A 72089-nucleotide genomic window follows, 5' to 3' on the forward strand; every position below is an offset into this window, starting at 1 on the left:
CAAATTCATGTGAACAACTTCTTATAGTTTACCGACAAACAGAGATGCGCGTATGATAGACATGTATATATCCTGTGGTCATACATGAATTAGCAAGCTTACTACTCTTTTCAATCAAATGGGTACGCTGAATCAGATACACGTATACATTTTGGACGATATGATAAGAGATACTTAAATAACTGTTCTTTTACTCTCTGATGATAGTAAGCTCGTAAAATGTATGAATAATTTATTATTGTCTGGTCTGGTACACGACGGATATTGCCTATAAATTGCTCAGATAGAAAAAACACACCCATCAAACCCCTCTTGACTACTTTTTCTTAACACGATCAAAATGTACTTTCTCCGACATACAATAGAGTCTTTATCATATGTTCAGCGGGTGTAGAAGAGTCTGTCGTGCCTTTGATTTCATGTGTATATGCTGTCAACGTCTAGATGGATTAAAATGTGGTATGCAGGTTACTGTTTAAAAAACGCATACTTTTATAGCATCTGTTAATACAAATTTAGAATTAGATACAAACATCAAATGATGAATTAATATGCATCACACAGCTGTTTCGTCTTCAGTGTAAAGCAAATTCAGCGTTGAGAGAAAATGGAATTATTTAACACTTCACTATGGCACTAGGGATAACTTTCAGTCAAAACTTTAACTTTTCGTCCAGCGACTTCAGATGAACATAATTGGATATGGAGACAAATGTCGACGAGGAGAACCAGTTACTTGGGGCGTCCAGCCGGATCTACCGTGCACGCTGGTGGATACTTTTGTTGTCTTTTCTTCATTTTCTCCAGCAGTGTTTCAGCATAAATACCTGGGGACCAATAGCCCAGTCAGTCAAAAGAGCATTTGACTGGGAAGACACCACCATAGTTTTTATTCTCAACATGTGTCGAGCGGGAAGCATGGTTTACATATGCATCGGATCATACGTATTGGACAAAGCAGGTACGTAAGGGACTTATAAGTACTACTTATTGACCAATAAAGGATTGTTTAAAATTGATAAGTTTGAATGCACCGTATCTGTTATACTTAAGAAATAACGAATTAAGTTAGACATTTAGTGAATATTGAACCCATATAGAATTGATTATCAAAAAATGTAAATGTACCTTACCTGTCATAGCCGTTTTATCCTACGATATTATTGCATGCCATTGAAGAAAGCGTTAAACATAGTAGGAATATTTTGTTATCATCATGGAATGGTATGTATTAATTCCCATTCGGACAAACGTGCAACCGTTCGCGCGAGTTCATTGGTCTTTATCGAACGAAATCATTGGTCATTAAAATGATTAGTTCTTAGCAAGGTGTCTTCAAAACTTTTAAGTATTTTAATGTTAGCACATACGTTGCACACATCTTTTAGCATTAACAACATAACACTCAGGTTTCGCTATCTAAAATATCTAAAACTCCGTTAGCATGAATGGCATTTAAGATTCAAAGTAGTTTATTTTCTTGTAACTAGTAACTCTTTGTTTTCTTTTAATTCCACTTCAGGTTTACGGGTTGCTATGCTGATGTATTCTGCTACTGCGCTATTTAGTAACGGTTTACGGTCGCTAAGTAAAGACAAGAGCATTGCGTTGGTGTCAGTATATTTATCATTTTTATTGATTACATTTTTATTCATGATATAATTTTTATCGATATCGGTTCAACAATCATGTTTCATGTACTCTTGCTAACTTTTTGAGATCATTATTCTCCATCAATTTAATTCTCAATCGATATATTTTCATCATTATTAATACTAATATGTTTTTTCTTTAAAAGGCTCATTACCATCGGGGAGTTTCTCAAAGGATGCAATGGAGTAATAACATTTGCAGCGCCGCCAATTATTGCAGACAGGTGGTTTCCACCAGGAGAGAGAATTACCGCATTAGCTATCATGATACTAGCGGCATATGTTGGAGATGGGGTCTCCAGTATCATTGGTAAGAAAAATAACTTACAATAAAATCGATAGTTTCATTATCGAGAGTGGTTTAGGCTATACTGCAATCATATAATGTAAACCAACTAAAAATAAACGTAGTTATATGTACCAAAACACAGCACAAAAAACTATGGCAAAATATGAACTACAGAAAAATTTACACGGAGACTCATCAAAAAGTACAAGGAGAATAAGACCAGGTGTTTCGGAAGAGTAAGCGTCTCCTGCTTCATTGATGACATGTAAACCTTGCTCGATCCAAGTAAGCAAGTAAGTAATGTAAAGTTCTCAGTTGAGAACAAGGTATACAACAACAAAGCCAACAGGCAAACTAACGAGCATAATCATAATCATGCATTGAACCCCTGTGTGACGAGTTTGTCAGTCAGTTGCACGAACATCGTGATAATGAGAACAGGCCCTTGTATCGAATCATCTGTGACATGTTAATTTCATAGGTTGTATATGCATTGAAATTGATATTGAAAATCCACAATAGGGAGAATGAATCATCACCAAACTCGACGAAGAAGTTGTCAACCATATGGATATATATTATATGGATTCTTTTGAAGTTTAGGGATCCAGTATAAACAGGACAGGTCTGTAACCTTATCATTAATTGGCAATCTAAATAATTGTAATACCGAAGCATGATTAGCTTTTTTGAAAAATTGCATAATTCATAGGTTGGATTTCCTTCTTTGTCAAGAAAGCCTAATTCTTTTTGTATACAGGAAATGTATGCAGACGAGGATCAAGTTATTGGAGGCCGTATCTGCAAGTACAATATTATACCTGTCATTTAAATCTTAAAGAGTGGATTGAACTTCAAGGTAGAGGAAAACTGATCTGTGTTTTGTTTTCCTTTTCGATTTCAAGCTGCAAATTCTTTTTCGCATGATGGACCGAATGGACTTATCCCACTCTTGTGGATCCAACGCAGAATGTTCTTGTTTCACCTATCCATGACATAGTTTTCAACAGAACACATAAGTATATTGGAATTCACATTCAGGGCCCTCGTTGCTTTAATGCTTAAATCACCAGTTACGATCTGCCCAGTTGGACCATAGTTACAAGTAGAGGTAGCACAAGAACAAGCTGACGGTTCTAAGGTCATCTGCATTCAGTTGCTGCAGCGTTAGTTGGTAGTTGAAAAGTTTGTATGCAATGGGCCTGGAGTAGCTGTGGGAAATTACAGGTTGTTTCTACTTGGAAAGTATTGTGGAATGCTAGTCTGAACAGACTTCTGGTGTAAAATATTGCTGATGTTCATAGCATCCACTTCCTTCTTTTTTTTACAAACTCAACCTTCATAAAATAGCGAGTTTTTGGAGGATCTATACTGACAGGTTTAAAGAGGTTAATCGTTTCCTTTTTTGTCTAGCCGATAGTGTAAATCCCCAGAAGATGCACGCTGACCAAATATGCTTGAAAACTACGTTGATCACTTATTCTAAAGATGTTTTATAATGATGGATACGTTTTTCGCGATTTTCTACATAATGTTGCTTTGTGTCAAAATTCTCGAGGGATTTTGTCTTTTATCAACAGATTGATATCTTGATAGAAACAATAGCAGAACTTCCCCAAACCGACCATTTATGAAACATCATTATTTGGCCGGTTTAGGGAGGGTGTGGTTTGCAGAAGTCAATGATTCCGTGTTTGTACATTACATTAACCATTACGTTCGCTCTGAGTATTTGCACTGTATATATCTTACTGGATAAGTAAGAAACATCACAGAGTAAAATATTCTGAGTGCAGAAACACACAATAAATAACCAATCGGATGCGAATCTGCGGCGTTCTAGCACTAAATATTCGTGAATCGTTGGCGCAATATTCACTTCAGTTTTCGGAATGGCAAAGAAATCACTGGGAATCATATACCCATCAGATTTGATAGACATAAGGTCATACCATCCTTGTAGAAACGAGTGTGCATGTACACATATATTTTGAGTGGTCGGGTGGCATAGTGGTAACGCACTCGCCTTTCACCTAGCCGTCCGGGGTTCGATTCCCGCAATGGATGTGAAAAGATATGGGCCACCTACCCCACCACGTGGGTTTTTCCCGGGTACTCCGGTTTCCTCCCACCCTAAGACCCCTCGCGCGCTTCCATCCGAGCAAACAAGAGTGATTTATATAAGTTGGAAAAACTTGCTTCGCACCTGTTGTAAAACAAATAAAGTTTATGATTTTTAATGTTTTTAAGTATTGGTTCAATAACCACCATGTAGGTATGATTGTTGTTGAACACAAACTGTCAAGAACCGTTTGTGTTGAGACAGAAACAAATAGCCGATTGGCTTGCTAACAAACGAATACCGGTACCCAAAGGTATAAAATGCAAGTGACCTGTAAAACTGGTAATCATTTCAACGTTGACCGTGCTAACTTAATTAGAGTTCTGGATCTTTTTCAGGGCCAAAGGTAGTGGAGAAACCAATTTTCACCCACGATAGGTAAAGTCAATTATTTTGTATTATGTTCAACAAATTTTGAAGAATTTAATATATTTTTCTGATCTCATGCTTTATCAACATTAGTTAAACTTTCATCAATTTATTTTTAGAAATGAAATAAAATTTAGATGACTTTCAGTTATTATCCTTCTAAATTAAATAATAATTTATGTATGTTATGTTTCAGTATTCTGCATAACTCAACCGTAACTGCAAACTCGACGAGAGGTTTGTTTCCTTGTTTTCTTTTATTTAAAATGTGTAAATCTTTTAAACATCGTACAGACCGTTAATTAAATATAAATCAATCACAGGTGACATTGCTCGTTAGAGACAATGTTTTAAGTGTTATTGGTGACATTGCTCGTTAGAGACAATGTTTTAAGTGTTATTGATGCACCTTCTTTAGTGCATCTTAAATCAAACACAACATAAGTTACATATTTCTTTCTATACAACATATGACTATTTTGTTATCAATAGATATACTAAACAAAAAAAGAAAGGTAACACTAATTTATTCTGTGATTAATTAATGAACCCCTTCATAAATCCTTACCAATCATGTATGAATAAAGTAATTGATCAATATGATAAAACTGCAGTCATGGTTCATCATAAAACTTTGCGTTCAGTTGATTTTATTCGACTGTAAAGGACGTTGGGGTCAATTTCAAAGTAACACCATTAGTAACGGGTATGGCCACCGTTTGCGAAGTAAACAGCATTGCAGCGTCGTCGCATGGAACTCGTAAACCGGCGGATAATTCGATGATAGATGTTGTCCCATTCAGCGATCAAGGCTTGGGCCAGCTCCTGCAAGTTTGACGGCTGATTTTGACGTTCTCTCACGCGTCGCCCAAGAACGTCCCAGACATGCTCAATCGGTGACAAATCAGGTGATTTAGATGGCCAATCTAACACCTGTACGTTATTCTGCTGCAAGAAAGTTCTGCTGACGCGACTGGTGTGCGCTGGTGCGTTATCCTGTGGAAAAATGGCACCAACGCCATGGCGTCTTAAGAATGGCAGAACCACTGGTCTTATAATTTCGTCCCGATATCGAATGCTGGTTAAATTGCCATTTAACACAACAAGCCTGGTACGAGTCCCCCCACAAATACCACCCCAAACCATTACACTTCCGCCGCCAAAGCGGTCCCGTTCTGTGACGCAGCAGTTCGCAAAACGCTCCCCTCGTCGCCTCCACACTCTGCGCATTCCGTCACCGTGTTGCAGACAAAACATGGACTCATCTGAAAACAGAAAATTTTTCCATTGTCGTAAGGCCCAACGACGGTGAACACGGGTTCAGTTACGCCGATTATTACGGTGGGTCCAGTGTAGGGACGCCGCGCTTTCAATTGGTAGGCCCTCAACCTGTTGCGGACTGTTTGGAGAGACACACGACGCCCAAACAATGTCCTCGTAGTCTCTACTGCGGTTACGAATCGATTGCGCAAGTGTATCAATCGTATACGACGGTCATCCCTGGCGGTCGTTTTACCCAGTTTGGTTTAAACGACTAACCAACTGTCAAATTGTCTTAACACTGCAACCAAAATGCCGTGCAACTCGACGGCGAGACTCCCCAGCCTGAATCATGCCTACAGCCTTTTCTCTCTGTACTTGTGACAGCCGGGTCATAATGATAAAGTTGATAGATAGCAAGATTCGGTGATTTCTAAGTCCTAACGATCTAAGGAACAGTTGTCAGTTTGAATATTTATGAAATTCTTTCTTTTTTTGTTGAGTATATGTGTGTATATACATTCTCTGTCCATCTCTGTGTTAGTTATCAATGGCGAGGAAATGTTGGATGAAGTGATGACCTATCTCTATGTTCGTAAGTACACGTTGATTTCGTTTTAACCTAAATACTTTGACAAAAGATTATAAACATTAGTAGAATAATCATAAAACTAAATGAAAGCTATTGATACTCAGATCTAAAATACTAAATATAGAACTCATGAAGCCAAGAAAAGTATCTAACTGGCCTAAGTATAGACGCAGAACACTGGAGGCAACTAAATATATCTGCATGGCAATCGACGCTTATAAAGTCTCCCTTGTAAATAATTGCCTTTAACGTAAATCATAATCCGAAAGCCTAAAACTATATGAAGAAAAAATGCTTACCACCAAAAGAGTAAACGTCACATAATTTTGAATTATTTACATTGATAACCTGCCATTTCTGTTTCAATTTTGCATTTAAACATATTTGACAAGAACCCCGACTTCTTTCGAATAAAAATCAGCATAACATCCAACATACTTGATTTTATATGCTGAGTGACGAACAGCTGAACACATACATATACACACACATATCTACATTTATGGACGACAATATTTTTATTCCTATATAATGTAGTGTTGTACATAAATAATGATACCAGTCAATAATGTGTTTTAGAACAAGCTGAGAGAAATTTATCTATACGATTCAATGGGTGTTGATAGGGTTTAGAATATATAAGAGAATGTTTGTCGTCCGAAAAAACATGTTTTAATCAATGTAACGCCAACACTCGCTGTAAGTTAGCTCATTAAAACTACACTTATATGAAAGTACCGACCCCATCACCCCGCCCAAAATAATGATAAAAAAATGAATAACCTGGTAAAGAATATTAATCTTTGTTACAAAAATGAAAAATGGCTTTCTTACGATGAAATATTTCTTTCTACCTTTGAAATCACATAAAATAGCCATGGTAATGATGACTGGTCGGCTTTAAATGCTATCTTTTGTTTCAGTTCACAAATATAGATATCTCCCATTAACTTAAATTGAGGGTTTACACAGATAAGAGTATTTTTGACAAATCCTTCAATACCTTCAAGAAACAGATTTTTTATTATGCATAAGTCACACAGTTATGTTTGTCTTTCGTATGAAGGCAACTGTGTTGTCATTAAAACTTAAAGTTTTCTAATTGTTTATACTATCAGAACATCTATGCAATATAAGTTACCATCCCGAGACGGACTGGTATACATGTAATGTGTGCTGTGTTGTCAGTGTATCATTCTGTATAGTATTCGACAGATATGGTATTAGTGTTATTAGTGGGCATTACTGTGTGGCACAATAAAATATGTATTACTTCATAATGTGTGGAGTGTCAAAACTATTATATGGTCCAACAGTGTTCAGAGTGTTCTGAATGTAATATACTGTGCATTACCTCGTAGTGTGAAGTACTATATAATACATGTATGCATTACTTCCTCAGAGTGTGGAGTGTCGGCAGTGTTGTTCATTATGACTGTAGCTTACTTCCCTGATAAACCGTCATCGGCTCCAAGTACCTCTTCTGGTATGTCACGTCTTAACTACCTGGAATCCTTCCGGAAACTCGTCAGGTAGCTATTCATTAAATGACTTTTGAACTTTTCCAAAACTGACATATTGTTCTGAATATTACTTTTTTTATTTTTGTGTTGATTTTTAACAAAGTCGTTTGGATTTATATATATTGCATGATTGTTTGTGTTATAGATCCGGATGTATTTAAGAAGTTATTGCAATTGCATTTCTATGATATATTTCGCGTATTGAAACAAAACACGCGCAAGAAGACCGTGCTAACATATAGTGTGTAAAGTCTTACTAAATATATAGCAAACCCATTTCGGTCAAAATTGATGATTACAAAACTTTGATCACAATCAAATTCTACTGTACGTTTTGACATGAATATTTCCGTTGTTGAGACAATATTTTTGTTAATACTGAAACATACATTGTAGAAACAAGCATCTGCTATTAGTAGTGGTGGTTTTGGGTGTAATAATGGGCATCTACACGTCCTTTATTCAAGTGACAGACATAATATACGATCCTTTGGGCGTTTCACAGGTAATTGCATTGGCTTTGTACATGCTTATACACTAAAAACCGATAATGCACATATTATCTACACATTATTCGACACTAGTTATAACCCCTTTAAAGAACAGTTTGTTAATTTAAAAACCAATTAATCTAAATTACATATTTTCGAACTGTGGCAGAGTTTTGTACGATGTCCAGAGTAAAATAAGACCGTTGTTATATTCAGTCCGATATTGGATAACGAAATCTCGTATATCTCTTTTCATCAACGACATCCACTACTTCCATCAAAATGTGTTTGCTCTAAACAAATTGTATAATGCAGTATATTAGATCCAGTTTCCTCGACAGGTTGAAGTTAGAACCTGAGCAATATAACCGATTTGATTTTTATGTGATGATCGGAAATCTAAATTTTCTCCAAAACCAACTTTTTGGACAGATCTCAAATCAAACCGGTTCCGAGACCGAAGTCTAGGTTATACGCACACGAAACACATCACAATTCTGAAAACACAAATTTGGGAGGACTTCGGTATCCCTACGATTTTATATTTGTACGTAATAACGGTTTCGTGGAAGTGACACAACCGGACGGATAAAAGATTTAAGTCACAAACACCAACAACTGTTTTCGGTTTGTTCTGTTCGTTTCCTAATGTGATAAATGTTTTCTTGTTACAGAACTTACAAAATGTTTCTATCAATGTGGCAAATATCAAGGAAAATGCATTGAAAAGATAAGATATAGAGATATCAATCAAAGAAAAAGTTTTTCAACACTATATTGCGTATACTAAAACTAAGATTTCTGTAAGTAATTTTTTTTTTATCTATATCGGCATTTTATACATCTGCTCTCTGTTCCAGTTGAGCGCTGGGTGGATAGCATTTTATACCATAATCACAGGCAGTGTACTTGGGTTCTTCATAGCAAGGCAAGTTTTTCTTTTCTGTGCGAGAGTGCCAGTTCCAAGTTAATTACATCGGTGTGTGTTTTTTTCGATGTTTAGATCATTGATCCGCTTACTGCTATACCAGGCTTTGTATATCATCTTTGCCATTGTATTATTTCTTAATGTTAAACTACGGATGGAGTACCGATAAATGAAGCTACTATGTTGAACAAAGAACAAAACATTCCTTGCCTTGTATGAAAACTTTTCACCGAGCTCCGATTTGTTCAAAATCTCCTTATGTAATTAAACTAGTTTCGTTAGAAGTACAACCACTACATTAAATCATCTTTAATTTGAATGTTATATCCAGTGAATACTTATCAACACATTTCATAAACATCGGCTACTATATAGCCTCCAATATCGAGGATCGATATTTGTTTCATCAATGCAGTTACCATCTATCACAATCAACTGATACAATGCGTTATTTCATACTTGTCTGATCGTTACGTTGTATTGTGGGGGTTTAAAACGTGCATTAATGAAGCGACATTTAGTAATTATTCCGTTTTGTTGTAGGTTTTCTGATAAATTTATGAAGCGACTCAAGTCAGTTCTTTTAGCTATGTTTGTACTCATCATAGCAACATCTCTGTGGACGGCTTTACTTGCTAATGGATTGCTTCCTTACTCTAAATGTAAGATTTTTATGCATATTGTCAATGTCATTGTCCCACTTACACTGTACATGTGGCAAAGCTGTCTTATGTGAATAAGATGCGAATAACTCTTATTTTGTAGTTCAACATCAAGGCACTTTATTTCTTGTCATCAATTTTATATACCTATATTCATTAAATAGACCCGTTATGATTTTATTCATATCAAGGGATATAGGTAAATGCTTTAATAAAATTTACCAGCACAACAGTCTGTAAGACATTTTATCAATTGAATGTTTGCTGTCGGTATGAACTATGGGTTTGATCTTGAAAGGTCATATTCTAGAAACTAATTTAAAAGCAAAGCAAGAACATGCTCCTGAATGGGGTTAATAGGAAACAGTCTTGTTTTATTATTATTTCGGGGCAACATATCTTTTCAGTATTTTTCTTCTTTGATTGATGGTCATTTGAAAATTCTAAAATTAAGTTTGATTTTTAAGAACCTTCCTGGCAATTAAAAAAGTTGAAAAATTCTAGTTAATCCTTTTAAATGTTTTTCATGCAAAACTTGAGATAACAACGAATCGAAAAGCTTCCTTTATCACGTTAGGGACTAACTAGCGATAACTACCGATATTGATCTTACAAAGATAGAGTAGAATTAAACATAGAACTGAAATGAACACATTTTGATCCGACTTTTATACGTCCTGAAACATTAACTCCAGTTCCAGTATGTTTAAGTCTTAATAAATGTAACTTGGCTACCTGTTTGATATAGGAGAGCGAAACAATGATTATGCATATTTGTCACCATCACCATCTAAATAAGGGAAACCTCTACAACCAATCACGATTCTGCCATTGGTTTGTACAGTTTTGTTCAAAACATAGTTAATGTACTTTCTACTAATATTCCACGTTTACATTCGGATCCATATGTGTAAGGTAGATATAATCAGTCTAAATACAAAATCACGAAAGAGTAAAACAGATATCGAAACAAATGTATAACTTTTTGTCCGATCTTGTGTATAATCATGTATGCTTATCTCACTTGATGTCATATCTTCAATGTTCGCAGATATATCCTTGCTTCCAATTTAAACAATAACGTTATCTGAAAAACAGCAAATGGCATACAATGTATCAAATATTGCATATTTATGATTCTAGGGCAGTTGTATGTATCTGCCATCGTGAGTGGTGCTGTGATGAATGCCTCCTTCCCTCTGTGGTATGAGGTTATTTGTGAAATGTCCTTCCCTATACCCGGTGGAATCATTAACGGAATGGCTAACTTCGTCGTCGTCGTCTTTGCCAATATTTTTTTTGGTCTCATGTATATGCCTGTATCTGGTAAGTCTTTTACGAATATTAATTTCGGAAATGAAAAAAATATCTGTTCCATTTAAGTAAATTTAGAAGTACATGCATTAAACTGTATCATACAGCGGTTTCGTTCTTTGATGACTTGCCAGTGATGATAAAAGTCTAAATTTTAAAATAATCAAATCTCTAAATGGAATAAGGTCGAAGGGCAGCTTTGAATAAAACGCTTACCTTTCTTGGTACTTTTTCATAAGTCTCCATTGCCATCTTTCCTTTATTCATATTTTGCCTTCATTTCATCTTATGGAATTTAAATTACATTGACATATTTGTATTTTCGTTAAGGGAAACTAGATTGTTATTTATCAAAGTAATTTTCTCAGGGTTATTCTTCTGTGAAAGTAATAATAAATCCATACGTCTGCAAACAAAAATGGCGTCAAACTAAATCAACATCAAATACATTTTTTATTACCTGAGTTGTTTCTCTTCTGCAGACTACAGATGGTTGACGTGGACTATGTTTGCTTCGTCCTTGCTTGGTTTTATGACGTTGTTGTTATTACCGTTGACCTACATTCGGACAGATATTGATAAAGAGGCTAAGGATGAGGATGACAGTCGTAGCAACGAGGCCGACAATATCATGATGGAAACCTGTACTCAAGAAAATGTAGGGAAGGATTAATAAGTGGTCTGTTTAATTCACTAATGCTCTTTTGATCTCAACACGTATTCGATAACATTCTAACAATTTACAGTGTCTAACAAATAACAATAGAAAGCAATTGAATTGTGTGAAGTAGCCCATTACAAATGGCATTATCATCTCGTCAAGTGTAACGTTGTCATTACGAAGATAATGATAGCCATACTGATTCCTGTGCCCTTTTAGCTCAAATAATATGCTCTTATTTCTTTCATGACAGTAACCTTTTACATACCATTTCTTTTATGGAAAACTCTTCAGAGCGTACGGCGCGATATTATCAGGCGTTAATTGAAGGGAACCTCGTTCAGTTGGATATATCTATGTCATATATACATCTAACTACGTTTCTAGTTATCATTACAGTTTAATATCGTATTTATTTGGCGGGTAATACATAATTTATATATTTTTACGCGAAGCATAAATGAAAAATAAACATATATCCTGTCATATGGTTTAAATGTATATCATGGGATACCATTTAATGTTCTATTTTACATTTACAAAGGAAAAACAAATAAAACAAATAAAAAAGTCGATCCTAACATAAAATAATGCGGTCTTAAAATATATTTGCGTGCTCTTTGACATTAGATAGTTTGATATTGACCATAAGACGACCCCATTTTGAATAGGCTGCCATACGTTGTGTTTCACCATTTTGTGTTGTTTTGTATGTTTGATAGGTTTGGTGTATGTACTATTAATGGAGTATAACAAATATATATTATATATAATGATAGTGTGGTATAAGATGTGTTCAGTGAATGTAATGTTGATGGAGAATGCATGTGTCATATGTCTTATGCATAATGTTATTGAATTAAAAGACATGTTTGGTGTCTAAAATGTCAATGGTGTGTTAGTGTTTATTGTATGTAATTTCAATGTCGTATTTACACACCAAATAGCAAACAATGACAAAATAAATAAATAGTATCTGTTAACAAGGTGTAGCAGTTAACGGGTGCCTGTCAAAATATCTTCAAAATAGCTTGCTCATTCAAGTGTCCAGGATCAAGGATGGTTGGGAGTTACATAAATTGGGCCTTACGTTCCACTTACTGTCCCATCCTGGGACATAGGCAAAAGGTGTATGAGATACGAGGACCACAGCGCCAACCGGATACTGACATTATCATACATCATGATATAGATTTTGATATGCTATCTCTATATTGAATGTAGATAATGCCGTTATCCTTAGAGGTACAGGTGTTGGAACTGAAGGCCAGGATCGAATAAAAGATACAGTTCAGTGTCAAATAAAATAATTTCATTTTAAATTCTTATCAGAAACTGGCTTGTCTAGTTACTGTTTTTATAGTATGTGTTCTGTAATATTTTTTATCATTTGGAATGCTACAATAAGACCGTTTAGATAAACTTCCTCTAAACGAATGCAAAGACATATAATTCCCTAAAAATCAACAGATTAGCACGTCACTACTTACGTTAATCCAACGGAATACAAATCCCATTATATATATTCTCGCCACATGAGTCCTGAGTAAATGTTGACTGACTAGAACACCACTACACGTTAACCCAAGGGGGTATATACTAATCATTATATGTATTGTTGTTACTGTCAGCGGTTACTCATATATCACTGATTCGCAAGTGAAATAGACTAAGCTAATGAGTTGTGCATGTGAGTTCTTCAAATCTTAGGAATGCAAAGAAAGCTACACACCAAGTGATGATCATTTGAATCCACATTAAAGCAGAGATTAGATTCATCGAGAAAAGGATAACTGCTATTGTTAAAACAGATTTTTATTATCATTGAAACTAAAACAACATTCACTTGAAACAGGAATAATTTTCGTAAAGGCGTCATCTCGGTTGATAATGATAATTTTAGTAAACTTTATTTTCCCCGAAAGTGACATTTCGTTTCAGGTTTACGAGTAGCAATGCTTATCTGTTATGCTACTATGTTATTAAGTAACGGTTTACGATCACTAAGTAACGGCAAAGGCGTGGCGATGATGTACGTATATCTATCTTATTGTTTAATGAGAGAAAGTGTTATTGATCATGTTTCAGTTGTTTTGTTCTTGTTAACGTTTTGTAATTCTAACTTGACATTGATTCAATTCATCGTTGTCCAATCCAATTCTCAAACATCATGTTCAGCAATTATGAATACTAATATGATTGTTTTTTCATGAAAACACTTACTACAATCAGAGAGTTTCTAGACGGGTGTAATGGAGTAATAACATTTGTAGCGCCACCAATTATAGCAGACAAATGGTTTCCACCAGGTGAGAGAATTACCGCATCAGCCATCATGGTGCTAGCTGTATATGTTAGTGAAAGGCTGTCCAATGTTATAAGTAAAAGAACTTACATAATAAAATCGACAGTCTTGCAAATCTCATCTTAAAAGGGGTTTTAAAGTAGACTGCAAGGATACACAAATATACATACCTGAAATCCTTTTGCGTTTGCTTATCTGATTGCTAAAGTACATCTCCCTCACGGAATGAGCCAGATGGTGTAAGTAAACAAAGAATGCTGCAAAACTACTTAGATCATGTGTTCTGGTGGGTTTCGTCTCGTCCAATCCTTGACAACTGGAGTGATTGTTATATCAGGTAGGACACAATGTTATTTCATGTGATAATGCCGGTGGTGCTGTTTTGAAATACTGGAATGGTATATTTAGTTATTTGAATGCGTGGTAGTGGGGAAGTTTCTTTTACAAAATCACATTTCACCATTAAGTTACGATGTATTATGATTATGGTATGGTTCAATTGATAAGCTCTTGTAAAATGACATTCTGATCAACCATGCCCTTTAAATGAAAGTTCTATATTTCAAAGTTAAGAATTTCTCTCTAATACTATCTCTAGCACATCGATTATCATATTTTGATATCTAAAACAAATACTAAGATAATACTGTTAAATATTTGTCTAATGCCGTGGTAGCATTTTCTTTACACAACAAAACGATCGAACTATTAAGTTTTTCATCTCTGACGGCTTTTGAATTTTCCTTATCTTAAAAAAGATGTCGCCACTACTTGAAAAAGACTGTTTGACAACTCTGGTGATTATGGGTCGTCGGGACATGGTATATGTTCACTCTGGTGGTGATGGATTGTTAGAAAAATGTTTTCCTCTCTTGTCAGATACTGTTTATCCTGGGCTGATTGCCCACCAAGGATTATTTCAATTTTGTTAAAATAACGTTGAATTATCATTATTCTAAGTTTTTGAATTCCTTAACATTAATGCAAGGTTTCAGTTAAAATGTTAGTGTAACGCCGTCATTTAAAAAAAAATATTATCGCCTAGAATTTAATACATATAACTTTATATTGCATATTTCACTACTGGTTTTTTTAAATGAAATGTGTCGTGTTAAAACAATATTTCTAAAATCTATAAGCTAAAATGACAATTTTGTGCCATGGTTCATATAAATCTTCAATGAAATGGAAAAAATGATATACTCTCAAATTTCACAACCACCTTATATGTTATCTAAATGACATTAGATCTAGACTTGTTTACAAGATGTGTGTATGACTGTCTCAATACTAACTAGATTAAACATTACTGTATTTTCACTAAAACATGGCAATAATGTGAAAAATATTACGTTTCAATATATTAGTCCATGATAACATGAACTAAAAATGTTGTAAGAGCATACCAAATTTATCAAGCGATATGCCTGAGAAGAGTAGAGGGTAGACGAATAATTCGGATATAGATGTACACATTTTTTTTAATTGAGTACAATGGGGTCAGACTAAATTCTCAGGCGGTAGTTCGGATCCACATGTGTAAGGTAAAAACTCAAGGAGTTGTCGAAAAGGAAGAAAAAATAAGGAGCAAAGAGCATAATTCTTTCAAAAAAAGGCTAGAAAAGAAAAAATCTACATGTTCAACCTCAGAAGTTTCATTGAAACTGACCATGACCTTTCACCCTGTAACATTGTCCACCAATATTGAGATGATTTCCAATACTAAGGTTATGATGCTTCACACTATCACTTGCAATATAATGATATCAACAAGTTGCATTATGTACACACACAATCTTGGACAACACATCATAATTAAACCTACCACCAAGCATTGATGTTACTTACCCAAACTTATACCAATTTTCAATGGTTTACCTCAATCTTTCGTTTGCTGATGATCAATTCCAAAATGTTTGTTTATTTTGACAAAGAGTGATCAAGATTTTCCTCTCTTTGTGTTGGTTGGACTTTAGGAGCGCGTGTGTTTATTTATAGAACGGTAAATATGAGATGTCGCTTCCGGTATCAAAGAATGTGCGTGTACCCAAATTGAAACCTTTCGAGAAAAGAGGATAGAACAGAAACCACAACAGTTTATTCTGTCGAAAGTCATGATTGTCCAGAACAAATGAGACGTGAGTATATATGCTGAACCATATCATGTTGATTACCTCATAATATTACCGCAAATATGGAAATGCCGTGCACATTAATAGTTGTACACCGATCGACGTTGCATCACGTATTGTTCAAGTAAACGTTAATATACACCTAAATACAGCAAACATCAGTGTGTTTTCTAATTATCTGAAATAAGGTGGTATCTTTTGAGACATATTTAGTGCATTTATCAGCAGTTTGCTTATATCCGATCATTAGTTATTCATAAATATGTTGCAAATATCAGTTTGTTGGTCTCAGAAATGCAGACTGAGAAACTAAAAACTGAAGTTGAACCTCTACACCACTGTGAAAATTTCTTGTTATCTGTGTATTTTCGAATACAACATGTTTGATATTATGCATGATAGTCAAATCCAACACTTCCGTATCAAAATTTGGTACAAACTTTTTTGTATAATTTTAGGTTTTCTGTCAAGAGACTATTTGCTTCATAGCAGTTCAGAAAAAGCAACATATGTCAAAAATCATTTTTAATGATAGCTAAATCAATGAATTGTGTTGTAGATATAATCAAATAATTGAAGTCTAACATTGAATTAGTTTATAAAGAATTGAGAATTACAAAATATTTTATCAAGATTCAGGGATGTCTGTTAGTTAATTGCAATTTTCCTTTCAGTTGTTTTTTACTGTGTATATACATATATACCTTATTAAAATATAAAGTAATACGAAAAGATTATGTATTAGAATTTCCTTAAGTTACAACACTGCATTAGACTTGGATGAGATCAAAAATAAATGTTTATGCCACATGCCTCACATTGACAGTAGAACAAAATGTTACATGAAATTGATTGTCACCACTTGGTCCAATTTAATCGAAGATTTTATCAAAACATTACCCAAAGAGCTTGCGATGTCCTTCTTCACTTTCAGGCACACTGATGACGTCTTGTCTTTAAATAACAAATCTATGGGCCATGTACATAGTGAAACCCATCAAAACTGGACTCCTCTACATCAGGCGGTTACCCGAATTTATAACAACAACACAAAAAGGGGTAGCATTCCACAGAGCCGGTTGATAAGCGTAAGAATTTTGATTTCCCTATTGTGTATTTTCCATTTCTGGAAAACAACCTGCCTGCTTCCCCACCCTACGATGAATTCATATTGCAGTTTGTTTGACAGTTAACGGCTTTTCTAAATATCTTGATTTTCGTGTAACAGACATACTCTAAACACAAGTCACAGAGTTGCACGCTTAGCATGGCGCAGAAGACTTCAGCGATTTACCAGCAGGGACTAATCTGAAGTGTTATTCACAGATGAGTCCGAACTTGTACGCAGTGACGGTCGTGTTTTGGTGTACTGTCTACCGGGATACGTTACAGTGACATTTGTGTAATTCAGTGTCATCAGTTTGGCGCAGGAAGCAATATGATCAGGCGTGGCATTACACAGCATGGAAGGTGCTTCGACTGTAGTGAAAGCCAGTGTGCGCTGTCTTGACGTCATCACGTACCTCCACTCCGAATAATCTCGTCCTGTATTTTGGCCATATGTACAGCGGCAGAACGTAACCGCGCTACTTTTTTCTGTAGTGTCATATGATGTGTCTCCAGTTTATCATGTTTAGGATTTTATGGAGTGCCGTTAGTATCCGGAGCCCAACCCCTCGGCGACATTAGACAGACTAAATCGTGTGTTGTCAGGCATATGGCAGAAAATAACCGAAGCTGATCTGTTAAATGCGTCGTACAATTAAAATATAAATGTTCCGTTCATATTTACAATACTTCTGGCTAGAGAAAACACAGATCAATATTACAGTATATCACAGAAATGAAGAACTTGGTTATCTGATTGTAAATCATCGTAAATAACAAAACAACAAACAAAAACAAATGTTACAAAATAGAGAAAATTAATAGAGATATATGAACATAATTAGTATTGGAATTTCAATTAAATATAAAAACCAACAATAGAAAAAAATATAACAATAAATCCTGTTTAAACAAATTTTATCGGACTTATACCACATTTATGTAAACAAATAGCTACAGAACGCCCTTTTTCGTCCCATATTTTAGCAAAATATAATGCTGACGTTTTCGCGGACCTTCGTTTCTGACTCCACAAGCAATACTTCGCGTTCCCTTCCGATCCTTCCATAAAAATTGTTTTGGGCATGCGAATAGACCAATGTGTCTACCCTGCCTCCCCTCTGGATTGTGCCTAGTATAGCAAACACACCATGAGTAATGACTATTCCAACTATATTCTGTATGTTTTATCTGAAATGTATACATTGAACGATTTTGTTTACGTCACTAATCGTTTTGTAACAAAGTAAATAAGGTCACGATAGAAATGAAATAACTTTCTGGCATTTCACCTATATATGTCTACTACATTCACAAAATATATAAGACATAGAACATTTGTTAATAATAGGGCATTGACTTTTAATGGAAAAAAAAACAAAAAAAAAAAAAAAAAACAAACAAAAAAAAAAAAAACAAAACAAAACAAAACGCCATACAACCCATAAAAATAAATATCAATAAACAAATCATATAACACTGCTTGCTGTAAACTTTTCCCTATATTGAATGATACATTTGAAGTGAGAGGTTTGCCACTGGATTAATACCAGACATATTTTACTACCTTGCCGTCGTATTGATTTAGCCATAAAACGACATAGCATTTCGGAATGATTTTTGTAAACACCAATTATTTTTCAATAAGACGAAATACCATTTGGAATGAGTAATAGTTTTTTTGAAATAACGAAAACAGATTTCGTTAAAACAATATAAGTGTGAAGCATGCAAAAAAGGGAATACATATGGATCGTGTAATTCCATTTCTGGTTCATAATTTCGTTTCGTTGAATATAAAGATAAACGGTAATATCAATAAAAATCTGGGATTGGATGTTTTGTGGTGTATTTACGATTTTAGCTGGCTCTCGTAGAAAATAATAAACGTGGTAATCTTGTAGTTTGATACCATGTATATCATTATTGTACTTTTCATTTAATAGATATAACTTTCCAGTTTCAAATTCTTTAGTTGATTTCGTTGTTTAAATGATTTACAATTTGATAATACACCAGACATATCAAGACATGAACACATTCATTCATTTTTTATCAGTAAATATATATCTATATGTAAGTCGCACAAAGCACATTATGTTTGAAAACATCTTATCTAGATTTACTTAAAAGCACCCTAATTGTGTTGTTCGTAATCTGGTGTTAGTTAACTGAACAACAAAAAAGGTCTCAGATCGAAAAAAAATACTTTACAAAAGTTCATGCATGAACGGTATAACTGCCATACAATGTGACACTTGTTACTTTTCCTGAGTGGCATTATATTCACAGTACATTAAATTCGCATCTCTTGCATGACGGAGCTATGATGAATATACAGAGATATATGAAATACTTTTACAGATGCAATTACGTTCGCAATGTGTTGATAGACTTTCAGATAACGTTTCCACCCCCTATTAAACATCAAACAAGCGATTATTTCTCATAACCTATCTTTTGACACGTATAAAGAGTCTTTTGTTCTCATCTTATAACCTTTAGCACTTTAGGAAGGATGTGTTGCTGGAACGTTCGAAATCAAAGGTACTCAAACTATCACGATAAATACTGAAATCCCCATCTTCGTGTCGTGAAACTAAGTTGCCTTGGCTAGCGAAGAAGTGAAATCCCCGACTCTGAAACAGGGAAGAATCATAGTCAAACACTGTTAGTCCCCCACATCTGAAACGATTAAAGTATTGTTGAAATAAATAAAATAATTTTGTACATATGAAATACATTATTCTGTCTGTAAAGCTATATTAATGTTAAATTAGTGAAAAGAATGATACGTGTTTCACACAATACAGTTGCAAACGCGTAGGATTTTTTAATTTACAGACCTGAACAATCAAATGTATTTGATGAATATGAATATATTCTATTTTACCGATGTGCATCAATGTCTTTGTAACAAATAACACTACGATAAAATCCGTTTGTTAACATTGTTGGTAGATTGACTATTCATCAGCTCATTGAAATGTATCATAATTTATGAGTCGATCTACAGCTGACCCCGACAATCCGGACACCTATCTCCTAGAATCCCGGACAATTCATTGAAAGTCTGCTCAAATTCAATAGTAATGTTTGATAAAAAAATATGTAATAAACAACGCTCTCTGAATACGATATGTAAAACATTCAGTGTATTTACTTGTGTTTTGACACAATTCTGATGCTATTACCACAATGAATAAGACGAGATTTGTCGTCTGGAACTGAAACGTATAATACGGCATTTTCTGGAACTATTCTATTTTTAGAATAAAGTGACTGAATTAAGTTAACACCTGCGCGCGAGATACCATAGAATTGAAAGGAATGAAATACTGTAATTTTAAAAGTTGAAATATGTTTTATCTCTCATTTCACTGTCGTATGCATCACTGATATCACGAAAATCTGTGTCGTGTTTTTTTCTACATATACCAGTATATATGTTAACTATGCAGATGTTTACGAGATAATAACCCATCATGATTTATCACAATTTACTTCGTTTTTCTATTATTTACACTGCACATGTATATCAAGTAGCGGTACTAAGATTGTGATCGGTATAGTTAATGCGCTCACTGCAATTTTAATGTACACGAGACGTTCATTCACCAGTCCATAGCTTCAAAATGTATTTAGTATGAAAATATTTGAGCATTGGTGGAAAAAATGATATTTTACGAAGAAAAAAATCCCTATTAAGAAAAACAAAATTAGTATTTTCAATATATATAGTACACACATTTATGACGAATATAACAGCATCAAACCAGAAATACATATATGTGCCTGAGATTCTATGTCAAATGGTGGATGAATGCAGTGATATAAGTTTCGGACCTCAAGGGCTTTGTCGTAAAGTGACAAATAGTCTCAAATGATTTTATCTGTTTTTGATTTACATGGTCATGAAACGAAACGTACAGTTTAATCAACGGAATGTAATGTTTAGTATTTAGAAAAAATAATCATTGAGTGTTCCTAGGAGATAGTTGTGTACGAAGGAAATTGTTGGTTATTTGGAGTTAACTTTCTTTCCTTACGATGTCTTTGACTTAACAAAAGAAATGACAAAGTATATATGACTTACGCTTGGTTGATATTCCAGTAAGAGGTGACATTTTCACTTAATATTGGTGTTGATTCAAGTAGTAGACCTATAAAACCTTACAAAATATCAATGGATGTGATAATTTAAAACACTTTGGTGGGTTGAGGTGATGTTTTAAGTCAAAATAATTTCAGCACAAATAGCTGGAGTGATATATCTGATACATAGATGTAATTTTACCTACAGCAACCAGGAAATATATCAAAATACTAAACCAGTCCTTAATGTGTTGTTTAAAAAGATATTTCAACATTATATACCAGCCGTAAGAAGCTTTTCAAAATTAATCAAATATGATAATCAAAATATGCTGTAGACCAATGAGATAGAATTGGTTAAATACGTACGGATAATGTAGGCGATCCCATATCCAAAATATGTACACATAACGGTAATAGATGTGGCCGTGGCACGTTCTTTTGGTGGAAACCACGCTGCTGACATGGCGACTGGACCACTGTATGCAATCCCCATTCCACTACCGCCACAAACAGTGTTTAGGTTTTTTTTCTCTGTGTTTATACATATTTTGTTTATATCACGCCATTTCGACACTAATTAGCATCATCATTGAATTTTCTTATTTATCTTTATATAACATCACGTGATTCAGCACGAGTCTGAGCTGTAGTAGCAGCTCTATACATACACATATTACTTTGATTTGTAAGTGGGGGAAGGTCATTTGCATATGGAATAAACAATATTGGTCACCATTTTGAACCCTGTGGGACCTGCATTGAAACGGGGAGAGAATCACTCAGTGCTCTTGAAACTTAAAAGTTGAAATAAACTCTTCGACAAATTTTAAAAAATACTTGACAGTTTTCGGGGTACACCCGTAAAATTCAAATCTGAAATGTAAAATGGAGTGATTTACAAGATGAATGCCTTACGGAGATCCAAAAATAGAACACCGGTTAACAACCCTTTGTTTACGACATCATACCATACATTTGTAGTTTAAATAAGTGCAGTCTGGCACGAGTGCTTGGATCTGAAGTCTTATGGTTATCTGTAAATCAAATTGTGAGTTGTCAAACAAATAATGAAGATGAATGTGTTTTTCTAAAACAAGCAATACTGAAATCGGTAAGTACTTTCACAAAAACTCTATTTTACGCTTACTTTAGCACACTTCACGTTTTCTGTATCTATACAAGCATTTAATAGTTAACAAACAACTGGGTCAATAGACTTAACACTGATGTTTTTTTAAATAATAAATATTGTCTAGCCTTGTGGCTTGATTGACATTTAAGTTTAATAAAAAAAAAACTTCCCTGTAAATTTTTTTTATAAATTTAGGAATGCCAAAAATGTGCCCCTCCAATTTTTCATATGTAAATGTGACAAAATAATTCTCAATCGTTGATTAAATAGTGCAAATATAATGTCATTGTAAGTGTAAGTTTTTTTACAAATACAAAAGCTAAAATTTAACTTACGGGTAAATGTGCGATTTTTTCTAAATCTCCAGTAGACAACGGGGAGTTAAAATACAGTAATACATAAATAATTATGGTGATGTAAAAAAAATCAATTTTTAGAAATAACCCAATTATAATCAATGTTATTACTTGATAACCGGAATGGTTTTGTTATTAAACTGTAACTGAAATCGAAGTAGAACAGTATTTTTCACACTGAACATTATTCTATGATTTTCATCTCAACATCAAAACAGGAATGTACACACACACACACACACACCCTCACATACACACACATATCATCAAAATCTCTCAGTTGATTTTATCTTACATGTAATTGTGAATTTCCTTTCTTCCAAGCTTTAGGTATTCTGTCAGTCTAGGTCATATTTATTTTGTCTGTTTAGTATTTTATGCATTATAAGTGTGATTGTAGACTGGATATTGAGTTCCGGTTTGGCCTATTTCGATTAAAACCGTCGTACTGAAATTATTCCTTTATAACAGTCTACCTGCAGATGTAGAATTTACATAAAAGAAAGTCTTACTGGATGGTTGTGTGAGAGTATTTGTTTTCATTATTTTCACATCATTTAATTGTTAAATGGTTTAGATTCCATTATAGGGAATCACAGGATATTGATTACCGAAGGATGACTCCTTATTCGGGTATATCATTATGTCAATATACATGCCTTGGTCACGTGGTATGATTAAGCCCTTAAAACATTTAAATTTCAAATACTATTGAGAAGGAGAATATCAAATGTAATTGCATGAGATATTCCTTGAAAGTTTTTTCCCAAATGTTTCTCAGATAAAAGCAATCCGCTTTAATGCAAGGGAAATAACTCCTATGAAATATTAAGAACTCTTTTATATCAGAGGATAAGAACAGTTGAGATCTCCATAGCGATCACATTAGAAACAAAATGGCGTCGAACGGGGAGACGGAGAAATACTACCTTGAAAGTATCCTTTGTTTACATTGTTTTTCCCTTTTACTTCCACAGAATAATGTTGATGAATACGACTTATCTGTTATAGAATGAATTTCCATGTTGTCATATGGCCTGTGGCACTGAACGTGATATTTTAACCAGTAACCCAGTCGACGTTAGGAGAGGATGGAAACATTTACAATATAAATCAGGTTAGATTAAGTGAAGTTTATTATCGGTACATGTTCATCTGACATCCTTTACAACGGTCTCAAATATACAATATTAACAAGAATTATATGAACTCAAACATATTGATATACAGGTAAGTCATAATTTTTTTTTTTAAATGTAACCACTGACAATGGCATATACACACTATAATTGATCAAAACACATTCAGTATTGTTTGTCATAACCATACATTATTTGTGAAAAAAAGAAGAGAATATCACATGCATGTAGCCTTTGTGTTGTGTAGGCCTAATTCATTTAAAATTCAATAAACTATACATTGTACAGCGTAAACCAATGGACAGCCACTATAATTAAATAGCCATGCACAGGTCTGTCTGTAGAAATGTACTCATATGTTGTTGGGTTTTCGTATGACAAAGGATTAATTATTATCAATGGCAAAACTGAATACTAGTATGGTTTATGAATTTTTTTAAGATGGCAACGTATTTAAAAAAAAAACGATTGTTTTTTTGCAGATGTTTATCATATTATAATGAAATGTATGAAATAATGGTGTTAACATCTAAAGAAACTTTATTATTTTACAACAATTGTGAAATAAGCTGTAAGTTTATATTGATCACTTGTGTTGGCCTGGATGGAAGTATGCGAGGGGTCTTACTGTGGGAGGAGACCACAATGGTCAGGTAGGCGACCCAATTTCTTTTCATGTTTGTGCAGGGAATCAAGCCCCGGACACCTAGGTGAAAGGTGAGTGTGTTACCACTGCACCACCAGACCACCCAATTTTGACTTTCCTTAGTCCGAAGGGTTTTAATTATTTCTTGACCATTTTGTTCTTGTCTTGGTCATGGTATGCTAACTCATAAATTGGCCATCAAAATATTGTGCTTTCATAGAGGGAGGATTTCTGACTATCAACCAAGATTAAGACAGAAATAAAATTATAGCTACGGCATAGGGAGTAAGAACCATTTAGACTAGGGTTAACTGTACACCAATGTGTCAGGAATTCAGAGGATTTTGAGAGGACATTTTGGAGTTGTAGTGTATGCTAGAAAATGCAAGGAATTCCCAACTCATTTAATATCTTGACTGCAGCTTTGTCTGTAAAATCAACTCAAAAAGGGGAAAAGTATGAATGTTCAGTATGGTGTATAGTTTGTTGAGCTATAATCCTTAACCAGTAACACAGAGGAGAAAATAGCGGTAGACTCTGATGAGGAGTATGCGTATGAGGAAGTTCCAGTAGATGAAGACTTCTTGGCAGCTGGTAAGTTATTACAATTAAGACCTATTTTGATTATAAATTAAACTAAACTCTAAAGTTACTTAGACAGAGTGTCAATACACTGATTCTGACACCTTACTGAAGAAGATATAGGTAAGCTTCATCAAAATATTTCAAAATTTATCATCCACATTCTATTCCTAGGAATTATTCACAGTACAAACTATATAGTATGATGAAAAAAGTATATTTTTATAACGTTTGATATGATATTCTGGGCATGGCTTCTTGAAATTAATTTAACTCGCATGTATTTTTATTGCTAAATTAACATATAAGTGTCTTATCACCAAAAGATAAGATTCAATTTTTGGTATATTCAAATGGACACCTGTTTTGTAATAATGTTGATTGATTTGTGGAAATCATCAATTCTTTTCAGATCTTAATGAAGATTTGAACCTAGCAGTGCAAACAATCCAGGATGTTGAAGAAGACAAGCAGGCTGGGGTGAGTAAAGTGATCTGTTTCAAATATTGTGTGGTATCTGAATAAAAATATTGTTGTTGGTGGTTTCATCATAAATATCTAAATTATACATGTTGGTGTAATGAACTTTATATGTCACAAAGTTCTTTTTTATTATTCTTAGGTATGCTTTCAAAATTGAATGAGCAATAAATTACTTTTAATTAACGTCTACATCATTCAAATTGCTTCTGTAATGCATGGCAATGGATATAATTCAATTCCTCTAGTTTTTGAATTGTTCCATAGATCAAGAAGGAGCCTGTCCCTCGTGCCTCTGTTACCAAACGAGAAGAGGTCGTGGATGACTATGTACGAAACTTTTTGGTACGGATGGGAATGAACAGGACACTGGATTGCTTTCAAACTGAATGGTATGACAGTAAAATACATTTCCTTTCTTATCATTAGAAATCCCATTTTTTAGTGTTCATGCTTTTCATCAGTTTTTTGGAAAATATATCTCCTACTGTTCGTAAATCATGTCAAATTTTGTCTGCAAACACTATACTTCATCAATCTGGATTCCAGCTTCAGACTTTTGTCTGCATCTAAAAGGTTTAGTTCTGAAGGAAACATACTCTTATATCAACAGCTGATTAAATAAAGAAATTTGTAAGGAATGAAAATATGTAATGGAATAGACATTTCAAATTTGGTTCTTGATTATGTTGTCCCATATTCCAAATTATTCTGATCAACTTTTTTTATGTCGGTCTGGAGTCAATGAACATCGTTCATCGTCTCCAGACCTATATAAAATTAGATGACAGACTATCATAATAATTCAAACTACCTGTTTTTATGATAGTAAATGACACTAACAAAGGTTTACATGTTTCAGACACATGTAGCTCTTTAGTTTACAGACATAATGTTAATCAGTCAGGTATCTCATTATTACAGGTATGAACTCCAGCAAAGAGGCATACTGCACGAGGAGGATGTAGGTGTAGTACCTGACATTTATCTCCGTAACCAGGACCTCGACAATGAAGTCAAGTTCCTGAAACAGGAGGTCACCAAATACAAAGAGGCAGCCATGTATGTGTACATAACATTCTATATATATTAATATTGACTGAAAATCAGGATAGGTTATTACAGCATGATGCAATGCATTTTCTTGTCATTTTTCTGAACAGTAGTACGAATGGGTGGGCTTATTACCATCTATGGCCATTTGGCAGTTAAATATTTACAGTGAGAATCAAGTTCATTAAGGTGTCAAAAATATATGAAATGCAATTTGAAGTATTTTCTTTCTGTGATTGATTCAGTATTTGAATTTTTGCTAGCTTTGTCAAAAATTAACACTTCATTCAGACAGAAGTTACTATGTAAATGCTTTTAGAGTAAAACTAGATAGAAAAGCATAATGCATTTGACTTGAAATGATTGTTTGGTAATTCATTGCAGGAAAGCCAAGGAAACATATGTGAAACTGAGAAAGGAAAGAGACTACCATAGAATGCACCACAAGCGGGTGGTTCAGGAGAAAAATAAACTCATCAGTGATGTTAAAAGGTATTTAGTAATAATGGAATCTTAACAAAAAGGGTTACAATGATTCAATGTTGATGTTACTTTTCTATTTAAGTGGAAAGAAATACAATTTTTGAATTACATATTATGTTAAACTTATCAATCTATCGCATTGGTCTATGACTGCTTATATGTATTGTCAGATTGGATCAATCTGATACTATGAATTTAAAATGTCATTTGTACCTTATCTTTCACTCGTGTGTTTTGATTGTACATTGATCTACACACTTGTGTTTAACTGTCAAGGTAAATTAGGCACTTGGGGAAAAGCATCTTTGTTATCTTTATTGTTGAGTTATTTATCTTATTTGGTATAATGAAATTGTAGTTTATCAAGGGAGACACATTTCTTTGTTTCCCTGAAAATTAATCATATTCTGTAAAGATTTCTTATGTAATACAATTCAGTTTGAGATATGGATATTAAGGATTATACATGGTAGAGACTACAACTTAGGATAGAACAACCAAAGATAATCAGCTAACACAAGTATGGAACTTCACTTCATTCTTGGTCCAATTTACCTTTGGAGTGACATGTGGATGGGTTTGGGAGGGGTTTAGGGGATGTGGTAATGTGTTTAGAAATTGACTTGCTGATTGAAACTTTTACAGGGATTGCATACTTTTTCATTTTGTTTTTTGTTAGGTATCTTGTTAACATATATGGAAATTAAAATAACTATGACAAATACCATGTCAGTAATCTACTGTCCATTCATTTTGACATCTCTGTCTGTGACGACACAACCAGCTGGGCTTAGATAGGCTGTTCGACTTGTCTAGGTTAATTCAAAGAAGTTCTACTGTAATTGTAGGCTGAAGCGTCACTACGCCCAGTACGAGCCTACTCTTCAACAACTGAAAAAGAAATATGAGGTGGCTATGAAGGAGAAGATGTTATCTAAACTGGAGAAGGACCGAGCTGTTGGTCAGGTCACAGGATTACAGAGCACACTTAAGTCCATGGAGTCCTTCAAAGGTGGCTCAGCTAAGCAGAGCAATGGTACTAACAACACGGCATTCTTTTTTCCAATCACAATATGTTTTATTAATAACTTGAATTGTGTTATCCCTTTACATCCTGTCTTCTTGATCCTCTCCACTACAATGATCTCCCCTCACAGCTACCCCTCTCCCCTCGTCATCATCTCCTTATTGTGCAAACATGCAGTGATATTCCCTCACAGTCTGTCCCCTTCTCCTCACCACCATTTTCTTATTGTACAAACAGTCAATGACGGCTCCTTATAGTCAGCCCCATTCTCTTGAGCTACAGTCCTCAAACTGATCAGGTCCAATACTGAAAGAATACAGGTGTGATGCTTGTCATTTTAAATTTTAGAACAACTTAGAACAAATTAACTTCTATTCATTATACATACATAGCATATATAGTGTACCTTAAAATTCCTGGAGAAGTTCCGTATTGAAAATCTGAAACTCATTATTTGTGCCTTTACTAAGTGGAATCATAATGTGAACAATCTCCAAAAATAGCTTCCTCTGCTTTTGTTATCAAATAGATTCTTCGATTTTGTAGGTAAGATGGGATCAGGAGAACGACGTAACTGGCCCGTGGACAATGAGGGGCGCGGTCCTACTCAGAAAGCCCTGGCCCAGGAGTACAGTCGTACCTCATTACAAGATGTACAGAAAATTCCTGAGGACTACAAGCGCCATCCAGATGTATGTACATGTTCCTCAGTAATATTTTTGTTTTGGTTTAAATTACTGTATACACATTGATATTTTCTATCAGTATTTTGTGTTTAATATTCCTTATTTCCAGTTGCATGTAAACACCAGATAAGATGTAGAGTAGAAATGTTTCACAAATGAATTATTCACTTTTAAAATGTTCATGTGAGAATTTTGTAAGTAACAGATACAGTTAACTGGATAAAGTAAAGAGACGATACAACTTTTGTTAAGTTTTGTTATATTTGATCATTGTAGGACTCGGTGTTCCCTGCTGACACAGGGGTTAACCCTCTCCTGGCACAGATTAAGGCTCCAACTGGTCACCTGTCAAGGGCTGGAGGTTTCCGACTTTCCAACACATTCCAGGCACATTCCCATCCCATCAGCGAGTAAGATATTGTATTACCCTTCCTTGAAATAGCAGTGAAATATGCATATTCACATGCTAAATTGCTATGTATTCTGAGGCTATGTGACTACAGTATCAAAGATACATGATTGTGAGCCCTTCTCTGTTCAGCTAAGATTTTCGTCTGTTTCATTATGGTATTGTTTCTTTACCTCCCATTTATACTTTCTGTGATGAAATTCCTAAAGTCCTGTGATATAACCAGGTCCCTTAAGGGATTGTGGTCCAAGTTGATTAATGGTATGAGTGTTGCAGCGTGAAAACATGATTTTTAGAGGCTAACTATATTGAATATGCTGATCAGTTATGTGAAATCAGAAGAGTAATCGTGCATTAATCACAAAAAAAAACTGTTTAAATGTTGTTAACACTTGACATACATGTATGTGGTGTAATTTTATAGTCATATTAATTGATAACCTGTAATGTGCCATTCCAGAACAGAATTTAAAGAGGAAGGTTATAAAGTTTTACATACATATTGTGTTTTCCACAGTGTTGCTCTACACCCACGGAAACAGATCCTGGCTACCAGTAGTGATGACCATACATGGAAGATGTGGGCAGTACCAAGCGGTGACATCATCATGACAGGAGAAGGCCACACAGACTGGGTGTCAGGTTGTGACTTCCATCCCTCGTAAGTATAGAACGTATAGAATCAGAAAACTATATCCTTATTGGTAATGTGAAGAATCTTAAAGATATCACACTATCTGTGACCATAGTACACATGTAATTGTGTCGAATTAATTCACCTGTTCTGTTTCAATTAGTTTATAAACATTTGATAGCCCTATACTCAATCATATGTTATTACATTGAAGTCATTCTGTATATACAATTAAGGTAAAGTTGAACCCTGAAGGTAAATATTTCTCATGCTTATACACCTGTATTAATAACAAATCCTTCATTCTACAATCTGATAACTTCAAAAATTTTCCAATGCCCAATAATTACTATTTCACATATCAAAGTTGTTGATATAATTCTGTGATATGAATTTTCAAGGCAACTTTTTGGCCAGACATCAGTTCTGATATACATATACCTCTATGTAATATGTACAAGTACATTAACGGTATTTGGTGTTTTGTTGACTTTTTTCAGTGGATCAAAATTAGCAACATCCAGCGGTGACTCTACAGTGAAAATTTGGGACTTCTCCAAGGCAGAATGTGTACATACCTTCACTGATCACACACATGCAGGTATCTTAACTAAACTATTGATATTTAAAGAGTTTTTCTTTTTTCTTTTACTAACAGTCAGATAAATGACTGCATATAATTATGCTAATATAAACCAGATCTATATTGATTTTCAACAAATTATTTGTTTTATATAAGAAAATATATTGTTTACCAGAATTTTACCTTGTCTTTGTGCTAAAGTTGAAAAGAAAGACGACATTTTCTTTTTCTCAAGATAGATCTTTATAGCACTGTTTGATTTTACCATTTTACAGTATGGGGATGTTCATGGCACACCTGTGGTGACTTCTTGGCTTCCTGTTCTATGGATAACACATCCAAGGTGTGGGATCTTAATAGCCTGCGCTGTCGCTACACCTTGAGAGGCCATGCAGATTCAGTAAATAGTATAGAATTCCTCCCCTACTCCAACACTCTACTCACATGTTCTGCTGATAAAACTATATCTCTGTGGGATGCCAGAACGGTAAGCTATATATACTTATCCGAGTCCTAAATACTTATCTTTTGTTGAAAAAAATACTCTTTTTTTTTTTAAATTACTGAGTTCCAAGGCTGTAATATTTTACAGTCAGTAATATTTAACATACGAGTGTCCAATAAGATTTACATTAAGAAAAATGTATGTGTATCATAAGTTGAATGGTAGCAGGAGAATATTTGTGGTATATTTAGTAATAATTATTTGACTGCAGTAATATGTACAGCTTATAATTCAAATTTCCTACACATAGTGGGATTCTGGACACTAATATCAAATGCAACATAATGTGTTTAATTTATTCACAGAAAGATCAATTTAGTATTAAGTTATATCTGTTCTTGTATCATTTATCTCCCCTTGTTTGAAAACTGTGTATTTTTCCATTGTAGGGTCTTTGTGCACAGACCTTTTATGGACATATGCATTCTGTTAATTATGCTTCATTCAACCTCAGAGTAAGTATTTCATAGAGGTTTGAAAAAAGAATGTTTAACTTCATCTTGAAATCCTAAACTTTTTACAACGTAATATTGAAGATGTTAGATTTGTAAATAAACTTATTTCTTACATCATGTATTTTTTGGTGATAATGTTTATAATTGTAGCACCTCTTGCTCAGAAAACATTGTGTTAAAATACGATTTCACTAAATGCCTTTTCTGTATGTTTATATAACAATTATTTTGGATGCACAAATTCTTCAGGGCATTGATATGCCCAAAACTTATGCCACATATACCCTTAGAATTAATTGTACCAAATAATGTCTACAGTCAATACATGTTATTGTTTTTCTGTTTCCTCAATTAAATCATTCCCAGATTTTGATATTTGGGAAAGATTACTGTAGACATTTACTGTCTATATTGATTGTGCCTCAAGTGATGATTGAAACATAAAGGAATTAATCCTACATGTAGTTGAGATTTTGCTAGATTTTATGAGATGAGTGGGTATAATGGAATAAGTGTTATATGAGATTAATGGCTGTTATTAAGATTTGTTTAAGTCAAATCATCATTATATTTATGTCTTAAATCATCGCTATGGTTATATTCTAATGACTTTGTGTTACAGGGAGATACAGTAGGTTCCTGTGATTCATACGGAATTGTTAAATTATGGGATATACGTGCTGTTGCTCCAATGGTCAGTTTTGACACTGGACCACACCCAGCCAACAGAGTGTCGTTTGACCCTTCAGGTACTTAAGGAAGCAAATTGCATGCTTATCACTTGAGATACAATATTGTAGAACTGTCAGATGTTATCTGATTTCATATAAGTAAGCTCTGTACCACATTTTTTTTTAACCTTGTTGATGAAATAACTTTGCTGTATATATGTTTAGTATTTGTTTTTAGAGATAATCTACTTTTTAATTATTTTCTATAACGATGAAAATTTTTGATGTTTTCAGGTTCAGTAATGGCAGTAGCCAGCAATGACAGCACTGTCAAGATGTATGAAATCTCCAATGGCAGAGTGAGTATTGAACCAAATGTTGTATCATTACAGTTTATGTAAGATCTCTTATATTTATAACTTACACTCACTCTTTAGTGTTAGTTTTATTTTTGACTGCCCAATGTTTTGTTGTTTTAGTGTTGTTTTATTTTTGACCGCCCAATGTTTTGTTGTTTTAGTGTTAGTTTTCTTTTGACTGCCCAATGTTTTGTTGTTTTATCATCAAATCTCTAAAGGCAAAAGACCATTAAAGAGCAATTCTTAATCTAAAAATGTGTTAGTGATTGTTCTTTGCTGAATAAAAGAACCAGATAATGGATAACCTTCTGAGCAAGTAATTCAAAGCTAAAGTTTTCATTTATGTTTTTTCATCAAAAACTTTATTTGCAGGTATGTATCAAAATGAAAATAATCAGTGACATATCTTCTCACAGAAACAGAAACAAATCCGATCAAACCTAATAATTGTATCATATACATTATCTAGAGACCTGCATTGTGGATGTAATAAATACTTTTATCCTATTTCTTAGAAATGTGCACGAAATACCCAGACTCATTGCTCACTTACACTCTCTGTTTGTCATTGTTAGGTGAGCCCCCTGATTGGACATGAGGATGCCGTCCAGTGTCTCATATTTGACCGCAGTGGAGAGTATATGGTGTCCGGAGGTAGTGATTGTACTGTCAGAATCTGGTCCTAGGCTACAGGACAGTCTGTCCTTTGAACATTGTGACTGTTGATGAAGAGGTCATCTACATCACAACACACTGTTCTGTCCTTGTTTTATTCTATTTTGACTTCATCCATACTTGCTGCTGATCACATAGTTAACCATAGCTACAAAGACATTTTTGTGTTTTTGATACTTTTACATGTGATACAAGCATTGGTGTAATCGATCCGTAAGGAAGTATATATCACATGTTAAAAAAAATCTGTATCTTCTGTTTGTTTAAGAGATGAGTAGTGATTTGGTCATGATAAATTAATGACAATATTTTAGGTTATATAAGTATAACTGTGGAAACAACTACACAAATATTCACTTGTCAGTACCAACAATATGGAGTTTTATTACAGAAGGAAGTGATTATTTACACTGTTGTACGTACAAGTATAATAGGGTGAAGTTTATCTGTGTATAGATTCTAATACTTATTACATGAAGTTTATGCCAGCCAAATATTTTCATTACTATCTGTTGAAGCCTGTAGAATTGACTGGTAAAGTGATGTACATCAGAATACAGTGCTGATTTGTACTTATTGTGATACTGCTGAAAATGTGATGTTAAAAATAATAAATGTATATATTAAAAATGTTTGAAACTGTTTTACTGTTTTTTTGCTAAGAAAGTGTTTTTTTTCATATTTCATAACATACAAAAGTGTTCATTGGTTCCATAATCCAGAAAGAGTCCATAGTGATATTACAATATATGTATTAATAAGGGCCTCGCATCGGAGATGCAGGTGCCCTATAGTAATCAGGTTGTCCATCCGTCTGTCTTTTTTTTTTTTTTGCATCTGGCATTTCTCAGAGACAACTGCATGTATCTTGATGAAACTACATATACATACATATCTTCACATTACGGAGTGTCACATACTCATTTCGAGTTTCTACAGTGAAAATTTGCAGAGTTATGGCCCTTTGTCACCAAAACTTGTCCAGCCTATAACTTCCATTTTGTTTGAACGACATTCACCAAACTTGCTATATTTATATATCTTGGGAATGCAGAGTGTCACAAACCAATTTCAAGTTTCAACGACAAATATTTGCAGACTTATTGCCCTTTGTCACCAAAACTTGTTTCTTCTAAGTTCTGTGCACAACATCGCATGGTTGTCGAGGATAATGTAAAAATGCTTACCACTTGACTCTGACAGATTAAAAGGATTGTAACACTCAACTGAAGCTGACTATTAGGGTCAAACACATAGAGGGGCCCTTTCTGACTTGTTAGTGTTCTAGTTATTTTTAATGTTTCATTGAAACAATTGCCACTGAATCAAACAAACACCTAAATCATCATGCTACCATCTAGTTTATCTGAAACTAATCCATTCCACATATCTTTCGACTTTTTTCCTTCTGGAAGAATTTTACAAATTAACATGATTTATATGAAATGATCTATTGACTTTTGTCAAGATAACCATTCTTGTCCAAAGACATGAACACTGTTGCTGTCCATTGACTTGTTAACTTACTTTTAGTTAACCTGCTACACTAGCCAGAATATGTTCACACATTGATGCAATGTTTGTTTTTATTCAATACTACAACATTGACTATTTTAAAAAATGGAAGGTACAAAAATGAAGTGATTCTTTGCTCAGTAGTGTACTATGTGGTTGGTTTTGTTGTTGCCACAACAGTTCTTCAAGAAGGTAACATTGTGTTTAGTTGACCTCGATGAAGTGACGGTCCTGTCAATGAAGCATCAGTGCCTTACTCATATTGGGGAAAGGTCCATTTTGTTTTTTTCAATGGCCTCCATGTAAATTTCTCTTTTGTCTGAAATTTACTTTCTTTTCATCGACTTTGAGATACAGTTTCTCCCTAAAACTTCAATATGCCATGTTTATAAAGTTTGGAATGTCAGTAAGTACATTTGCCACATTTCACAGTTTACATACAACAGCATTAAATATGACCTGGGTCACCTCGTATAGTACGGATGGTTTCTGTCTTCACAAGTCCCTGTGGTAAGTGAGTTGATGTACATATCATAATTGATTTTGTTGATTGTTCTGGGGTGTATGACGGCGTCAACAGCCAGGGTCATATTCTATAGCGGAGTCTCCTTGTAGTAGCTGGTGGCTACCTCAGTGAACAGCATACTGAAGGCAATCCAGAGTACTAAGGGTAAAGTGTCTTCAAAATGACACAACTACGTCAGCAGTTTCACAACTTCCTTGGAAGCATAAACTGCAATGGGTATACACTTCTGAGGTTACCTGTACATTGATTAACAATCTGTACGTTTCACGTGTGAATGATCCTTGAAAAGTAACACTGTTTATATCACAACTAACACATGAACAGATGACGGGTTGATTTTAATCAGAAATGAAGTTTTCTCTGTATATGTCATAGATTTATTTTATTAAGTAACACACAATGTATGAACGAAAACTATTCTTAGTAAAATATTTACACGTACATGTAACTAATCGAATGATATGAACGATGTCCCTGTTTCCTGCTTTAGAAAGTAAGTTATCGATTTGCATACCTTAAGCCAGCATATATCCTTCGCCACTCTGCTCAAATCGCCGACAGAGTAATACTGATCACGTTTAATTAGGTCAAGTGTTTTCTCCACTTAACCATAGAAATGTGAACATATTCACAAGATTGCTACATGTCAGACATAGAGTTATTGTTTTTGAATGACACCAACTTTAAATTATCACCATTGAAATATAGGTTAACATAATCAGTCACAGGAATAATTCGAGTAACATACATGTATGTCAGAAATGTCAGGAACGTGCATGTCTTTATGTATCCGAAATGTTGGACATATCTTCAGCAATATTTTTGATCTGAATGCTGATTAAATGTTGCGGAATTCTGACTACCTTTTATCAAAACTTAATGATGAAAATTCCTAGAAATAGATGTACAACTGTATTGAATCTACCTGTAAGTAGCTATCAATACCTGTTCAATGATGTAGAGTCATAATATTAAAGATGTATTAACATTATAATTTTCACCAGTTTTCCCTCACGGTTCTTCTTGGAGAACGAAATACGTGATTATCAAATACTTTATTAAATTTTATTACAAATAGATATTTGAATCTGAAGTTGACAACTAATATGAAATGAACGTAAAATCAGATGTAAGTATATACTGTGTGAATACGAATTTCTCCATTCCTTAAGAAATTATTCAAACGATCTAGATAATAATGGCAAAAATAAAAATTTGAAATATTACGTTAAAAGAGAATGTAGAGTTTTTACATTATCATGAAGGTTATGTTTTTGTTTTGTTGAAATTGATTGTCAACAACAACAAAGTTCCATTCTAGTGTATGTGAAAGTAAATTTTCAATCCTAGGTAAGATCCATAACGATGAAATCTCACAAGAAATGGGTTATTAGGTCATCCCGGATTAACGATGACGTCACATAATTATCATGATTTGTGAACAAAAATAAAACTTTTTTTATCAAAGTATGCCTTTGGCTTTAACTCACTGATAATTTCAAAAGTTTTAAATTTGAACTTGATTTTTTACATGAAAGTATGAATTGCGGATTTACAGTTATTTTCACGGTTTTGTATGAATCAGGCCGCCATCAAAAACGATATTTTCTCTTGATGTGGATATCACTCATCATCTTTCCCGTCTTGGCGAATTCTCAAGATAAATAGCGCGCGAATGTGCATGTGTCAATGCATGGTCTTGTGACTTGACGTGCCTATTTGTATCTTACAACTAGTCACGTCACAAGACGTGCATTGCGAGAAAATTCGTCTTTAAAAGTTTCCTTGCTTTCAATGAAAACGATAATAACTAATGATTTCCCGATAAAAGGCCAATTCTCGTGTTACTTTGGTGTCATTGAACGCTGTCTGCCAAGTGTCGATTACATGGCGATGGGAACAAAGAAAAAATGCTCTTTGTTGTCAATACCTCAATATGAAGAAGCGAAAGAACAATTAAGGGTGTTGCCATGTGGTGTTTGTATTAATGCCATATGTTGTATTTAACAATGACACTCTGTTGTAGGTCGATATATATTTAATATATTCCATTCTATGTTATAAAAGGCAAAAATTCACATGTGTTGCAAAAGTAGATATTTAATCTAGATGTTTATTAATCTAGATAGTATATACACAGAACTTCAAATGTGTTTCGATCTTCAATAACGTCTGTACAGAACTCGAAATAAATAGTTTTCTCAGCACGTCAGCATTTTAATTCCTTTTGTAAAAAGAACCCCGATATTTTCATCATGGTTTTGTGACATTTTAGTAGCTACAAGTTCATATATGTTATTGAATAATTCAATCAATGTACAAATAAACATCCTTGACTGTTTTTAAACAAACTCTACTGTTATTTTATGTTAATTGTCCATTACAAAACTTGAAAGAGCGTCACAAATAGGTTTATTTTTTGTGTTTGCCTGCGATAAAGATATCTTTTCTCTCGTCATACTTAGATATATTTTTAAGGTCGTTTCCTACGTTAACATGCTCCTGTCGGATTTTACTATCTTATTCTAGACAATGATAAATGTGTAGTTATCATACGTAGCATATATTTGTGTATGTATGTCATATGTATGACAAAGACATGAGGCTATGATCCTTTCTACATGTCAAACACCCAGAGGTTTTTCCCGCCTTAATTCTAGAATATCATTTTCATCCCTCCCAAAGACAAACATTGAAATTTCTTCTTTTGGCATTATCATAATAGGCGGGTCATAACCACGTAGGTAACGACAGCGTCTGACGTCATCCCATATGACGTCAGATTCCGACATTTCTAATGTTTCTTTATCACTGTCCGTTGAACTTTTATCGTCATCTATTAAATCCTTGATGAAATTACATTGGTACTTATCATTTTCCGAGAATCGTCGCACAATCACGTGTTTCTTAAAGCCAGGAAGCGTTTCTTCTGGTATGATATAGTCTCTCTTGAAGTTGAGAGTCAATTTTTCTCCCACGATCACCGGTTCCGAGCATCGTCGTTGTATAATGTTAGTATCGTTTTCTAAATCCTGTTTTGTAAGTTGTTTCTCTTTCCGTTTTAGACTTAGTCCTTCTACACACGGGTCAATTTTTTCTCCGTCTTTCAAATCAGTCATTGCGACAACCCCTGAGTCGGGGCCACTTTCCATTTTAGCGTCGTCTATATTTGGATACGGTTTATTTGCCATAACATTGAACATAACAGCTTCTTCCTCATTTCTTATATGATGATCAGTTATGCTAGTGTTATTTCCTTCTGAGTCAGATTCTATCTTATCTTCTTTTACGTCCTCACAATTCTTATCCTTCGAAACGGAATCAAGTGCATTTCGTTTCGATGCGCCTTTAATTGCGCGTGATCCTTCTCGTGGTCTTCGCTTGCTAGAGCGATGAGATAATCCTCTTGGATACGTGACGTCACGAGAATATGATTTCTTTAGTCTGGATTCTTGAGGACGCCTGATGCCAGCTTCTTTATGACATGTAGCTTTATTTATATTCCGAGTCTGCTCAGCTATAATCAAAGCTGTCCGCATGTCTTCTAGTATGGTTCCGACCGGAGGTTCTGGACAACCCGGTCGGTCAACATCCCAGATATCCGAATCTGTGGTGTCCTCTCGTACCAAATGGTGGCTTTGGCCTTGTTTGGAACCGATAGAACTGACAAGACTATCCCGTCGCTGTCGTAGCTGATCCTGTAAATATTCCTGATCTGTTCTCTTTCTTTTAAATCGGTCTATCATGTCGGTGAGGCTGGTGGGATCAGCCGATTGCCTATGGGAGAATCGACGGGACTGGCTATGTCGTGTAGACTCTATAAAAATATACCGGCATAGTAAATTAAATCTGAGTTCCTACTGCCTTTATAAGTAATCATCACTGACACCTTTAAAAAAGATGTTCCTATCCTAGACATAAATGGTTAAGGATTATACAGGTGTAACAAAAAACTTATTTTTTTGATAAAACAAATAATGTATAATGTTGATCTTTAATATGTAGTTGCCAAGTCAAGCACATGTTTGTAATATATGTTGTAATTAAACTAATAATTTATAAAAGAGTACTTTCAGTGATTGACCTATCACCCTTCCACTCAACCTTCACCTTCATTTACACTTGTACCTTACCTGCCGGTTTAGATGCCCGAATGTTCCGGAGCTCCTTTTGAAGTTCACGCTGTCGGTAACGATAATCCGCCTGGAACATCGTCTTCTCCTTGTCAAGTTCTCCCAAACGTCGGGTTAGCGCATGTTCTGTGATAGCAGCATTCGGAACCCAAAAGTTACCCTCAGCTTTGCTCATTGATTTGAGTCGTGGTTCCAACCTGTAAATTGTTCTTCCTTGCATTGTAGTGAGATACAATGCCGTAACAAATTTCCACCGTATTTGTATTTACACTGGAAATTAAATGAAAATTGAATCATACATACCAAGTAGATCCAAATAAAAAGGTCACAAAAACCAATTTTATGAAACAAAACATATTCATCGAAGGCAGCAAGTCTACAATAATTTTAAAAATCTTACATGTTTACTTTTCATTCAAATACATCGGTAATAAATGCGACAGATTTCAGGAAAAATCATGATACTGACCAATTTTCTTCAAAACATTTAGTTCATGCTCCATCGATGAAGTTAAGGTATATTGTAACGTCGTAAATGTTATCAAAATCAGGGAAACGTCTAGTTTTATAGGTCCACAGCCGTTGCGTATAGTAACCATTCACTGACAAAACATCCAAGTAACTTTCGGTACCACAACGGAGGTGATTTGTTGACGAAAACAAACAGCTTAGGTTCACCTGTACATTCATCAGGTGTTTATAGGTATTACTAGGGCGGCAAAGTATGCTTTTATCACCTCAAAGTCTTAACTGTGGCTACTTGTCACCAAGCTCATACAATACGCCATAACCTCAGTGTCAACCTCACATATGCTTCACTGACTCGATAAATATGTATAAAATAACATAAATGTAGACATAAAATGAAATAAGAAGGATTAAGTAGTTTGATTTGTTGCGATTTAATCGTCATCGATTAGAGGACAGCCACACAATTTGTAAATGTCACTCGGCATTTAATGGGTAATGACTCTTTCGGTATTGAGATTCTATGACGCATACAAACATTTTATATATATGGTTGGAATCGTTGAATCATACTTCGAAAATGTGATTTTTTATTGTAAATAGTTTGTTTAAGTCTTTGACTAACAAATTATTATTCCATATGTATCTAAAATGTTTGTACTACAAAAGCAACATGTATATACACATAAGATGTACGTTTCGTGTATGCATCACTTCACTGGTCAGGATATATCAAACGTCTTCAATATCACACTCATGCATAGTTCATGAGGTTTTACTGCCGTTTGTTTGTACATATCGTAAAGGGTAAAGTGTGTTTGTCTTAAAGCCACTGAAATCTTAATGAATCACACAGTAATACATCTTTTTTCACTGAAGGGATTCAGCAAAGCAATATTCATTCCATTCATCAAAAAATCTGTTTATCAGTTTCACGGTAGTCATAATGATCATATTACTAAATGTTCTATTTTCTTGTGCGATATAAAGAGTGACGTGTGGCATCTTTAGTATGCCCAGTGGTTCGGTTCTTATCTACCCTGTTCTTATTTGATAACGTGACATTTTCTGGTACATGTGCAGCATGTCTTCGTATTTAAATATGACGAAAAGAATTTGAAACATCTTTATAGTTAATTAACGGCAATGCTTTTGAATCTACCTCGGATATGGAAGAGTTTTGGCTGCACTGATGTATGTCACGAAGGGATTAATTTCTATCATTAAAACAATACAAATAGTTAGATGTTCCCGATGGCTAATTAATTAGATCAAAGTTGATACTTAAAATGCCTGGTGCTTGATAGCTAGTGCCTACAATTGCTAATAAATGTAAATTCACATCAATAACGATATTTCTCCCTATAGCATGGAGGAAATAAGTCATAGAGGAGGTACGAAAATGATCGATGGTTTAATTCCACTTCAGTGAGAATGGTGAAACATGTTACCACATCACTTATTTACAACATTATTCATACTTAATGACATCCAGGAGGGATAACATAAACCTCAATACTCGAGGTGAAAATACCTGGGAATCAGGTGTCAGAGGACATTTGCAATATTTATATACAGTAATATATCGTAAATGCTCTACTTCAAAATATGATGTTTATGTTCGGATCATTTGACAAAGAGACATAGCTATTGGCAGAACGATCTAGATAGAACATTTATCTCAATAACATTTTCTTGGGATTAAGGGATATTTATATTTAACGTATAAATGTGTATGAAAAGGATAGCAATGTGTGTATTTAATGACATCCAGAGAGAAGAGAAAACAAATCTAAGCGCACTGAGTTTGAAACGGGCCTGGAAATCATAGAATACACACAGCCTCATTCTGTAAGCACGTGGACGGTACTGTAAATAAAACTAATAAAATACTGAGAACCATGAGATGAACCGATTACAAATAGCTAATGTCTGTAGAACGTATAGGAGATATGATGCTTACACATGTAGATTTATAACAAAAATATTGAGAAGTATTGGGATTTAGAGGATTCGGTAAAACAAATGTATAGACTCGTATAAAGAAACAAAACAGGAAAACTAACGCACGCCAAAAGTAACCACTAAAACTTCAGAGAATGAAATTTACTGTGATACAAAGTACTTGCATGTAATCGATAAACTTACTTTGATAAGAAGTGATCTCAATCACTTCATAGACAGATGTATTGTACAACTTCATCTTTCAGAGCAGTTTTTAAGATGATATTTAGAAGCTGTTGTAAGGAATATTTAACTTGACAAAAATAGATTAAACATCAAAAATCAATTACTTCTGTAGATTATGCGATCTCTCACGTCATCAGCATTTTTTCACATAAAACCAGTCTGCGTATTCAACATGAGACATCAAAAACTGAGTTCACCATACTATATCCGTTATGTTCGGTCTCCTGTGGATGAGTTAATAACAATATGTGACGTCATCGTCCGGTACAGGTGTCAGACTGCATTCTCACAACTGCTCTATGAAAATGTCCTACAGAGATAATGGCAACTTGGTTGATACTTCTGGAGGAAACAATTAGAGAAAAATAAAACTAAGTAGTCATGGCTATTCAGAGATTCTTGTACAAAGATGTTTTATTTATAGATTGAAGGATATACATGTACTACCAATATCTAGTTTATGTGAATAGTCATGCATGAAAATATATATTAAGTGACGAGACTATACTTGTTAATGTTGGAAGTATGTAGTAATTTCTTATTAATGCATAATTTATAACAATATTTATGGATTAAGATATAACATACTGCTGAGTTGGATGTGTCCATATGACTGGTTTAGGCACGGAGCAGTATTTCCGCTTTTTCATTCCAGTAGGTAAGTGACTTTTAAACCACGATAATTTTTCTTTATAAGGCGGATCGTCAATGTAACCATTATCATTATTTTGATTAACACATTATCATACAAGTGTTCATTTCATGTACATGTACCATCTGTTTATAAATAGGTAAATGTATACACTGGAACACGTGCAGTATCAGGTGATGATATTCAGAACATAATTCTTCACAGGGGATTCATCTCTATAAGAAATAAAAGACCTATGATGTAAATACATTCACCAATTTAAAGTGTTTTTTTTAATTAATGATTTCGAACAAAGATAATAAAGATAGCTGTTGTTAAATGAAATTTATAACGATTGAGAAAAGATAAAATAAGTCCAGATTCCTTAAACATAACTATTTGTTGTTCAAAATATAACTATCAATAAAAAGAGGCGCCGGGATTGCCTCTTCTCTAAACACACTAATGATCTAAATACTGCCTTTACCTGACACCTACAGGTATAAGATTGAACAACTAAGATACGAGGTTCAAAACATCATCTGTTAAATAATTAGATTTTATTGGGTGTATCCTAATTGAATTTGTGGCCACCCGTAATCCATGAATTCCTATGTTCACGAAACACACATGCCTTTTTAGTACTAGAGGATTTCGTGAGAAAACATCTATGCACGGAATTAGGTGGCAATTGCTTTTTTTTCAATCTTTCGTAAAATCACGAAATTTGATCCTCACGAAAATATATGTTTTGCCAGTACCTGTGAAGGGCACTTGATCAGATACACAGATTGAAAAAAAAAAGAAAAAACGAAAGTGAAAAATAATGAAATAACATATAAGTCTATATATATATCATTACGCCAATGATTAATCAAAGATTTTTGTTTACAATATTTTTGTTTGTTAATAAGATGCGCTCGAATGACAACAGTATTTTTTACCGCTAGGTTTGTTCAATAGTGAATTATCATCCGAGGAGAATGACTTGGAAGGCAACTGAAGAATGACCAGCTACTGCTGTTAACGTAGTTCGGATAAATAACATAGTGCAGATACATGTATTACAGCGAGCGTTAAAGAATGTAAAATGAGTTATTACATTTTTCACGGAAGCTGAATGCATTATCTCATGTTTTTAAGTATTACTTATGTATGAACAGATAGCTACACCGAACAATAACTTGTTTTTGTCACGAATGGAGCGTTTCTGAAGAATGTGTATATTATATGCTAACAGTAATACCGTCCACATGTAGGAATTTGACACAGTTTAGTTTTCCAGTGGGTTACTACATACATATAGCAAGGTAATATGTATATAACATCGTGATAACCCACAGCAGTGCATGTAATTACTACTCTGATTACTGGTGTGTGACTCAGGGCTTCGATTTTCCCTTTTTGTTGCATTGATTGCATTTAATGAGGAAATGTTATTAAAGCGTTATACATAATCTACACGTTCACATACATTGATCGGTAAAGACCTGATACTTTCATAAGATTGGTTCCGTTACACACTGATATCACTAAGGATTCAGCCCACTCGAATCCAGATACTAGGCATCTAGGTAACATTAAAAAGGATGAACATGTGTGGTCGTGTGATTATTGGTATATAACCATTCTAGCTATAGATGCAAATCAGCATTTTATCTTAGGATCAAATGATTTGTATCAAAACGAAAGTATTTTCTGATCAAACATTGGAATACATGAATTACGAGTATTGGGATATATATGCACTGTTATATGGACATATGCCTTATCATTAAAAATAATTCGATTTTATATTTTGACTTTATAATTTCGATACACTGCGAACCGCTATTTACCATCTTTTAACATACTGTAACCGACATGCGCTTCAATACCTCACACACATCACACGGATTGTAGATGCTTGGCTGTCTGAAGAATATTAATCTAAGTCAAACACGTATACTCAACTGACGATTATAATATTGATTTATCGAAATCATAATAATAAATTTTCATTCTGGATGTCTTCATGAATAAGATACGTTAGAAAGTAAAATAAATCGCTCTCGTATTAAAATTAAAATTGTACCTGGTCTCTTTATAAAAGAGTTGGACGATTATATAAATGCTACATAATTTGTCTGACATTAGAAGGTAGATTGCATGAAAGCTATACATGACTTGAACCATGTCTCATTCGATTGTTTGTCATACGGATTCCCTTGTCATGTATTGTTTAATATTTAATCACTGCAATTTTAACCTCGATGTCACCAAACTCATTGCAGAGGTGCGACAATTAAATCTGAATTAACAATGTGAAGCAATGTGATTGCCTTGTCCAATACTAGAATTGTAAATGACATGACTTATCTGAATATTCTTCATGTTTTTCCTCTCTTGATGATACTGATTACCTACATACTTGGTCAACTAGGAAACGATTAACTGTCAATCAATATATAACGCAATGAGGTTTAGAAGACTAGCATTTGAGCGAATATTTTTCCTTAGTTGTTTAACCATTAATGAGTGTCATTCAATGAATTCTGACATAAGTACCATGAACTAAATGTATGTTTTATATTTTATTTTCTACAACAATCCCTGAAGTGCTCCCTTCTCCCCCTTGGTAGAATCGCTCCGTCGCAATCGTGCTATCAATGACGCAAAGACATTGACGCTGCACGTCTTCCACTGGTATTCTGGGGGTGTGGAGGAGGGTACAGGAATATTGCGAGACCTTGTACACTTCTGGATATTTACTTTTTTTAGAGAACATATGTTTCAATATAGAAAAATAAGTTACCGGAGCTCGAGTTCGGTGAATAGGACTAGCGATCAATTTGTATTAAATGTACAGAGTTACTATAGTTGGGATGAAGAATTGTTGAATGGTTGTGAGCACTGAATAAGATGTATGACACTCTGTCCTTTACTTAGACGTGTTTTCATTAACTTTTTTTGAAGATTTTAAGCTCTTTGATTCTATAAAACTTGGCATTTATATTTTTTCCTTCCCAATATGTTATCTGATCTACTTGCCAACTAGAATTTTCAAATAGAGTGGTCCGGAACACCTGGTCTTGTTCTCTGTGTACTTAGAGACTGTTTACATGTATATTTCGCCCTAGTTTCATCGAATTGATGCTTGATTTAAGATTCTGTTAACTTTTCGGTATTTCCTTTGCTATTTTTTCATACAAAACTGTCTTTACGATTTCTACACGGCCTTTACTTATCTGACAGTCACTGGCTTTGCTTGCTATTTTGATAACTATGGCGCTGATAATCTATGTCCCTTTCGGATTCAAAGTTGAACATTCTTGTCTCGTCCCTGTCAGTAACCCAGTTAATTATCCTAGTTACAATTGCCTTACTGTTTAGGTTGTCAACAAAACTCAAATGCTCGGGCCGTTCAGATGTCAGATTTTTTAAACATTGAAGACATAGTTGGCACAAATGTGGTGTGAGCTGCCTTATTAAAAGTCAGCCATATGGAACCAGTGCAACGGCCATCTCTCTCAATCAATGTTTTCACAGCACAACATATTGTGTATCATTTGATGATGAAACAAGACCTATTTTCTCTTTTCATACCAGTTTTCCCCCACAATTCTCAAAGAGACCGCAGAAGTGTATTGTGTATACATGTATCACAGACAGATCTAGGCGCTTATTTCAAATTTAATCTCAACTTTCTCTCATTTTAAGGAGTCGAAATTTTGTCACTGGTCACGTGTGTATACAATCAATTTCCCAAACGCGTGGCCTTACTACCCTAGCACTTATACGATATTCCCTGTATAAGTACACTCTTTACTAGTGGAGAGCATGATTTCAGGATTGTTGATTTATCCCATATTTCTGTATTAATACGTAACTTTACGTTACATTTGTACTTAAATAACATTAAAATAGTTTATATATCTTATATATTATCAAGATCCAAGATTCTCAAGTAATTGATAAACAATAATCGGGATTCAAAGCGTGTATTTGTTCCGAATACTTCGAGAAAAACACATATAAGAATACACAACAAAAATATTTATTGGTTAGGTATAGTTAATATTACGTTCAATACTAGGCCTGTCGGCGAGTGATGACAGAAACTACGAGAAAAGGTTTTTACTCATATTCGTCCATACATCGATTGCGCACTCTTCGTGAAGTCGATAACCGTCCTTTAATTATGTTACATGTATTCATTGCAGTATAAAGCAAATCTGCCTGATTTCCTGACCAATAGTACAGTTCGACCGAATCAATTAAAAAACGTGATACTTTGCGGGAAACAAGATGCCCACAAGTTTCGTTGATTTAGAGAATCTAAAATGTATTTGAAATGAACACGCACGTTAGACATGTAAACGGTAACCAGACTCCTGTACCATAGTATCTAAAAAATGTACAAAAGACACACAAGTGAATAGCACATTTTCATAATCCAGAGTGAGGTACAGTAGAGTCAAACAATTTACCTGCATCAAATAGCTGTTTCGTCCTTCTAGGAATCGTCAGTGATGCTAAGGGCCTAAATTTTGAAGCCTATGAGGCTACTAAGGAAAATCCAAAACTATCAAAAGTCCAAATCTAGACAGTGAGGTGCAGCAGTCCCATAAGTAGATAAATTTCGTGATTTTCATACATCAGGTAATTTTAGAATATCGTACATGTGTATTTTTGAAACAGTGTCACTATCGAACTAAAACGTGGCAAACAGGTGACGGCAAACCTCGGGGACCAGCAGCAGTGTCCACCACATTCTGTCTTAAAGATAGTATAAGAGACACATTTCCATAATTTAGAGTGAGATACAAGAGACCGTGATGATGATAATTCAGAACCACAACGCCACCCTGTTTTGTTATTAATGGAAACACGGTCACAAAAACAGGACACCTTATTAGTCAAAGGTCGGGAATTTGAATGGAAACGCTGCAGTTAAACAACATTCATAGATTGTTGTCGATTTCGTCTGTACAGAATTAAAAAAACGGAGCTTGACCTAGGTTTGTGATTGAAAATGAATAAGAAATAAATAAATGATTAAAAAAACGCTGGCGAACCATAAAATATCATTTCTAGGTTTAAGCGTATGATGTACAAAATTCTTTCTTCAGCAGCTGACGGATTTTGTTGATACAAATTAAATCATCTTTGTATACATTGGTAGTTTGGAATACATCTAATCACCGATTATGAAAAAAGTTTACCCAATTAAGGGCGAAATAATTTTTTTTCGTCTTAATGATCTCATTGAGAAATACTTATCTATTTCTTTATTCGATATATTGCTGGTATTCCTATAGGAACTAACTGCGCCCCTCTGTTGGCTGACTTGTTTTTATTTGCAAAGTCGTTTAATTTAACTTTCGGATATACTGGTGACGTCTTGTCTTTGAATAGCAAGAAATTTATTGACAAAGTCCATCGTATATATCCACCAAAATACTGGAAATCAAAGACACGACAAACTCTTCCACCTCACCTACATATCGCGATCTTTTCCTACAACGAATCCAACATGGACAGCTTTCCACCAATCTGTATGATGATAAACGTTCTGATTTCAATTTCCCTATTGTGTATTTTCTGTTTCAAAGAAATATTATATTTCTTTGGGTGATATGAAACTGGACGTGTTTAATAATCGATAGTTTGCCTGTTTTTCCGTTGTTTTATATCTGTTCTCATTTGAGAACTTTACATTACATATTTTGGTTGACAAAGGATTACATGTTGGGTGTCCTCGATGAAGCAGAAAACACTTTCACTTCCGGAACACCTGGCTTTAATTTCCCTGAACTTCAGGGGTCTCCGTGTAAATATTTCTTGTGTTTTTGCCTTAATTTTGTTGAATTTGAGTTTTGATTGTAATTAGTTTGACATTTTGGTATTATCCTGATGTTTTGAACATAGACTTTATATAGTACAATAATCTGATATTTATTGATACTTACCTATCCCAATGAACCATTAACAGTTATTTTAGCAAAGTAATTTTTATAAAGAAATTTAGTTTGAAATACGAATGTATAGTAAGAAATGTGTATGTGCACTGTTTCTAGGTTGTGATAAGGTAGGCGATCAGATGTTGGTTTACACATGGTCAGCAGTCTTTGTTGATCTACAGCTAATGTTACATGTAGCTAATTATCTAAATACTAGTGCACAGGTCAGCATAGATAGGACCATGTGAATTGTGTGTAGTCGGTGGGGCGACACTTATCTGTATGCAGATGCCTTATGCAACTTATGTAACAATTGTTTGGTCCACCATATCTAATATCTAGCTAAATATGGTCTACACATTTGACCTCTATCTGTTATTAAGTATAAAAGAAAGCCAGCCCTATCATGGGTATAATGATCACTCCTCATATATACCCCTGTATGTATACGTTTACTTAACTACACTTATACAATGAAACTGGACTGGACTTTATTACAACTACAAAACTACACAGAACAGTTCCCTTCACCAAGTCGGTCGCGATACCAATATCGAGGAAATGACACCATGACGGTAAAGGACTGTCAGTGTTTTGTATTTGATTTGATCCGGTGCTTAATAATGAAAGTCACAAGTTTCCATTCATTTTCATACTCATGAAACGAGACAGCGAGCCTCTGGTGAGACCATTCGTGACGGATTTCATATATTTATGTAACGGATACAAACAACGGGAATCTACAATTAGTTACAGCTTAGTTAAGACATGTATGTAATAACATATTAATGCATTTACATTAAGTGTCATTACACCAATAACAAGACAGTTTATTATAACAATATTGCCTTGCCTAATCAGTCAGTCACATCAGTGACATTGTAATTCTGTATGGGGAACCCTTGTTTACTGTAATCAGTTACGTCCATCTTTAATGGACAACTTTCTTCTCTTCATACAATTGCTTACCCTCGGGGTTTGCTAAACATTCAAAAATAGCACAAGTCTATGAATCATGAATATAGATCATTTAAGATATTTTGTCCAATTTCTCCAATATTTATCATTTATCATAAATAAATGATCACGCTGTCGTGTATTTGTGTCTGTACATGTTGTTTGTAGTGATTGTTATATTCGTATTTAAAAAAAACCCGTAACTTATAGTCTGTTAGGATCGATATGTATCTGTACCTGCTTAATATCTAGTACAGAACTAACCCATATTACAGTGTTTACGTCTCGTCCATAACGTGAAATAACCCTGCTGCTTGTTCTTACATCTTTAGAGAGAAGCCCTCTGAAGTGATAGGATCGTCAATGGAACAACAGCACGCGGCTGTCCGAACATAACATTCAATTTAATTTTGAATCCCTTGCAGGCTCAAACATCGAATACATTTTAACAAGTGCTTTTTCATAGATAACATTAATTACAATGCAATTATAATGAAAACTTTCATGACATAAAATAGGGCACATACATACATTGCAAAATAATACACACTACCTCGAAAGAAGTACACCGTGGCGGGAGAGGTGGGGGTGGGAGGGGGTTGGGTAGTGGGCTTTGAATTACCGCAAAACCGCAAATTTTTTAATGCAGATAGGACACGGCACAGGTTGCACGTTAAATCTGGACCTTTCAGTTGCTTCCGTGTAAGAGACAATGTATTTATCGTTCACGGAAAGTGACGGAAGTTCCCGAAGCTTAGACCTGAAAACAGGTACCCGGGGAACAAACGTGCTGTAATCTTGAATGGTTAAAATTATATTCAAATTTTTGGTCATATGCGTTTTGAACCATCAACGTATATGTTTGTTATATATATTTGAACTGTTGTTAAGTCTTTTAAAATGATTTCATTCCGACATGGAGGCTTGAAAAGATATTTTGTAGGTCAAAATATTTTTAATCCATTCAAAGGGTCGACTGTTCTCTGATTGCGTGCTGCGGTAATGTATTGTGGGTAGTGAAGTTCAAGCCACACTTCCGTTTAAAGTTGATCATGTGGGCAGATTAAGCCTATTGGTTTTGAATTACCACACACAATATCTCAAAGCGCTCGTTGCGCTCGCTATAAAAAAAATGGTGACGTTATGAAAACTTTAAAGACTGAAGACAGAATTAACATCTTATTATACACTGTAGGAAAGTATCACGAGCTACACAGCAATACGTAACTGTGTACAATTTAAAGCAGTTGGGTGTCACTGTGTCCGTACAGATTTGTGGTAAAAGTTAAATTTTAGTTCATGCTGTGTATTACCACTGGCATTACCTAATCCTGGACATGAAGAAGTAACGTAACTGTACTGTTCAACTGATAAAAACGATGACATATCGGAAATGTTTTACTATACTTTTTATCCGATAGATAGTGTGCAAAATACAGGGCTAGTATACCTAGATTACGTTCACTTTTCTAACACTTTTAATGTTTAGTGATTTTTTTCATTTTTTAGTTATGGTGTTTGTTGTTTTTTCGGGTTTGTGTCGAAATGGATGATTGAAGCGATGGGAAAATAGAGGTGCCGGATCGTCGGATTGAAAGAAAATGAAGGGCGTCTGTTGGCAATCTGATTTGAAAGTTTGATCTAAAACAAACATTTTTATATAAGGGATGACAATCATATATATTTATGGACAATTTAATATAGTATTTTTAATTCAGAATGAACAAAGGGATAAGTAAATGACGCTTTATTGATTTTACCATGTTAATGTGCAATTGATGATGTATCCTTTGTATTCAGTCTTCTGTAACATGCCATACAATACCATACAACAGTGATATCACTCTTAGTATATGGTGAAGACTTACACATTGATTTTCAGTATTTGTCCTTTGCAATTACTTAAAGTATTAATTTCAACTTTTAAAACAAATTGAAGACTTCTTTTATTGGTACAGAACAGTCTTTCTACATCGGGTAACATAACGGTACTTCCAGCTAGCTGCTTGCTGACCAGAACGTTTTAAATTGCTTCACGTGGTCGTTCCGTAGATAAATTTGTGAATGTGACCGAAGCATTATATCTGAATTTGAAGATATATAACAAAAAATGTATTCCTCTGCCAGTTAAGACGGATGGAATTAAGGTACTGAATTAAGGTACTAATATATACACAAGTATCAATCTTGTTAATTATTACCCGTGTCCTTTATTTCATTTAAGTCAATATCTCTCAAATCTATTGGTTTAATCTCTCCAATCCTTGTCTTGTAAATGTATACATTTACGGTGTGTAATTCTTTTTCATTACATGTACATATTAAATCAGTATCCTATATGACATTACATCACAATAGATGTACCCATACAATTTAAATCATCACTATCATGTAATATTCTTCTCATTACAAAATGACATCGAAATATTACCCGGATTACTGAAGCAAAATATTATTATTGAAAAATGAACATTTTTAATTAATATTGAATTCATTGTTACAATTCTGAGGTGGATTTTCACGAAGAATACATCTTTAATTTGGCTTTTGATACAACCACGAACCACTGGAGAAATACAACACTATTGACATACTGGTAGGAAATATATTTTCTGTGGTATAGCATATATAATCAATGCTTGTTTAAAACAGATGTTTCGTTTCATGAATAAAATACAAGACCATCACTGCCATTTAAACTCATCAAGATATGCGTATGTCACCATGCTTCCTGTAATTGATTAACGTTATCACCCCAACCGCAGTCTAATTTACAGAAAGGCACCTCTGTTTTGTGACATCATACCATTAAGATAGAGGGAGTATGCTAGTGCAGAGAGAACTAAGTACGCGAAGGTTGCTGATGATATAAAATCCTGACCGCTTGAATAAACGATTCAGCGATTTGAGTCTGTAGGGATTTTTGTACGGCCACCAACTGTTGTGTTTACGGGTAAAAAAAGACACATGTTTAATAGGCAGATCATGAAGCAGGAAAATGGAAACAGCTTCGTGACATAAATAACTGATAAGACTATCAGAATACTGGACGGCCCAGCACATTATGACTTGGATTATTGTGTAATTCTGTCCTCTATATGATATACTTAAAACGCACAATATACTGATAGGATTATCAGCTCATCTTGTCATACTCAGGCATATGTAAGTATGAACAGGTTACTTTGCTCAAACTATCTTAATTGTATTAAAGTGTAATAAACATAAAGAACCTGCAGTTCCTAAATGTATCTGGACATTTTCTACTTTCATCACTTGTTGTATGCTCTTTTATTTCACGTTGGATCTTGTGAATCAATCTTGTCAATATTTGTGATTTTCTCCGCCAACACCTAAACTCAAACAGACACAAAACAATATATAGTGAGTGATGAAAGTTGTTATCTATAGGTACACGTTGGTTCCAATCTTGAGGTTACCTGCCCTAAAATTTCTGGCATAAATTTGATAACTGAATTAGATATACATCTAAGCCCTTGTTTTAATATATATACCAAAGTCCGCAGTTGGACAATTAATGAAATTCATTAATTAGAGAAACCTTGATAAAGCAAATAGATTTCCTGACCAAATGACTGACTGAATGTTTTTTTCTCCACAAATGTACTGATGATTTAGCAGGAAAATACTTACCACAATATACTTTGTCGTCCTCACCGATATAACAACGTAATACCATCCTTAGCATAATATCGTACTATCATGTAATAATTAAAAAGCCAAATGCTTATACTTTGTCTGAAATAAGCAGGTGTTTATAAAATGTATATATAATTTTCTGGTCCTATTTGTATCGTCACAACATTAGAGATTTTTGTAAAATATAGTGACCATTATGTCCCAACTTCATAAATAAACGTCACGTAGTTCAAATGTGACTGACATATGTAAGGTTCTGATAGAAGATATAATTTTTATGTTTAGTAATCTAGTTTGTACAAAGGTCTTAATGAATGCTGCAGATGTCATGTATTGAAGCATTTCCTTTCTTGAAAATAAAATAAAATGACTACATGTTCGAGATTATTTTGGGACAGATTTTTCCCCATTTTTACTATACTTTAACAAGACAAAATTGCAACACTTTATGTCATAATTGTTGGAATAGATATTGTTTCACAAAAAAATCCTCAAAATGTTCGTTAAAAACAAAGCTGAGATAAACTTAACACAGAAGAGAAAATATAAGCGTACATCTTTGTGGAATTTGGTGACAAGGGGTTATACGTTACTAATGGTATACGCGAGTCGTGGACCACGAAAATGAACTTCTCGTCGATCAGATCAAACCAATTAAATACGATGAGTTATACATTGTACAAATGTTTTATTGTTGTTGGTTCTGTTCCGTGTAATTACCATTATCACTGATCCGTAGTAACTCTCAGTTTTACTATGTAGAACTTTGTTGTTTCTATCACTGCTGCTGTCACAGATAACAAATACTTAATTACTGTCAGCACCATTTCTTGTTCTTATATACACATGCCAGTGAGGTATTGTATATTAGCTAAACCTTTATATTGGGTCTGGAGTGCAAGACTTTACTTTATATAAAAACGTCCAGTCCCGTGGATGTTGGTCATGGAGCGAAACCAAGGGGATATGACTTACATCTGCTTTCCTTGAACTTAGGGCACTGTTACCGACAGACATCCATATGTTACTCGCTCTGTGTAAAATTCCAATAGAGTACGTTCACTAAACTGAATACGAATTGACTAAAGTTCGAATATTTATATATACACTTAGCCTATCTCTTAGCTACAAAATGACAGTACACATGTGTAACAGTGGTTACGATCTGATTGTTACCACGTGTTAATTTAATCCATGTTACATACAGTTAGTGAACACGGGGACTTACACCGGTACTCTTGTGTGTGTATCAACATTAGTACAGCAAAATGACACGTTCCTTTCTGCGATTCCATTCATATCATATGATGTGTTCAATGTGTTTCGTTATATGTGTCAATCTAGAGAGCGTGTTTGGGATCGGAACTATCCACAGCGCATGCATTATGGATATATAATATCCCCATTATACACTGGGGTATGTTGCAGTAAAGATTATTTGCTATGTATAGTATGCCCCATTAATTACTGACAAGGTGGTTTCAGGGCAACATGGACCGCCTTCTTCAGTTGACAGCGGGACGAAGCTATGTTAATCATCAGTCGAACAGATACTCACGCACGTGACAGCAATTTGCATAATTTGTAGAAAGGATGCTGTATTTAAACCGGATGTTGGGTAAACTTAAGCTCGCGTATAATGTTGTTACAGCCACAGTACATTACTAATTACCTGTTTTAGCAAGCCAGTGGCGAACATGTCGACAGCTAACAACTTAAAAGTAAAAGTTAAACTTAACATCAGGGGTGTTCGATTTGAAACGAGAAGTTCTACTTTAGGTTTCTATCCTAACTCTTTATTGGCATGTCTTGATCATAGTTCAGATTATTGGGACGAAGAAAATGGTGAATATTTTTTTGAAAGGGACCCGGATATTTTTAATTCAATACTGAATTTATACACAATACATGAGCTTCATGTGCCGAAGAATATTTGTGGTGCAGTTTTCCGGAAAGAAATGGAGTTCTGGAAAATCCCTGTGTCTTGTATTTCTGAATGTTGCTGGAAGGCTTACTACGAAATCGACGATACAACTGATGTAATGGAAAATCTACGAAAGGCAAACAACGTAAACGGACTGAGAGGAAAAGAGGATGACAATGACGGCATTAATCGGGATAGTATCCGGTACAAGATATGGATAGCCTTGGACAACCCAAAGTCTTCTAAAGCCGCATTGGTAAGCCAAATTAGTTCGATACGTTAATTTAAAAGCTCATGAATACTAAACAACACTGAAGTATGAATCAATGTTGTTAGGTTTTATAGATAATGAATTTCTGGTGATGCTTTAAAGTTCACCAAGTTCATTATTGAATGATTTATCAAACTATCTACAAACCTAAATTTGTACTTCAAAGCTGACCTTAAGTTTAATAGCGTGGAAACCTTTATAGTAATGTATGTAAAATTTGCAAGAAAAAAACAAACATGTACTTTTGTACATTTGTATAACATTAAGTTACATTAAATAGAAAAAGTTCTAAGTGGTATGTAGAACTTAAAAAATAAGAACTTAACATTTCAGTGACACTGAAATACGGACTAAAGAATCATGACATGATTACACCTGTATCACGACCCATATATATGCTAAATAACGACCGTTGACAATAGGGATGTGTAATCGGTGTATTTCCAACTGTCCCAAAACCGAAAATAACAGGTAAAAATTCTCTGGGACAGATGGGAGTTGTGTATATAGGCCAGTAATGACTAAGAAAACAACATGATGAGGTAACAATTAGATAGTTTATTCCGAGCAGGTAAAATACAGGATAACAAATGTTTACCATTATATTATTTACCCACATGTACAGTAGGAATTTATGTATTATTATATCTGAGTAATGAGATATAACTTAAGATGAAATATTTTGAGAACATATATATCAATATATTAATATAATATATTTATTATATATTAATATGAAAATTTCTTCTTAAATTATGATAACGGTCAGAATAAACATAATTTCACACTAAATGCGCACTGTCAGTTAAACTATTACTCCATATGGAGCAAGTATGTGGCTCTGTCTCCATAGTTGATGTAGTCAATCTGGCCATCATTTAGCAGTGTCTTCAAATGGACCAGGCGTTCGTTCAACACTCTGTAGCGCCGTCTCTTCTGTGCGGGCAAACCTCCAACAGCATGTTGAATCAGGCTGACGTCATTGGCAGCTTGAATCTTCTTCAGTACCCTGATGAATAGGTAGATGTTAGGGTGTGCTGACGGGATCCTCTTCTTTAGTTTGCTGTGCCAGCCTTCCAAGTTGTTGGTAGTCCTGGGTCCATCATTGTCAAATTGATTCCAAATATTTCGGTCTCCTTCTACCCATTGTGTTGTGACGTAGTCTGTGAAAATAGTGGTCTCCACCGGTAAGTCGACGTCTTCTAGGTCATTCAAGGCGTTGAACCAGTAGTCTTCAATTCTGTTCAGGGGTACCAGGGGTAGTACTGCTGCTCGTCGAATAAGTCTGTGTAGTGGGTCTGAAGTCTAATCTGTTGAGTCTTTCGCCAGATACATTGGGTGTAGTGGAAGAAGCATCCTTTCAGAGTTATTCCTGGGAAGGCGGCTTTAGCTGCATTCTGGGCGGCAGATTCGAAGTCCGTGAACAGCACTGTGGGGTTGAGTTGCAGATGAAGATCTTCCATCGTTGACTTTAGTTTTTCTAAGAATCGGGTGTAAATAGTCTGTGACTTTCCTGGTAGGAGGGCAAATACAAGTGGGTACATCTGGTTGTCTATCATGGTGTGGAAGGTGTAGAGTTGGCTGAAATACTTCGGGCATGTGTAGAATGTCCCGTCACAGTACAGGGTGGTAGCGGTCGAGAGGGTCTCCAGGCTGTTGGTAGTGGCAAAGGCTAGAATTCTTGAATTGTCTGTGTTGTCATCGAAGAGTAGAAACTGTTCCCCAGGCGTTGGTCTGCGTCCATTCGTTTTCTAAGGCTATAGCAGCAGCTGAAGTGGGTAACTTTGGCAGTATCTTTACTCTGTTTCTGTAGAGGAATGACTTGCAGGAGGGGAAGGTCGGTATCTGTTCCACCATTCGGCGTGTCCTATCTGTCCAGTCTGGTGTCTGTATCTGGGCGATTTCTTCATCGTAGATGCTTGTTATGGGTTTAAGTTCTTCTCTACATCTTCTCTTTACATTCTGCATGATTTTCTGTACATCTACTTTCAATCTGTTGGGTTCATGATTGTGTTGATGTCCCATCTTCACCGGAATGTCATTGGTGGTGTTGATTGTTGCAGGGCAGTCTCGAATGCGGCATCTCCAATAGGTTGTATCTTTGTACTTATTCTTTACCATATAGCTGAATCCGGCCTGATTTAGTCTTCGGCCTCCACGTTGATTAGTTGTGAACTGTGTCTGAACTTGATAGTTAGCCATAATTGCATTGATGATGCCAATTCCAAAATCATGTGATATGTATCTACTCTCCTTGCTTGGATATTTTACTCTCCTCAGATAGCTTGGATATTCATCTCATGATTTTACTCATCTCAAACAGCTTGGGTAGTTGCCTCAACCTCTGGCTAAGTGTTATTGTTTACTGTTCATCTTGAATTATTTTTTAATGACTAAATATTAAATATTCCGATTTAAATTATTAAAATATTTTTGTGAATATGACATAATTTATTAATGTAAATAAATCAATATGCTTATTCAATAATATTTATTAGGTTTATACTTAATTTTTAGAATTTGAATGAAAGATTTGGAAATACAGGAATGACAGTTTGGAAAAATATTTCACATTTAGAGTTTATTTTAAGATATTACATAAATATGAGAATGGAAATAAATCATGATGTCCACTTACCTGTGACTTTTTGGACAGTGGTCTTACCTGTTAAAACAACACTCTCAACCCCTGATCACTTTAACAACAACCCTACTTTTGGGAAAGTTGGGAAGATTATTTATTTAGTTTTGGGACAGTTGGGAATAAACCGTGTAATCTGCATTGTTGTTAGTGTCAATACCGCCAGTACAAATACTCCAACGAGGCATGACAATAAAGATGTAGGGATATTGTGATCTAGGCATGTCAATAAAGATGTAGGGATATTGTGATCTAGGCATGTCAATAAAGATGTAGGGATATTGTGATCTAGGCATGTCAATAAAGATGTAGGGATATTGTGATCTAGGCTTGTCAATAAAGATGTAGGGATATTGCTATATAGAGGTGTCAATAAAGTTGTAGGGATGTTGCTATATAGAGGTGTCAATAAAGATGTAGTGATATTGCTATATAGAGGTGTCAATAAAGATGTAGTGATATTGTGATCTAGGCATGTCATTAAAGATGTAGGGATATTGTGATCTAGGCATGTCGATAAAGATGTAGGGATATTGTGATCTAGGCATATCAATAAAGATGTAGTGATATGGTGATCTAGGCATGTCGATAAAGATGTAGGGATATTGTGATTTAGGCATATCAATGAAGATGTAGGGATATTGTGATCTAGGCATATCAATAAAGATGTAGGGATATTGTGATCTAGGCATGTCGATAAAGATGTAGGGATATTGTGATCTTGGCATATCAATAAATATGTAGGGGTGTTGTGATCTAGGCATGACAATAAAGATGTAGGGATATTGTGATCTAGGCATGTCAATAAAGATGTAGGGATATTGTGATCTAGGCTTGTCAATAAAGATGTAGGGATATTGCTATATAGAGGTGTCAATAAAGTTGTAGGGATGTTGTGATCCAGGCATGTCAATAAAGATGAGGTAGGAAAGGTGTCAAGAAAGGAGGTGTTAAAATATTGCTATCGCGTAGTGTCAGCACAAACAATTTAGGAAAACCTCTTTTAACTGTTTTTGATAAAGACAACGTAAGAATACTGTAATAAAAAACTTGTCTTTATAGACGATGTAGGTATATTGTTATCGTGAGATGTCGATAAAGACGATGTAGGTATATTGTTATCGTGAGATGTCGATAAAGACGATGTAGGTAAATTGTTATCGTGAGATGTCGATAAAGACGATGTAGGTATATTGTTATCGTGAGATGTCGATAAAGACGATGTAGGTAAATTGTTATCGTGAGATGTCGATAAAGACGATGTAGGTATATTGTTATCGTGAGATGTCGATAAAGACGATGTAGGTATATTGTTATCGTGAGATGTAGATAAAGACGATGAAGGTAAATTGTTATCGTGAGATGTCGATAAAGACGATGTAGGTATATTGTTATCGTGAGATGTCGATAAAGACGATGTAGGTATATTGTTATCGTGAGATGTCGATAAAGACGTCGTGAGATGTCGATAAAGACGATGTAGGTATATTGTTATCGTGAGATGTCGATAAAGACGATGTAGGTATATTGTTATCGTGAGATGTCGATAAAGACGATGTAGGTATATTGTTATCGTGAGATGTCGATAAAGACGAGGTAGGTATATTATTATCGTGAGATATCGATAAAGACGATGGCTGTATAGTGTTATTGTAAGATGTCGATAAAGACGATGTTGTATAGTGTTATCGTGAGATGTCGATAAAGACGATGAAGGTAAATTGTTATCGGGAGATGCTGATAAAGACGATGTAGGTATATTGTTATTGTGAGATGTCGACAAAGACGATGTAGGTATATTGTTATCGTGAGATGTCGATAAAGACGATGTAGGTATATTGTTATCGTGAGATGTCGATAAAGACGATGTAGGTATATTGTTATCGTGAGATGTCGATAAAGACGATGTAGGTATATTGTTATCGTGAGATGTCGATAAAGACGATGTTGGTATATTGTTATCGTGAGATGTCGATAAAGACGTCGTGAGATGTCGATAAAGACGATGTAGGTATATTGTTATCGTGAGATGTCGATAAAGACGATGTAGGTATATTGTTATCGTGAGATGTCGATAAAGACGATGAAGGTAAATTGTTATCGCGAGATGCTGATAAAGACGATGTAGGTATATTGTTATTGTGAGATGTCGATAAAGACGATGTAGGAATATTGTTTTCGCGAGATGTCGATAAAGACGATGTCTGTATATTATTATCGTGAGATATCGATAAAGACGATGCCTGTATAGTGTTATTGTGAGATGTCGATAAAGACGATATTATATAGTGTTATTGTGAGATGTCGATAAAGACGATGTTGTATAGTGTTATTGTGAGATGTCGATAAAGACGATGTTGTATAGTGTTATTGTGAGATGTCGATAAAGACGATGAAGGTAAATTGTTATCGCGAGATGCTGATAAAGACGATGTAGGTATGTTGTTATTGTGAGATGTCGATAAAGACGATGTTGTATAGTGTTATTGTGAGATGTCGATAAAGACGATGTTGTATAGTGTTATTGTGAGATGTCGATCAAGACGATGTTGTATAGTGTTATTGTGAGATGTCGATAAAGACGATGTTGTATAGTGTTATTGTGAGATATCGATAAAGACGATGAAGATAAATTATTATCGCGAGATGCTGATAAAGACGATGTAGGTATGTTGTTATTGTGAGATGTCGATAAAGACGATGTTGTATAGTGTTATTGTGAGATGTCGATAAAGACGATGTTGTATAGTGTTATCGTGAGATGTCGATAAAGACGATGTAGGAATATTGTTTTCGCGAGATGTCGATAAAGACGATGTCTGTATATTATTATCGTGAGATATCGATAAAGACGATGTCTGTATAGTGTTATTGTGAGATGTCGATAAAGACGATGCTGTATAGTGTTATTGTGAGATGTCGATAAAGACGATGTTGTATAGTGTTATTGTGAGATGTCGATAAAGACGATGTTGTATAGTGTTATTGTGAGATATCGATAAAGACGATGAAGATAAATTATTATCGCGAGATGCTGATAAAGACGATGCAGGTATGTTGTTATTGTGAGATGTCGATAAAGACGATGTTGTATAGTGTTATTGTGAGATGTCGATAAAGACGATGTTGTATAGTGTTATCGTGAGATGTCGATAAAGACGATGAAGGTAAATTGTTATCGCGAGATGCTGATAAAGACGATGTAGGTATGTTGTTATTGTGAGGTGTCGATAAAGACGATGTTGTATAGTGTTATTGTGAGATGTCGATAAAGACGATGTTGTATAGTGTTATCGCGAGATGCTGATAAAGACGATGTAGGTATGTTGTTATCGCGAGATGTCGATAAAGACGATGTTGTATAGTGTTATTGTGAGATGTCGATAAAGACGATGTTGTATAGTGTTATCGTGAGATGTCGATAAAGACGATGAAGGTAAATTGTTATCGCGAGATGCTGATAAAGACGATGTAGGTATGTTGTTATTGTGAGGTGTCGATAAAGACGATGTTGTATAGTGTTATTGTGAGATGTCGATAAAGACGATGTTGTATAGTGTTATTGTGAGATGTCGATAAAGACGATGTTGTATAGTGTTATTGTGAGATGTCGATAAAGACGATGAAGGTAAATTGTTATCGCGAGATGCTGATAAAGACGATGTAGGTATGTTGTTATTGTGAGATGTCGATAAAGACGATGTTGTATAGTGTTATTGTGAGATGTCGATAAAGACGATGTTGTATAGTGTTATTGTGAGATGTCGATAAAGACGATGTTGTATAGTGTTATCGCGAGATGCTGATAAAGACGATGTAGGTATGTTGTTATCGCGAGATGCTGATAAAGACGATGTAGGTATGTTGTTATCGTGAGATGTCGATAAAGACGATGTAGGTATATTGTTATTGTGAGATGTCGATAAAGACGATGTCGGTATATTGTTATCGCGAGATATCGATAGAGACGATGTCTGTACATTGTTATCGTGAAATATCGATAAAGACGATGTCTGTATATTGTTATCGCGAGATGTCGATAAAGAGAATAGAGAATCGCGAGGTGGCCTAAGCTACTTATAAACTGTTGTATATATAGATATACTGCTGGCTCAACAATTAATATGTACTTATAACAAAGGTGTTTTAGTTTCTGCTTTTAAGATAGGAAACAAGAGGTACTGATATTATGTGCAGTTGTTCAATATCATTCTTATATTGGACAATGGGAAATTATTATCATGTTTATGTCACAGTTATTTTTATATGTCATTAATAAATGGTCATTGAACAACAATCATTCTTCAGTGTTACAACAAAACAAGCTTCAGTTTCTGAACATGTTACCATGCTAACACAAATAATTATATCTGAAGTGTTGTAGTTTCTGCTTTTGTCATTTAAGACAAGATGCGGTACATATAACAGAAAGAATTATTGAAAACACTGTAGACATACAGTACTTAAAACGGAATGTGTTGTACTAGATAAAAAATATCCACGGTTCCTAGACTGTCAAATATTCCTTTCTCAGTACAGTTACATGAAAATACATTTTTACTTTTGTAAGATTAAATGATAAGTATTCACAATATGAAAAAATGGATCAAAAACTGACTGTGGAAGTCTGGAGGATCAGGGAACGTACAACCCGTTAGGTCGTGGCGTTAAACTCGCACGAAACATCAATTCCTTCTAGCTTTGTCGACTCCGTAGCCATAATATTTCCTTGTTTATCTCGCTTTACACCTGCACATAATCAAGATAGGTCCTCAAGCGACATGATATTAGGCGTGTCTGCTTCCAAGATGTTTGGATTGGCGTGAAATCCTTAGATGTTTCTCATTAGAGTCTATAATCAACAGTAATGAAGGAACACGCTGTCAACATTGGTAATAAAAATGTTTGTGATACAATTTCTGACTTGGATAATTGGGTCCATATGAATATAATCGTCATAGACTGATTGCATTTGATAGTGGTTGAGTTCATATAAAAAGAATTTGTCATGCACTATCTGACTTCGATATTGAAAGTCCGTGTGAATCAAACGGAATGCGAAAGTACAACTTTTCTAACGTTCGTATGATGTTCAATGAATATTTTTTACGTAGACATACTAATTCGCTAATGTGTACACGTAGGCTTCCTACACAATATGATTCATCTTGGGATGTTCTGTGAATATTTAATAAAGGGTATTTCAGTAATTCCTTATATTTTGTACAGTTATGCAATCACATAACGTTACACGATGTGCGATGTGCACGCCATGTCTGCACGATTTACGTATGCTAATAAAACTAAACAAAATAAGCTATCGGACATTTGTGCGCAAGTTGTACGGATATATCGCGCAGATGTGCGGTTCTACCAAGGTTGATATAAATTTAGAAATTATTTATAGACAAGTGTGTGGTAAGGTATTTTTAGTTTTCTAACGTTATAAAAATACAGTTAAGTATACTTCCTAATTAAGCCGTATATATATAAGTAAGACACGTGTAAATATATACAGACTGAAAAGTTATTTACGCTCGTAATTTTTGTTTACAAAGTGCCACACGTGACCGGTCCTAGTGTGCAGACAACCATCATATATACATTTTATATGTTAACAATAAATGGACTTGCTTTATCGTCTCGGCAATGAATCATTTAAAATCTTATACCGTTAGAAAAGTTTTTTCCTTTCGTCTGTTTATTATACGTGAAACCTAGACGGTACGGATCCAGACCTGCCACGTACTTTGTATATACCCGTAGACAAGTTAATTTTATTGTTCAAGGCACATCAATCGTTCCTCTGTGAGGCATGAAACTATACGATAGTACAGTATCAGATACACAGTCCTGTGTTATTTTCAAAACTGTCGAATTAAATATTTGATAGGCATATGATCGCTGTTTAGTCATAACTTCACGAGTTTTCCGTTTAATTTCAATCCGTAATATTTTTCAACCGATTTTACCATACTGCGCAAAAAGTGCGATCCTACCGCAAAGTTATGCGCTAGATACTAAATGCTGATATGGCGCGTGTATGCGGACGATTTATGCACGGTGTGCGCACGATGTTTATAGTGCGTTGTGCATTAACGCAACTGTATAATACTATAGATATTTTAACACACACCACTGTGGTGTCAATCCTAATCATCACAACATTATGATCACATAAAATTTTCTCCTTTAATCCTAGACATTTATATCGTAATTTTATGTCATTAATATTGACACTAAATAGATATTGATGACTTTTTATCAGTAATGTGTCCAGGTGATGTATTTCCACGTCCGGACTTACCACATCATGGAACGTAAGGCGATTATAGGAACAATAAATGTAACACGTGCTACCAATACAAGCGGATCGTTTTGGTTAAGATGATGTGGTTTGATACCGGCATTTTAAAAGTATTTAACACAACAATTGGAACATCGTATACAAAATGTTAGAACTATTTTTCATTATGAAAGCTGTGAATTAAACTACACACCCTTTGTGATTGTATCGTTTATTTTGAGAATTACAAAATTAGAGTTAGTTCACAATATTTCTTACATGTACGTATGTATGTTTTAAAATTCCGACGCTTTATATAAACGTACCACTTACAAGCTTACATAAGCACATTTGAAATAAAATATTACCTTTGCATATTTGTAGACCTCTCATTAGATCATTCTTACAATACTTTTGTCCACAATTCCTACATTATCAATTTAACGATAACTTATTTACATAATATATTACTCTTGCATATTTATAGAACTCTCGTGAAATTATTTTTACAATGATTTTTTGACAATATCTACAGTGCCCATTTATTGATATTATCAGTTGTAAGTTGTTTTTTATCTACTGCATGTTACACTTAACATGAAATATTATTTTTGATTTACATTAGAATTAATATCCTGTGATATATAAAGTATACAACACATGCCGTATCTAAGAAAATATGATAAATGACCTAGAAAATTAAAAATACGACGGGAAGGTCAATTAATGATAAGTTGAGAACGACGTGCGTCGTTAGTTATGACATGTTAGTGACGACGACGACGACGACGACGACGATGATGATGATGATGATGATGATGATGATGATGATGATGATGATGATGATGATGATGACGATTGCTTTTCGTCTCCGTGATATGTTACTGCCAATTGAATTTATTATATAGGGTGAAATAACTATTTATAGACTGTTAATCAATACATATGTCGTTACTGGGTTTATCACCAGAGTTATTGTTCATCTATAACAAGAACCCGTCACTGCCATCACATTCTGACTAGATAAATCTACCACTTGTTTGTAACATTTAATTATAACTGGCTCCTGTCCACTATATATATATTTACCACTTCTCAGATCTCTCCATGCTTTTTAACTATTTTTAACATTCTACTTTTGTTTTTTCACCTATTAAAGTGTTTTAACAGAAATAAACACTATGTACTCTTCACAGACGAAGATGTAGTGAGTTTAATTTACACATACTGAAACATCATATACTCCTGCTTTCAGATCTGGAACTCAGTCTACATATTGGTGGTCAGTATCAGTACTCTTGTTTTCTTCATGGCGTCCATGGCCGAATACAGAAGTGACCTCTACTTGTCTATCCTGCGTCCGGAACACGTCAACTACAGTATACCATCCGAGAAGCTCCGAATCTACTACATGAAGGATATGGACCCAAGTTTGTTCGTGGTGGAGTTCATGTGTATGCTGATTTTCACAGCAGAACTCGTTCTAAGTTTCGTGTTATGTCCCTGTCGTAAACAGTACATGTGCAGTCCTATGAAGACAATATCCTTAGTTCTCGTCCTTAGTATGTGGTTAACATTCGCATTTGAGTTTTACAAAGGTGATATGATTGAATCTCAAAGCACAGCCATATTTTTCATGATTGTCCGATTCTTCACAGTATTACGGGTTCTCTTATTTTTGCGACTACAAAAACAGTTCAGTGCTTTCCGCGTTTTATTGTTTGCCATACAATCAAGCCTAAAGGAGTTGTTTCTGTTATGTATAACATTCAGTGTAGCAACTGTCATCTTTGCATGTGCTATATTCTATGCTGAGATATTTCATGATGGTACATATGACAATCTCTTCATCGCTATGTGGTGGGCCATCATCACCATGACTACGGTTGGTTACGGTGATTTTTTTCCGACGACAGCCATGGGTTACGTCGTTGGCGTGTTGTGTGCAGTGAGTGGACTGCTATTATTGGCAATGCCTGTTGCAATCATTGCTTCTAATTTCGCAGATTATTATACACATAATAAAAATAGAATCCGCTATTTAAATTCAGTTCGAGAAGAAAAGAAATTTGTAACGGACGAGAAAAATAAATACAGTAGGAATATTAGTATCAGACCAGCGATGTTAAATGACGACAAAGAACAAAGAGAATGAGAAACAATTTTGGTTTCTCCCTGGATATTATAAACTTGCTATTAACAAACGAAAATATAGCGCAATACCAGAATGCTGTTGTGTTTGCAGTGTGGTCTAAACACTTGTGAGAAATGTCGTTGTTGTGTATTAACGTTGATCTAGGTTTCAACTAACGACAGTGTGATCCATGGAAACAATTGTTACATATTTAATACGTGTGCCTGTGTTATTTTTATATATTTGTGACTGTATACATGTAAGTGTCTGAATTGACGTTCCTATCAAAACGAATGATTCTTGTAGACATGATAAATGTTGTATACACTACGTATTTGCTAGATGTATGTTACAGTAGTCTCTAACTGTAGTTTGGCACGCATTTCTCGTACGTTATCATACACCGGTAAATTCGTGTCAGAATCAAATCACTCATCTATAATAACGGCTTTAGAAGCAACTTAGAGAAACTGCAATTTACGCAATGATTTCTGCTCGAAAAACGTAAAATGATACAACCACTGAAATAGTAATGTTCACTTTGTATTTCGTGAAATTAAAACTCCAATGGCTTGTGATTGGTTCAAAATTAAGTAACAGTTATACGGCTATTTTGTGTGCAAAGAAAACCTGGTGTTTGTATGTTCCATATCCATTGTTGAATTAAAAGCAGAGCGTGCAATAGACTGAAATTGCTCTAAAATGAATATGTTTTATTATTGATGTTGTAACAGACCGGTGTCGATATACAATGACATTGGGCGCTATATTGGTATTGACACAATTGTTTATTCATCCCCTAGTGGAATAAACACTTGAGAAATGTAAACAAGTCGTTGCTAGCTCCAACATAAAATCGATGGAATGGATACAAAGCATTAACAAAAGAACTTTTTACATGTATACCAATTAGGAAAAGGACAAGAACATCAGAATTAAGCATTAAATATTAATGAAACAATTAAAACCGTGCTGATATATAAGCAAGGTCCAGTTCGGAATCGGATCGAGGGCGTACGAATGCAAACATGACCAAACCTACAGTAATAACAAACAAAAACTAGTAGTAATGAGTTAACAGCTACAGCATATTTCTTGGAATTTCTGTTCTGGGACCATTACTGTTCTGGATAACATTTGTCCATGGTTTAATTTCTGTCCCGGGACCATTACTGTTCTGGATAACATTTGTCCACGGTTTAATTTCTGTCCCGGGACCATTACTCTTCTGGATAACATTTGTCCATGGTTTAATTTCTGTCACGGGACCATTACTGTTCTGGATAACATTTGTCCATGGTTTAATTTCTGTCCCGGGACCATTACTTGTATCTGTTTTGGCTAAAATCTGTCCACGATTTAATTTCTGTTTAATATTGTGATAATATTTTGTCGATAATTTACATGCATTTTGTGCTGTTTAAAAAAAATCACTGAATCATTTACGAAAACCTAGTATTTAAACTGTACCTAAACGTCACTGCTACCCCGATGGTTATATAATCACATATGATGTCAGTATGAATGATTCTTTTTTATTCCCATGCTCCATGGGAGCTCAAGTAAACAGTAAGTTTGGTTATATAACAGGCTTGGAATTTTCAGGTAAGAAATATTGTACGACTAGGAAGAAAGGCTGTGTTAACGATTGTACCCCCTTAATGATGAAGTGTCTCTTCCTATTTCCCTCGTGATAGACAACAAACGTCTGATGACTTCGGAGTTCATTGAGCAAATACGCATAATGGCATGACGTGCAGTCTACGTAATTGTTCTCAGCAGTTTCCATGCCCTTGAAATGGGTCCGTTTATAGATGTAGTAACGATGTTAGCTTAACTTTATATCTACATTATTCCTTGTGCAGTGTGAATGTTAGGACTATCTACGTCATACATATACAACAGATAGTACTGATTAATCGTACGTCGATTCACACCTTAATACAAAATGAAGAGTGAAATACCGCAGAGCTAGACAATGGATCAAAATGCATCCTGTAGTTGTTTCGTCCTCCTAAAGACTCGTCAGTGTCGTCTAGATTTTGAAGCCTAAGAGTCGAGTGCGGAAGTACTTTATGCTATTTGTCAATAAAAATGAAAAACAGAAGATGGCTAATATCTGAGAATCAAAGCTGCCATAATTTCTCAAAAAAGTAATTACTGGTCACTATCATCAGACTTATAACACGGATTATGTTCTGATGTGTCCATACTGATATGGCTACAATCGAGTTACTGGCATACTTTATACAATGTGTTTACATATACATGTACTACTGACAAGAAAGATAATATCATGAAATATCCCATATTTTTCGTACAACGCTAGAGCGTTTGTGGGGTTTTTTGTTGGATCAACTTATCCATGTCGGGATTGTCAGGACGAGAAGTTACGGTAACTGGAAACAGTTTGTCAGGAAATCAATATTTTGGAATAAAGATAACGTAATATTGGTTAAATGTTGACAGATTCTGAAGTTTAAAAATGTAGAATTAAAAAACAAAAGAACGCAGCCATTTTGGCATTGTCCAGATTACGACATTACAATCGATTTCTAACTTAAGCAGCCAATGAAACATCGCTGACAAGTGACGTATACACTTTTTTGGTTGTTACTAGACTGGTCCGCGAGGAGTGTGAAACATGATTGGTACTAGGATCAAAAATCAAACGTACAATCATCCCTGTATATATACAGAGAGTAGAATATTTCTACATGTGGTTATATCGCAAACAAATAGAAGACTTGAAGGAATTTTTCGTTCATATTACAGATATTCATCATCCCCTCAAGGGGTTGATCCTTACGATCTTGCCTCATCTTATTTGATTATCTATTAAATAACTTCTATGAAAGAGACACCTCCTTTCATAGATATTAATTAAGGGATCAGGTCAGCAGATAGATGAACAGTAAACTCGATTATAACGAATTTCAAGGGACATTTGACTTTAATTTGCTGCACGAGTTCAGTATGTAGTTAGAACGAAGGGAGGCTAAAACAAAATGTGTTGTAAGCCAAGCTATGTCTAAACACGGCATACCGTTACGTGTTTCAAACAAGTCAGACATCAATAATTATACAAACAAATGACTTTTTTCAGCACTTTCTACACTTACAAATCGACACACGATTCCATGTCTAAGTTTTAAACGGTATATCCAACCATTTGTGGGCTTATAACTTGTGTCCCCAATTCTCTGTGTCAATTCTGCAGATTTGGTTAATAATTCAGGTCCAGACATCGGAATATTTTGAGTTCGTTTCATCAAATCATTGAACCAAAGCTTTGTTCAGTGATTCGTGGCTTCCGCTTCTTAACCGTTTTCGACTTGGCGATACTGACAATGAAAAATGAGTAATGATGTCATCTCTTTTTTTGAATTGTACTTAATGAACTCGCTATGATTTCAAAATATGCAGCTTGTTTTAGTTTTTCTCTTCGTCAATGGGTGAAATAATCATGTACTTCGTCTCCAGTGTCAAAGCCTTACGTTTACACGACGGCGAAGTCACTACTGAAGCATTTAGAATTTACACGTGCAAACAAAGACATCCCAGGGAAATAACACCTTAACACTGAGCAGTATTCACTTTTTTATTTTACCTGTAGAACTAGTGTACCGATCTACTTAACGCTTCGATATTTTCCCTTGGGGAGCCCCATTATATCATTACACAGAAGTCAATGATACGTGAAGGACATCAGCTGAGAAAACGCCCAGGTAACTTTTTATGGTTCAGTAACGATTCGTTGTGCGAGTGTTGAAAATTAAATATTCCCGCGTTTCGGTAGTATAGCGGGAATAGTTCGTCTTCTCAGGCACGTAGAGCACGTGCGTATGCCCAGGTAAGGGTGGGTGCGCGGGTGAATAGTCATTCTCTAGCTCTCCGTCTAGCAGTGCAGTCCAGTTAATGTCTCTATCATATATATAGTATCATAGTTTCTACCATGCAGAACGATTCATTATGCACACTGTCGGACCAGATACAGGCTGCGGTTGGAAAGTCACAAAACGAAATACTCGGGCATTTGGATACATTAATTTCACAAAAGTTGAGCTCGTTTGAGAGAAAAATGTGTGAAAATTCTGAGGCATCTTTAAACAAGATACAAGAAACAATTCAGTGTACGGATACCTACAAATTCAAAAAGAGAAGTTGCGAGGAACAGTACAAGTTCAATACCAAAGTGCGCGGGAAATTATTGGACGCCGCGCAGGCCGTCAGTACGGACATGGACACCGCCAGGCTTAAGATACAGGAGGGTATGTCGCTTATAGACTATCGCAACAAGCTAATTAAGTTGGCGGACAGTTCTGAAGCAGGCTGGAAAACCGTCGATGAGTATGTAGCAAATCCTATAGCGTCGGACTCCGACGATGAAAGGAAAATCGACAGGGCCAGCTCCAAGGCAGTTAAAAAGGCAAAGGCGGAAAAGTTAAAGTCCAGCAGGGGAAGACAGCGTTTCAACCCTTATCAAAGAGAGACTTTTGTGTCCAGGAGCCAGACAAACGCCGCTACTACGACCGACAGAACAGGTCCTTTCCCACGGGGCGGGACCAAGCCCGGTACATGCTTTGGGTGTGGAAAGGCCGGACATTGGCGACAAGAGTGTCCGGAAATCAAAGGAGTCGCCTCGGCTGTATCCGGATATAAGATAAGTGGTTCTTTATTTGATATGCATGAAAAAGTATCGGCGAAGCAGGACGCAGGTAAGGTAGGGGCGACACAGGACGCTCCACGTGTCACATGTGATACTTCGCCAGTGGGGCGCTTGAAGGGTAAGAGCCAGTATTGGGCAGACCAAGGTACCATTGAAGTAGTACAATCTATCATCGAGAGAGGTTATAAAATTCCTTTTCACGAAATTCCACCAAGGGTGTCTTTGTCAAATAACAAAACCGCAAAAGATAACCCCGATTTTGTCGTGGGGGAGATAACTAAGCTTTTACGGTTAGGTTGTGTGTCGGAAGTTTCGTCAGAGCCCGCGGTCATAAATCCGCTCACTGTAGCTTTCAATCAATCAGGTAAGCCCCGCCTAGTTTTGGATTGCAGGCACATAAACCCTTTTTTGCATAAATTCAAGTTTAAATACGACGATGCAAGGGTAGCACGGGATGTTTTCCAGCCAGGAGATTTTTTGTTCACTTTTGATTTGAAGTCTGCTTACCACCATATCGAAATTTTTGAAGAGCACAGGCAATTTCTCGGTTTTGAGTTTGAAGTGGAAGGCAAAACACGCCAGTTTGTTTTCAATGTGTTACCGTTTGGTATCTCTACTGCTGGTTACGTGTTTACCAAGGTTCTAAGGGAGGTGGTCAAATCTATCCGTTTATTAGGTCACAAATTGGTCATGTATTTGGACGACGGTATTGGAGGTCACGAGACAGAGGGCGGGGCTAACGAGTCCAGTAGGTATGTCAGA

General features: G+C 34.9%; 4 protein-coding genes across 4 annotated transcripts; 3 read left to right on the plus strand and 1 right to left on the minus strand.

Annotated features, from left to right (window-relative positions):
* The first annotated feature begins 702 nt into the window (after positions 1 to 702).
* LOC132550131 (solute carrier family 49 member 4-like) lies at positions 703 to 11875 on the plus strand. The gene is made up of 12 exons (XM_060214147.1): positions 703 to 961; positions 1523 to 1617; positions 1779 to 1962; positions 4402 to 4441; positions 4629 to 4669; positions 6237 to 6287; positions 7687 to 7816; positions 8204 to 8312; positions 9159 to 9226; positions 9770 to 9888; positions 11032 to 11214; positions 11685 to 11875. Exons 1-12 carry the CDS (start codon positions 703 to 705, stop codon positions 11873 to 11875), a joined length of 1470 nt encoding a protein of 489 aa, XP_060070130.1.
* Positions 11876 to 23889: 12014 nt separating this feature from the next.
* On the plus strand, positions 23890 to 33732 carry LOC132550095 (sperm-associated antigen 16 protein-like). The gene is made up of 16 exons (XM_060214109.1): positions 23890 to 23929; positions 25295 to 25372; positions 25773 to 25840; positions 26108 to 26232; positions 26765 to 26902; positions 27278 to 27385; positions 28225 to 28412; positions 28950 to 29095; positions 29366 to 29499; positions 30016 to 30159; positions 30633 to 30733; positions 30991 to 31202; positions 31610 to 31675; positions 32298 to 32424; positions 32641 to 32705; positions 33281 to 33732. Exons 1-16 carry the CDS (start codon positions 23890 to 23892, stop codon positions 33389 to 33391), a joined length of 1851 nt encoding a protein of 616 aa, XP_060070092.1. The 3' UTR covers positions 33392 to 33732.
* A 4313-nt stretch (positions 33733 to 38045) lies between these two features.
* On the minus strand, positions 38046 to 39774 carry LOC132550069 (uncharacterized). Its single transcript, XM_060214078.1, has 2 exons — positions 39555 to 39774; positions 38046 to 39238 (listed from the first exon to the last, which is right to left on the minus strand). The coding sequence occupies exons 1-2, from the start codon at positions 39772 to 39774 to the stop codon at positions 38046 to 38048; spliced, it is 1413 nt and encodes a 470-aa protein (XP_060070061.1).
* Positions 39775 to 55099: 15325 nt separating this feature from the next.
* Positions 55100 to 66699, plus strand: LOC132550103 (potassium voltage-gated channel protein egl-36-like). Its single transcript, XM_060214117.1, has 2 exons — positions 55100 to 55582; positions 65780 to 66699. The coding sequence occupies exons 1-2, from the start codon at positions 55100 to 55102 to the stop codon at positions 66677 to 66679; spliced, it is 1383 nt and encodes a 460-aa protein (XP_060070100.1). The 3' UTR covers positions 66680 to 66699.
* The last annotated feature ends 5390 nt before the right edge of the window (positions 66700 to 72089 follow it).

The sequence above is a fragment of the Ylistrum balloti genome, unplaced genomic scaffold (genome assembly GCF_031769215.1).
Source record: "Ylistrum balloti isolate Yb309-2 unplaced genomic scaffold, AGI_CSIRO_Ybal_v1 Utg370104, whole genome shotgun sequence".
In the NCBI taxonomy this organism is placed as follows: domain Eukaryota; kingdom Metazoa; phylum Mollusca; class Bivalvia; order Pectinida; family Pectinidae; genus Ylistrum; species Ylistrum balloti.

Excerpts from the sequence above, each read along its gene's own strand:
- LOC132550103 (XM_060214117.1), top strand. The coding sequence starts at position 55,100 with ATGTCGACAGCTAACAACTTAAAAGTAAAAGTTAAACTTAACATCAGG. Across the intron at positions 55,583-65,779 it reads AGTCTTCTAAAGCCGCATTG|ATCTGGAACTCAGTCTACAT; the intron begins GTAAGCCAAATT and ends TCCTGCTTTCAG.
- LOC132550131 (XM_060214147.1), top strand. The coding sequence starts at position 703 with ATGGAGACAAATGTCGACGAGGAGAACCAGTTACTTGGGGCGTCCAGC. Across the intron at positions 1,618-1,778 it reads AGAGCATTGCGTTGGTGTCA|ATATGTTTTTTCTTTAAAAG; the intron begins GTATATTTATCA and ends TTATTAATACTA. Across the intron at positions 8,313-9,158 it reads ATCCTTTGGGCGTTTCACAG|TTGAGCGCTGGGTGGATAGC; the intron begins GTAATTGCATTG and ends TCTCTGTTCCAG.
- LOC132550095 (XM_060214109.1), top strand. The coding sequence starts at position 23,890 with ATGGCGTCGAACGGGGAGACGGAGAAATACTACCTTGAAA. Across the intron at positions 27,386-28,224 it reads CTCATCAGTGATGTTAAAAG|GCTGAAGCGTCACTACGCCC; the intron begins GTATTTAGTAAT and ends CTGTAATTGTAG. Across the intron at positions 30,734-30,990 it reads CACTGATCACACACATGCAG|TATGGGGATGTTCATGGCAC; the intron begins GTATCTTAACTA and ends ACCATTTTACAG.
- LOC132550069 (XM_060214078.1), bottom strand. The coding sequence starts at position 39,774 with ATGCAAGGAAGAACAATTTACAGGTTGGAACCACGACTCAAATCAATG. Across the intron at positions 39,239-39,554 it reads TCGGGCATCTAAACCGGCAG|AGTCTACACGACATAGCCAG; the intron begins GTAAGGTACAAG and ends ATATTTTTATAG.